A 72,089-nucleotide genomic window follows, 5' to 3' on the forward strand; every position below is an offset into this window, starting at 1 on the left:
CTGACATAAATCCCTCTCTTAGGATAATTTTTTTCTGCCAGGGAAAAGACAGAGAAGACCACTCACACCTGCATAAAAATATAAGACCACTCACACCTGCATAAACAAATATTATCGCAAACTATCTTACCTCCCATTTGTTCCTCTAAAAGCCCATTTGTCTTTCCTTAAGTCATTTGATCTCCCCATAGAAGCTTTTTCTCCCTGCTCCATTTCCCCCTATTAAATTAGGTCTATTAAGCTAGCTACTTCAATTGTGTGCATATGAATAAACTTTGTTTTTTTCCTCCTGTTAATCTGTCAATTTCAGTTAAATTCTCAGGCCCCCAACTACTGAACCTAAGTCTATAGTGGAAAATTTTCTCCTTTTAACATATTCTAAGGTTCTTGGTCTAAACAACTGGGAGGATAGAGTTGCCATCAATAGAGATGGGGGAACCTTAAGTTCAAGTAGGTTACACACAGGAAATCAAAATTTCAGGTAAATTTAAAATGTCTATTAGAAATTCAAGTAAACACCCCACACTACTCAGTCAGCTATAGTTGCCCCTTGCCACTACTGCTGGCCCCAGCCCATGCCACTACATGAGTGTCTGCAACTGTCCCCTGCCACTATGCAAGCACCTGCAGGCAGCCTCTGCAGAAAAGCAAGTGCACACCACCAACTGGAGCCACCACCACCATCTGCCCTGATTCCAAGTTGCTGGACCTGGGGGCACTGCTAAGGACCCCATCAGCCCTTGTAGCCACTGTAGACTCTCCACAGTTCTCACCAAGGATCACGACTTGTCGATGTAGGGCCCCGAGTGCCTAAGCCAATGAGACACCACACCCCCCTGGGCCCAGAGACTCACCATGTCCCTTCATGTGGCACACTACACCACTAGACTTGAGATCACAGCAGGCTCCAGCATGCTCCCACTTGCAGAAGTTCTTTCCTTACCAAAGTCAGTCCATTAAGTCTGGAAGAGGTGATTGGTTCTTCAAATGTGCAGACACCTACATAAGGCTATAGGGATCATGAAGAATCCGGGAAACATGATACCACCAAAGGAACAAAATGTTCAGTAAATGACCCCAAAGAAATGGAGATCCATTCTCCAGGATAGATCACATATTAGGTCACAGAATAAATCTTAGAAAATTTAAGAACATTGAAATCATATGTCTCCTTTCCAACCACAATGGTATGAAACAAGAAATCAATAATAAGAGGAAAACTTAAAAATTCACAAATTTGTGGAAACTAAACAACATATTCCTGAACAACCAATAGGTCAAAGAATAAATCAAGAGCAAAATAAAAAAAAATCTTGAAACAAATGAAAATGGAAACAACATACCAAATCTTATGAGATACAACAAAAGCATTCTACGAGGGACGTTCATAGCAATAAATGCCTACATTAAGTAAAAGAAAGATCTCAAATAAACAATCTCACTTTATATCTCAGGAAACTAGAAAAAGAAAAAACTAAGCCTGAAATTAGCAGAAGGAAGGAAATAAAAAAGATCAGAGTCAAAATAAATGAAATAACACCAGAAAAACAAAAGAAAAGATCAACAAAACTAAGAGCTGGTTTTTAGAAAAGATAAAAAAAAAATTGACAAACCTTTATCTAGATTAAGGAAAAAAGAGAGAAGACTAAAATAAATAAAATCAAACATGAAAGAGGAGACATTATAACTGATACCACAGAAATACAAAATATAAGAGACTACTATAGACAATTATACACCAACAAATCAAATTACCTAGAATAACTGGATACATTCAAAGAAACATACAACCTACAAAGACTGAGTCATGAAGAAATAGAGATTCTGATCAGATTAATAAGGATAATCCTATGGCTTGTTCAGGAACATACCTCAATGTAATAAAGGCAATATATGACAAGCCTGTGGCTAACATCATACTCAATGATGAAAGTTTGAAAGCTTTTCCTTTAAGATCAGGAACAAGACAAGGTTGCCCACTCTCACCACTCCTACTGAAATATTACTGGAAGTCTTAGTGACAGCAAATAAGTTAAGAAAACGAAATAAAAGACATCTAAATCAGACAGTAAGAAGTAAAATTGTCTGTTTGCAGGTGATATAATCTTATACAAGAAAACCCTAAAGACTCCACCAAAAAAACCTGTTAAATGTAATAAACAAATTCAGTAAATATTCAGGATAGAAAATCAAAATACAAACTTGATTGTGTTTCTATACACTAATAATGAACTATGTGAAAAAGAAATAAAGAAAACCATCCCATTTAGAATAGCATTAAAAATAGTAAAATACTTAGGAACACATATTTTTTTAACATCTTTATTGGAGTAAAATTGCTTTACAATGGTGTGTTAGTTTCTGCTTTATAACAAAGTGAATCAGCTATACATATACATTCATCCCATATCTCCTCCATCTTGCATCTCCCTCCCACCCTCCCTATCCCACCCTTCTAGGTGGTCACAAAGCACAGAGCTGATCTCCCTGTGCTATGCAGCTGCTTCCCACTAGCTATCTATTTTACATTTGGTAGTGTATATAGTCCATGCCACTCTCTCACTTCATCCCAGCTTACCCTTCCCCCTCCCCGTGTCCTCAAGTCCATTCTCTATGTCTGTGCCTTTATTCCTGTCCTGCTGCTAGGTTCTTCACAACCATTTTTTTCTTTTTTTTTTTAGATTCCATATATATGTGTTAGCATACGGTATTTGTTTTTCTCTTTCTGACGTACTTCACTATGTATGACAGACTCTAGGTCCATCCACCTCACTACAAATAACTCAATTTTGTTTCTTTTATGGCTAAGTAATATTCCATTGTATATATATGTGCCACAGCTTCTTTATCCATTCATCTGTCGATGGACACTTAGGTTGCTTCCATGTCCTGGCTATTGTAAATAGAGCTGCAATGAACATTGTGGTACATGACTCTTTTTGAATTATGGTTTTCTCAGGGTATATGCCCAGTAGTGGGATTGCTGGGTCGTAGGGTAGTTCTATTTTTAGTTTTTTAAGGAACCTCCATAATGTTCTCCATAGTGGCTGTAACAATTTACATTCCCACCAACAGTGCAAGAGGGTTTCCTTTTCTCCACACCATCTCCAGCATTTATTGTTTGTAGATTTTTTGATGATGGCCATTCTGACTGGTGTGAGGTGATACCTCATTGTAGTTTTGATTTGCATTTCTCTAATGATTAATGATGTTGAGCACCCTTTCATGTGTTTGTTGGCAATCTGTATATCTTCTTTGGAGAAATGTCTATTTAGGTCTTCTGCACATTTTTGGATTGGGTTGTTTGTTCTTCTGATATTGAGCTGCATGAGTTGCTTGTAAATTCTGGAGATTAATCCTTTGTCAGTTGCTTCATTTGCAAATATTTTCTGCCATTCTGAGGGTTGTCTTTTCATCTTGTTTATGGTTTCCTTTGCTGTGCAAAAGCTTTTAAGTTTCCTTAGGTCCCATTTGTTTATTTTTGTTTTTATTTCCCTTTCTCTAGGAGGTGGGTCAAAAAGGATCTTCCTGTGATTTATGTCATAGAGTGTTCTGCCTATGTTTTCTTCTAAGAGTATTATAGTGTCTGGTCTTACATTTACGTCTTTAATCGTTTCGAGTTTATTTTTGTGAATGGTGTTAGGGAGTGTTATAATTTCATTCTTTTACAGGTAGCTGTCCAGTTTTCCCAGCACCACTTATTGAAGAGGCTGTCTTTTCTCCATTGTATACTCTTGCCTCCTTTATCAAAAATAAGGTGACCATAGGTGGGTGGGTTTATCTCTGGGCTTTCCATCCTGTTCCATTGATCTATATTTCTGTTTTTGTGCCAGTACCATACTGTCTTGATTACTGTAGCTTTGTAGTATATTCTGAAGTCAGGAAGCCTGATTCCTCTAGCTCCGTTTTTCTTTCTCAAGATTGCTTTGGCTACTCGGAGTCTTTTGTGTTTCCATACAAATTGTGCAATCTTTTGTTCTAGTTCTGTGAAAAATGCCATTGGTAGTTTGATAGGGATTGCATGGAATCTGTAGATTGCTTTGGGTAGTGTAGTCAATTGCACAATGTTGATTCTTCCAATCCAAGAACATGGTATATCTCTCCATCTGTTGGTATCATCTTTAATTTCTTTCATCAGTGTCTTATAGTTCTCTGCATACAGGTCTTTTGTCTCCTTAGGTAGGTTTATTCCTAGGTGTTTTATTCTTTTTGTTGCAATGGTAAATGGGAGTGTTTCCTTAATTTCTCTTTCAGATTTTTCATCATTACTGTATAGGAATGCAAAGATTTCTGTGCATTTATTTTGTATCCTGCTACTTTACCAAATTCATTGATTAGCTCTAGTAGTTTTCTGGTAGCATCTTTAGGATTCTCTATGTATAGTATCATGTCATCTGCAAACAGTGACAGCTTTACTTCTTCTTTTCCAATTTGGGTTCCTTTTATTTCTTTTTCTTCTCTGATTGTTGTGGCTAAAACTTCCAAAACTATGTTGAATAACAGTGGTGAGAGTGGGCAACCTTGTCTTGTTCCTGATCTTAGAGGCAATGGTTTCAGTTTTTCACCATTGAAAACGATGCTGGTTGTGGGTTTGTCATATACTGCCTTTATTATGTTGAGGTAAGCTCCCTCTGTGCATACTTTCTGAAGGGTTTTTATAATAAATGGGTGTTGAAATTTGTCAAAAGCTTTTTCTGCATCTACTGAGATGATCATATGGTTTTTCTCCTTCAATTTGTTACTATGGTGTATCACATTGATTGATTTGTGTATATTGAAGAATCCTTGCATTCCTCAGATAAACCCCACTTGATCATAGTGTATGATCGTTTTAATGTGCTGTTGGATTCTGTCTGCTAGTATTTTGTTCAGGATTTTTGCATCTATGTTCAGCAGTGATATTGGCCTGTAGTTTTCTTTTTTCGTAACATCTTTGTCTGGTTTTGGTATCAGGGTGATGGTGGCCTCGTAGAATGAGTTTGGGAGGGTTCCTCCCTCTGCTATATTTTGGAACACTTTTAGAGGGATAGGTTTTAGCTCTTCTCTAAATGTTTGATAGAATTTGCCTGGGAAGCCATCTGGTCCTGGGCTTTTGTTTGTTGGAAGATTTTTAATCACAGTCTCAATTTCCATGCTTGTGATTGGTCTTTTCATATTTTCTATTTCTTCCTGGTTCAGTCTCGGAAGGTTGTGCTTTTCTCAGAATTTGTTCATTTCTTCCAGGTTGTCCATTTTATTGGCATATAGTTGCTTGTAGTAATCTCTCATGATCCTTTGTATTTCTGCAGTGTCAGTTGTTACTTCTCCTTTTTCATTTCTAATTCTATTGATTTGAGTCTTCTCCCTTTTTTTCTTGATGAGTCTGGCTAATGGTTTATCAATTTTATCGTCTCAAAGAACCAGCTTTTAGTTTTACTGATCTTTGCAATAGTTTCCTTCATTTCTTTTTCATTTATTTCTGATCTGATCTTTATGATTTCTTTCCTTCTGCTAACTTTGGGGTTTTTTTGTTCTTCTTTCTCTCATTGCTTTAGGTGTAAGGTTAGGTTGTTTATTTGAGATGTTTCTTGTTTTCTGAGGTAGGATTGTATTGCTATAAACTTCCCTCTTAGAACTGCTTTTGCTGCATCCCGTAGGATTTGGGTCATCATGTTTTCATTGTCATTTGTTTCTAGGTATTTTTTGATTTCCTCTTTGATTTCTTCAGTGATCTCTTGGTTATTTAGTAGTGTGTTGTTTAGCCTCCATGTGTTTGTATTTTTTACAGACTTTTTCCTGTAGTTGATATCTATTGTCATTGCCTTGTGGTCGGAAAAGATACTTGATACAATTTCAATTTTCTTAAATTTACCAAGGCTTGATTTATGACCTGTGATATGATTTATCCTGGAGAATGTTCCATGAGCACTTGAGAAGAAAGTGTATTCTGTTGTTTTTGGATGGAATGTCCTATAAATATCAATTAAGTCCATCTTGCTTAATGTATCATTTAAAGCTTGTGTTTCCTTATTTATTTTCATTTTGGATGAATGATCCATTGGTGAAAGTGGGGTGTTAAAGTCCCCTACTATGATTGTGTTACTGTCGATTTCCCCTTTTATGGCTGTTAGCATTTGCCTTATGTATTGAGACGCTCCTATGTTGGGTGCATAAATATTTACAATTGTTATATCTTCTTCTTGGAATGATCCCTTGATCATTATGTAGTGTCTTTCTTTGTCTCTTGTAATAGTCTTTATTTTAAAGTCTATTTTGTCTGATATGAGAATTGCTACTCCAGCTTTCTTTTGATTTCCATTTGCATGGAATATCTTTTTCCATCCCCTCTACTTAAGATCAAATTTATCCAAGGAGGTAAAAGATCTATACACTGAAACAATGAGACATTGATGAAAGAAACTGAAGAAGACACACAAAAAATCAAAAGATATACTATGTTCACTGATTGGAAGAGTTAATAGTGTTAAAACCTCCATAGTACTCAAAGTAATCTACAGATCCAATGCAATCCCTATCAAAATTATGATAGTATTGTTCACAGAAATAGAAAAACCAATCCTAAAATTTGTATGGAACCACAAAAGACCCCAAATAGCCAAAGAAATCCTGAGAAAGCACAAAGCTGCATGCATCACACTTCCTGATTTCAAGCTATACAGTAAAGCTATAGTAATCAAAACAATACAGTCCTGGCATAAAAGCAGACACATAGACCAATGAACACAATTGAGAGCACAGATAAACCCATATATACACAGTGAAGTAAAATTTTACAATGGAGCCAAGAATGTTTAGTGGGGAAAGGATAGTCTCTTCAATAAATGGTACTGGGAAAACTGGATATTCATATATAAAATAATGAAATTGGATCCCTATCTTACACCACTTACAAAAATTAATTTGTAATGGATTCAGAATTTAAACATAACCTCTGAACCCATAAAATCTGTAGAAAAAGACATAAGGAAAAATCTCTTTGACATTGGTTTTGGTGATGATTTCTTGCATGTGACACCAAAAGCACAAGGAACAAAAGCAATATAAACAGGTGGGACTACTTGAAATTAAAAAGCTTTTGCACAGCAAAGGAAACCATCAACAAAATGAAATGGCAACCTATGGAATAGGTGAAAATATTTGCAATCCATACATCTGATAAGGGGTTAATATCCAAAATATATAAGGAACTCCTACAACTCATTATTTTAAAAAATAATACAATTAAAAAGTGAGCAAAAGATCTTAATAGACATTTTCCCATAGAAGACAGACAAGTGGCCAAAAAGTACATGAAAAGGTGCTCAATATCACTAGTCATCAGGGAAATGTAAATCAAAACCACAATGAGATATCACCTTATACCTGTTAGGATGGCCGCGTCAAAAATACAAGCGCTGGTGAGGATGTGGATAAAAAGGAGCCCTTGTGCATTGTTGATGGGAGTGTAAATAGGTACAGCCATTATGGAAAATAGCATATAGATTCCTCAAAACGAATTTTTTTAAAGTAGAACTACCATATGATCCAGCAATCCCACTTCTGGATATATATAGAAAGGAAATGAAAGGAGTATCTCAAAGAGATTTCTTCATTCCCATGTTCATCAGAGCATTATTCAAAATAGGCAAGATATGGAAACAGCTTAAGTGTCCATCAATGGCTGAATGAATAAAGAAAGTGTGAAATAAATATTTATATAATGGAATATTACTTACCCATAAAAAGAATAAAATTTTGCCATTTGTGACAACACAGATTAACTTTGAGGGCATTATGCTAAGTGAAAGAAGCCAGGCAGAGAAAGACAAATACTGTATGATATTATTTATATGTGGAGTCTAAACAAACCAAACTCATAGAAACAGAGAGGAGACTGGTGATTGTCAGTGGCTGCAGGATGAGAGAAATGAGGAGATTTTAGTTAAAGTTTATAAACTTCCAGATGTAAGATGAATAACTTCTGGGGATCTAAAAAGTACACATGGTCACTATAGTTAGCAATGCTCAACTGTATACTTAAAAGTCGCTAAGCAAGTGGATCTTAAATGTTCTCACCACCACCAACACCACAACAAAAACTGGTAATTATGTGAAGTGATAGATATGTTAACTAACCTTATTGTGGTAATTATTTCACTATATATATATGTATGCATATATATATATAAAATCATCACATTGTACATGTTACACTTGTACAATGTTATATGTCAGTTATATTTCAATAAAGCTGGGAAAAGAACCACTAATTCTAATATAACTGTATACTCAGTAACAGGTAGTGTCAGGAATCTTAAATATAATTTTTCCACATAAGCTCTTTTAAGACCAATTTCTCAAAATCAATTGAACAACAATTTATTAGTTACTATTTTTACAGCATAGGAAAACTGTATAAATCCTCGCAAAGTTAGAAGAAATAACAAACTAGCAAAAAGTAAAATAAAACCTTGTATTTAATAGAACTCAGCAAATAATTAAAATCATTAAAATATAACAGGATTGTAAAAAATCGCCTTAAATGTCATTAAACAAATTAAAAATTGTTTCTCTTTGTGAAAGGAAGAAAAAAGGAATGTTATGGTGAACTGAACTACCTTAAGAGTAGGAAACCAATTTAGTAGCTTTAAAATAGAGCAATGTTCTTTTGGATAACCATATACTTTTTTATCTAAACAGAAACATTTCTGATACTGAAAAAAGCACTGAAAATAATCAACAGTCATAAATCATAAACTGGATATATGGTCATCATCCCAATTTTGTTCAATTTATTAGAAATATTAAACTTGAGGTTTTGTTATTGTTAAAAAAGAAGAAACCCTAGTAGAAAAGTCAAGTGACTTATTAGAAATGAGTGCTTGGAATTCAGGAGAGAGATCAGACTAGAGATATAAATTTAGGAGTCATTGCCATGGTTTAGAAAAATTGGGAACTTTTAGATGATATATAAAACTGTAGGCTTGAGACCACCAAGGAAATGAGGGTAAATGGAGAAGAAAGGGGTAATTGTGTCAAATGCTGATTATGGGTCAAATAAAATGAAAACTGAGAATGGACCATTTAATCTGGCCATTTAATCTGGCAATGTCGTGCCCACTAGTGATCTTGACAAGCACTGTTTCAGTGGAGCGATGGTAACAAATGACTGAGTAGAGCAAGTTCAAAGAAGAATGGGAGGAGTAGAAGTGGAGAGGAAATGTTGACAACTCCAAAGAGTTTTACTTAAAGGGGAGGAGAGAGACGAAGCAGTAGCTTAAGTGGGATGTGGTGATAGGTATCTGAGGAAACTCATTTCTGGTTCTTTCAATTTTCTCAGTGAAAAAGGCAGCAAGGTCTTTAGATGAGAGTGAGGATGAGGGAAGAGGAACTGGGGACTTGAGGCAAGAGTGATACAGTGAATGGACTGAGAAAAAATAGAGCCTGACTGCCACACATATTAAGCACCTACATGACTCTGGTGGTCATGTTCTTAAAGTGAGCAACAGCATGGTGGTGTGTTTTCCCTGGGCCATATTCAGCTTAGGAACAAGAGTCATACATTTATTAATTCTACGTGAAGAAAAAAATTTTTATGGTGGGACGGACACAGGAGGTTCAGACTCCTGTAGTGTTTTTTTCCTTAAAATATTGCCTAGTATACTTGTGTCTAATTCAATTGCTTTAAAATTCTTCTGTTTGAAATTTTCTATTTGTGTAGGATCATTTTCCTCCTGGCTCATTAGTTTTTGTCTGAAGGGTTTCCTCTGGCTAACTTTGATTGCAAATTCATATTTAAAAATGAGGCAATAGATAAGCTACCTAGGAACAGTGTGTATTGGGTGGGACTTTTGTATAGTCACTTTTTCTTTAGAGTTGATCGGAGTCACGGGCAACCTTATACCAGAATGGGTAGTGTTTCATTCTAGAGCAGGCGTTCTTAATCCTGGCTGCACAATTAGAAACATTTGGGGAGCTGTTAAAAACGATCAATGCAGAATTTTCCTCCCAGACATTCTGATTCAAGTACTCTCTTCCACGCAAGAATGCGTATTAGAATGCAGGTGAGTGTGATGTAATTAGAGGTATATCTGCAAATCCTTTCAAATATTAATAGTAAACATTTCAACACTCTTCACGATTCAGTGTTTTAGACTTGGGATGTTGCGTTACACTGCATCTGAGAGATGCCAATATCTTCCCCATACCACTCCACAGAAACCACTTGTTCTGAGCTTTCAGGAAAAAAAATCCAAAACTTACAAACAAACAAAAATATAATTACATTACCTTTTAATACAATGTTAGAGCATTTCCTATTGAGCCCACTGAAAGTCACTGACTCTCAGGAAATGTACCTTTATCTGATCATCAAGGCCCAGATGTTCTATAGTACCTTGAACTGTAGAACACAGAAATAGTGAAATGACGTTTTTTTCTTTCTGATGGAGAACGTAATACCAAAGGTTATGATTTTATTCCTTGATAGGATAGTAACCAGTTTTGCATCTAACCCAGCAAATGCATTTCAACATCTCTGTCCCCAATAATTCTATAAGTTCAAGTTCCTCGAATCCTTTTGGAGCTAGCTCTGTTATTTCTCTGGTTCCCTCAATAATGAATTGAATAAAATTTTGACACATGCTCACTATATATTTGTATGAGAATTATGTTTTTAACAAATGAGTTATATACTTTCACAGTTTACAGTAGTTTTACATAGATCACATAGATGTGATCATCACCTGAGGAACCACTGGAGCAGAGAGTAACCTTCAGTCAATGAAGGTTGCAATAGGAGCACCTCTAGGATCCTATAAGCCTTCCTGACCACCCTCTTCCAGAGCTAACAAGGCCAGCTAGTGAGTTTGAGCTGAGAACAGACAAATTGGGCTGATTTTCAGATCTCACATGACAAAGGTCTGTTTTAAGCATCTTAATATTTTAAAAATTGGACTCTGCTTTTGTATGTTATAACTGTCTGCCAGTTAGAAACTGATGGAACCTGGTGATTGTCTTCCCAGGAGTCTGAAAGACCTGTTTTAGGTGCCAGAGGTGGTCTACAGATTAAGAGTCTGGAAGACCTCTGTGGCTGTCTTTCTTTCAGTTTAAAGACTGAAGGCTTGAGCATGGTGTCCCAGCTGTGGTACCACTGTTTGTATCTGAAAGTCCATGAAATGTCATAAGGTAAGGTGAAGTAGTGGACTTGCAGACATCTGGAAGTGTTTCTTTTGTTTAAGAAATGCTGTAGTTGGTGGCTACGAAGTCCCAGGGTGAATGGAAAAGAAATTAGTGTCTATTTCTCTTTATGTCATGTCTGAAGAGTGGATCCAGTCTCTCAGGGTTCTGTTTATTTGTAAAGGTTCTTCGACTTTTTTTTTTTGGTCTGGTTTTGCCTGAAGAACTTTATCACATGTATATATTTGTATCTATAGTTATTTTAGATTTATGTGTGTCTATGACTCTAAAAATGAGCAGTTCTAACTCCTCCTCACAGAGGGGAAGTAACTGACGATTTCCATTGATCTGCTTGTGTTTGTAGGGCTATGTATCTATGAATGGCTCCTTGGGGGGCACTCTTGGAGATTAATTGAGCATGTAAGTCTGTCATTTGTCTGATGTAGAACTCAAAAGACAGATTTATGAGCAGATAGAAAGAAAATGCAAATTGGTAACAAGCTAACAATTAGTGTCATAAAATTGTACTAATGAAAATTTCTGTGACTCACTTTTAGTACTTGGTAATACAGAATTATATCTGGATCTAAGTTCACATAATATTCCTAATCAAGGTGAATCCTTGGACATATCAGATTGGTCTGAAAATTTTGGTTTATAAACACTGTATTCTCTATGATTTTGTTACATTGTGGAAGATAATATAAGCTGTGTTAGCTTGGGTCCCCCAAAAGCAAATTCTGAAACAAAGAATTTGCCTGCAAGAAGTTAATTTGGAAGCTGATCTCAGGAAGCACTGTGAAAGAGTGGGGAACTGGGACTCAATCCCACTGACCCACTGAGAGCTAAGGAAACTGGAGTATTTACTTTATCAACTCCTTTCACTGGTTAAGTGTGTTCTGAAGTATTAACTTCTCAGAAAATCTGGCTAACTCACAGATAGGCCTAGCATGCTCTAGGGTTACAAAACGCCCTCAAGCAGACAGATACAAAAAGCTATCTGCATGTACAAGAACTCCCTGTGGTGACCTCTGGGATAGGCCAAGGTGATACGCAAGGGGCACCAATAGCATCTACTTACAAGCTAATATTTAGTTTTTTATAAGACTTGGGTTTGTCTTTTTCATGGAAAGCCGAGTTAATTTGAACTTTCTAAATATTTCTACACTGCTTTTTATGACAGATAAGTGAACAGTGTTTACACAATATATTGAATTCTAATGACTGTTTCTCTAAATCAATGATTTTTATGAACCTCAGACAATTTCTATTTTCACTGTTGATGTGAATTTGTAAATGTCATCTCTTAGAAATATTTTTAATATCAATAATGTTTGTGGGTGGTGGTGTGATGAATTGGGAGATTGGGTTTGACATATATACACTAATATGTATAAAATGGATAACTAATAAGAATCTGCTGTATAAAAAAACAAATAAAATAAAATTCAAAAAAGAACAAATAATGTTTGTGTTGCTCTATTGTGTCAACTTAAATATAATTTCCAAGTTCATCAAATGACTTTAAACCTAAATCTAACATTATATTTACTTAATTGATAAGAAAATTTTAGTTACCTGGAAACATTTTAAAAACATTAAAATTCATAGAGATAGAGAAAGCAAAGGTCACCAAATAAAGTTTTTACTTACTTAGACTGCTCTATTTTTGCTTTTTGTAAAACTCCAATAAATATGGAAAATTTTATGTGGTTTATGCCTTCCCTTATAATATGCTTATAAGTTTAAGTATATTTTAAAGCTAAACATTGAGAACTTCAAAATATTGCCATCTGATTATTCATTATGTGTGTGTGTATGTGTGTGTCGGTGTGACATATATATGCATGTTTACATTAATATGCAAAAGAAGCTTATGTATGATAAAGAGGAAAGGACCGGCAATTCACAACTGGCCTTGGAGTACTCAATCTGCTTTTAACAAAAGTGAACAGTGTTTTCTTGACCTTCTGTGAAATAAGCCCATATAGCAGAGATTCTTTATCTTGCCAGAAAAATCTCATTAGAGAGATTATTTTTCACCAATAAATATGATATTTTCTGTAAGTTATTCATAGATGTCCTTCATCAGTTTGAAGAAGGTACCTACTAAACCTATTTTGGTAAGAGATTTTACCATGAATGATTTTGAATTTTGTTTAATACCTCAGAGAGATTGCGGGTTCAGTTCCAGATTCACTATAAAGTGAATATTGCAATAAAGCTAGTCACATGAATTTTTTGATTTCCCTGTACATATAAAAGTAATGTTTGTACTATACTGTAGTCTATTAAGTATGCAATAACATTATGTCTAAGAAAATGTACACACATAAATTTAAAAATACCTTATTTCTAAAAAACGTTAACTATCATCTGAGCCTTCAGTGAGTAATAGTAATATTAAAGATCACTGATCACAGATCACCATAACATGTATAATAATAATGAAAAACTTTGAAATATTGTGAGAATATGAAATGAACAAATACTGTTGGAAAAATGGTGACGATAGACTTGCTTTACACAGGGTTACCACAAACATTCAATTTGGAAAAATGTAATACCTACAAATCACAATAAATTGAAGTTCAGTAAAACGAGTTATGCCTGTATAACTCGTAACGTTGTACTTAATAAAATGATAATGTGGTTTCTGTTTTATCCTCTGAATATGATGAATTATAGTGATTAGTTTTTAAATGTTAAACCAACCTTGAATTCTTGTAGTTAAACCCTACTTATTCATGATTCATTAACCTTTTTATATATTGTTATCTACTTGTCCACAGAGATTAGACATTTTATATCTATATTTATGAGGGATATTGGTTTGAAAGGTTCTTTTTTTGAAATTTCTTTGTTAGGTTTTCCATAGTGGCTACACCAATTTACATTCCCTTTAACCACTTTTAAGTGTACATTTCAGTGGCATTAATTGCATTCACAGTGTTTTGCAAACATCTCCACTATTTATTTCTAAAACTTCTTCATCATCTCAAACAGAAATTCTGAAACCATTAAGCAGTAACTCCCCATCTTCTCTTACCTCCAACCACTGGTAACCTCTAATCTACTTTGTCTCTACGAGTTTTCTTATTATAGGTATCTTTTTTTTTTTTAATCTTTTTAAGATATTTTTCATACATCTTTATTGGAGTATAATTGCTTTACAATGTTGTGTTAGTTTATGCTGTACAACAAAGTGAATCAGCTATATGCATACATATATCCCCATATCTCCTCCCTCTTGCGCCTCCCTCCCACCATCCCTATCCCATCCCTCTAGGTCGTCACAAAGCACGGAGCTGATCTCCCTGTGCTATGCAGCTGCTTCCCACTAGCTATCTATTTTACATTTGGTAGTGTATATATGTCCATGCCACACTCTCACTTCGTCCCAGCTTACCCTTCCCTCTCCCCGTGTCCTCAAGTCCATTCTCTACGTCTGCGTCTTTATTCCTGTCCTGCCCCTGGGTTCTTCAGAACCATTTTTTTTTTTTTTTTTAGATTCCATATATATGTGTTAGCATATGGTATTTGTTTTTCTCTTTCTGACTTACTTCACTCTGTATGACAGACTCTAGGTCCATCCACCTCACTACAAATAACTCAATTTCGTTTCTTTTTATGGCTGAGTAATATTCCGTTGCGTATATGTGCCACATCTTCTATATCCATTCATCTGTCAATGGACACTTAGGTTGCTTCCATGACGTGGCTATTGTAAATAGTGTTGCAATGAACATTGTGGTACATGACTATTTTTGAATTATGGTTTTCCCAGGGTATATGTCCAGTAGTGGAATTGCTGGGTAATATGGTAGCTCTGTTTTTAGTTTTTTAAGGAACCTCCATACTGTTCTCCATAGTGGCTGTAACAATTTACATTCCCACCAACAGTGCAAGAGGGTACCCTTTTCTCCACACCCTCTCCAGCATTTATTGTTTGTAGAACTTTTGACGATGGCCATTCTGACTGGTGTGAGGTGACACCTCATTGTAGTTTTGATTCGCATTTCTCTAACGATTAGTGATGTTGAGCATCCTTTCATGTGTTTATTGGCAATCTGTATATCTTCTTTGGAGAAATGTCTATTTAGGTCTTCTGCCCATTTTTGGATTGGGTTGTTTTTTTTTTTTGATATTGAGCTGCATGAGCTGCTTGTATATTTTGGAGATTAATCCTTTGTCAGTTGCTTCATTTGCAAATATTTTCTCCCATTCTGAGGGTTGTCTTTTTGTCTTCTTTATGGTTTCCTTTGCTGTGCAAAAGCTTTTAAGTTTCATTAGGTCCCATTTGTTCATTTTTGTTTTTATTTCCATTACTCTAGGAGGTGGGTCAAAAAGGATCTTTCTGTGATTTATGTCATAGAGTGTTCTGCCTATGTAAGTAGAATCATATAATAGCTGTCCTATTGTGGCTGATTTGTTTTACTTAGCCTAATGCTTTCAATATTCATCCATGTTGTAGTATGTATCAGAATTTCATTCTTTTTAATGGCTGAATAATATTTCACTATATATATAAAAATCACATTTTATTTATCTATTCGTCTGTTGATGGACACTTCGTTCTTTCTACATTTTGGCTATTATGAATAATGCTGCAATGAACATTGGAATACAAAGATCTGTTTGAGCCCTGCTTTCAACTCCTTTGGGTATATACCTGGGAGTGGAATTGTTGAGTCATATATGGAGATTCTATGTTTAGTTTTCAGAGTAATCAACCATTTTCCATTTTACATTCACACCAGCAATGATGTACAAGATTTCCAATTTTTCCACATTCTTGCTAGCACTTATTATTATAATGTTTTTAATATAGCCATCTTAGGTATGAAGTGCCATTTCATTGTGGGTTGGTTTTGCATTTCCCTAACTACCAATGATGTTGAGCATATTTTCGTGTGCTTATTGTCAATTTGTATATCTTCTTTGAGAAACGTCTATTTAAATCCTTTGTGATTTTTTAATTAGATTGTATGTCTTTTTGTTGTTATAGAGAGTGCTCAGATTTCAGTCAGTCTGAGCTTTAGCCACTACCCTCAAATTTACCCCCAAAAGCAAACATTATGCTGGGACAAAAGAAAAAAAAAAGACTACTTTTAAGTTCTCTGGTCATCCAGAAGATAGTCCACATTGTGGAGAGGGCAAAATGAAGAAACCCCGAAACCTGACAGTATAGTGTGAAGGTGTTGTCTAATTTTGTAGGTAGGTACCATGAGCTCCCTGAGGAATCCATTGAAATGGATTGTGAGAGTGACTGATTTAGGAACAGTATTTTTGGTTTTGAATGCTGCAGAGTGACAGAGCAAGTTTGGGTTAATACAGGACCCATAGCTCACTATAGTACAATCACAAATGCTGTACATGATCCATACACACAGCAGGTTATTCCTGAGGGAACAGCCAGCCCAGTGGACTGGATAAAAGCTACTGTAAGGTCTGTTTACCCTGGGAAGAGGGACTGTCCAACTCTCCCTAAAAATGTCAAGTGGAACACCCTAGATGAAATAGCTAATATGCTTCATATGCAAACCATGTGGGATAGGGATATTCACCTACTGAATAAGCCTGTTACACAGGTCATGGTAAACACTGTGGTTAAGGGGGCCCCTTTTCATGGTACCTTATGTAATCTTACTGCTACAAAATTGAGCAACAGTCTGTAAAGACTTGTTGAATCTGCTCTCAGCTTCCTCTCATGGGTCTTACAGATGCTAATAATTAGACTAACTAACACGAGAATGTGGAGAGGCAGAGAGACTAGTCACAGTAAGGGACTAGTCAAGGGACTAGTCACAGTAAGGTGGAAATTTTTAAATGGTTATTAGGAACTGGAGTGAATAAAGACAATACTGATAGGCTTGAAACAAAGAGGAAAAAGAAGGGAGAGTCAAGGGACTTATCCCAGCAGGGTGGAATTCTTTAGACGGTTATTAAGAAATGGGACAATAAAACAGACAAAGGTCTTAATGGAGCACTATCAAAGGTTGGGTGGACCAAAGGGACCTCCTGCTGGTTCCCCCAACATTAAAGGGTCCCAAACAAGTCTGCTCTACTTACTCCAATATCGAGAAATTATAAAAGCTGGAAGGCAATAATTACTATGAGAAACCCGACCTGCAATTGCTTAGGGCAAGAGTCAGGCCAATTAATCAAGATAAATATTGAAAAAACAGTCAGTGTCCCTTGCTGTGACCTTCCACTACAGACCCAAAGCTTAATACACAAGAGTGGGTAAAACTGGTCAGGAGGTAGAAAAGAGAACTTTCCTGGAATCCTTTACACAGGAACCCCATGCGCTGTGGTAGCAAAACCTATTGGTAAAGCCCTTGTGTGGGCTACCATTAAATTGAAAGGGTTGATAGGATTACAAAAGTTGAATGTTTAAACAGGCTTTATGTAAAAAAGTTGCGTCTCTTTTGCCTAAATGTTTTATAGGAATAAATGTTATGTCTGGCTGGGGAACATTTCCTCTACCTAGAATTGTAAAACCAAAATGTGTTGATGAATTCTGAATGGAGGCTACAGTTAGGAATGTAAAGGCTGATTGGATTAAGGTGAAAGTTTGGAGGAGAACTGCTATGTTTGAACAGAGTTTATATGAAGGGGTTGTGTCTTTTTTTTACCCTGAATGTATTATGGGGATGGACAGTGTCTCACTGAGGAACTGTTTCTGTAAAACTGAAGGAATGTAAATCCGCCCTTCAAACAATATTAATTGGGAATGCTAAATAAAAACAAATAAGATAGTTCAAGTCTATATAGTGTAGAATAGAATTTGGAGTGCTGGCATGGACAAATTCTCTGTGTGATAGATCTGTAAGGAGCTCAGACTGGTGTTTACTGAAAAAGCCTGTGAGTGCTTCCCAGTGATAACCATTAGGACTTTGGACTAGGGAATTCCATTTTAGAGGCAATTACTAGCCTGCTATCAGACATTAATTGAAACTGTCCCTGTGACAAAAGAAAAAAATAGTTTTAAAATCTGAAATACCTGTGATGTCTTGGGTGATGTTGGAGAAAAGCTTTAATGGAGACATCAATGCCCAGAAATTCCATAATAAAATGGAAATGGTTTACATAGGATCATGCTACTGCAAGAACACAAGGAGGGGATACCCATTAGTAGGGAGGTTTCTCTCCCCTAGCACTGAGTTTGGAAATCCATGAGGAGCTGCTGGATTTTGTTGTAACTTGGACACTGCCCTATAAAAAGCTCTCAAGTAACCAACAAAGAGCTGCTTGGTTTATGATCAGCAGGTCTAAGGTGAATGGACAACATTCTATTTGGAAGGATACCATTGTGACCACGGAAGGTAAAAACAGATCAGCTCGGTGGACTGAATTGCATGCTGTATGTCATGATATTTTGGTTGTTACCTTCTCATTGGCAGTTACCAATGGTCTGGCCATATGGTCAGGCAGAAGGACAACAGAAAAGTTGCCCATCAAAGGGATGTCCCTGTGGGGCATAGCCCTATGGAAATTGCTATGGGAATTTGAGAGATGCATTAAAGTAGGGCAAGCCAATGCCCATCAGAAGAACCTCCTTTCAGCATCTGATTGGATGCTGGTGATTGGAATTGACAAGCAGGTATCCCCATATGCTCTCTTAAGGTGGCCACCTGAGTGCATGAAACGAGTTGGATATGTATGTACTGCAGCAAAGCAGGGATGGGCTAAATCTAGATATATTCTTCTTGCACCCTCTGAGGCATAAAATGCCCACAAGAACTGTTCTGTCTTGGACTTCCCTGGTGGTACAGTGGTTAAGAATCCGCCTGCCAATGCAGGGGACACGGGTCGATCCCTGGCCCGGGAAGATCCCACATGCCGTGGAGCAACTAAGCCCATGTGCCACAACTACTGAGCCTGTGCTCTAGGGCCCGCAAGCCACAACTACCGAGCCCATGTGCCACAACTACCGAAGCCGGGCACCTAGAGCCCAAGCTCTACAACAAGAGAAACCACCGCAATGAGAAGCCCGTGCACCACAATTAAGAGTAGCCTCCGCTCGCTGCAACTAGAGAAAGCCCTTGTGCAGCAACAAAGACCCAACGCAGCCAAAAATAAATTAATTAATTAATTAAAAAAAAAAGAACTGTTCTGTCTTGAGAAAGAACAGAGCTGGACGGATCAGGCTACCTGACTTCAGACTATACTACAAAGCTACAGCCATCAAAACAGTATGGTACCAGACAAAAACAGACACATAGATCAATGGAACAGGATAGAGAGCCCAGAAATAAACTCACACACTCATGGTCAATTAATCTATGACAGAGGAGGCAAGACTATACAATGGAGAAAAGACAGTCTCTTCAATAAGTGGTGCTGGGAAATCTGGACAGCTACACGTAAAAGAATGAGATTAGAACACTCTTTAACACCATATACAAAAATAAATTCAAAATGGATTAAAGACCTAAATGTAAGACTAGATACTATAAAACTCCTAGAGGAAAACATAGGCAGAACACTCGTTGACATAAATTGCAGCAATACTCCTTTGGATCCATCTCCTAAAGTTAAGGAAATAAAGGAAAAAATAAACAAATCAGACCTAATTAAAAGCTTTTGCACAGCAAAGAAAACCATCGACAAAACAAAAAGACAATCTATGGAATGGGAGAAAATATTTACAAATGATACGACCGAAAAGGGAGTAATATCCAACATATATATTAAATAGTTCATATAACTCAACATCAAAACAAACAAACAAACAAACCAATTAAAAAATGGGCAGAAGAACTGAACAGACATTTTTCCAAAGAGGAAATGCAGATGGCCAACAGGCACGTGAAAAGATGTTCAACATCACTAATCTTCAGGGACATGCAAATCAAAACCACAATAAGATATCACCTCACACTTGTCAGAATGGCTATCATCAAAAAGAACACAAATAACAAATGCTGGTGAGGATGTGGAGAAAAGGGAACCCTTGTACACTGTTGGTAGGAATGTAAATTGGTGCAGCCACTGTGGAAAACAGTATGTCGGTTTCTCAAAGATCTAAAAATAGAACTACCATATGACTCAGCAATTCTGCTCCTGGGTATATATAAAAAAAAAAAACCCTCACAAATTGGAAAAGATACATGCACCCCAATGTTCATGGCAGCATTATTTACAATTGCCAAGATATGGAAGCAACCATCAACAGATGAATGGATAAAGAAGATGTGGTATACATATACATGATGAAATACCACTCAGCCGTAAAAAAGAACAAAAATTTGTCATTTGCAGCAACAAGGATGGACTTGGAGGGCATTATGCTAAATGAAATAAGTCAGAGAAAGATAAATACTGTATGATATCACTTAAATGTGGAATCTAAAAAATGCAACAAGCTAGGGAATATAACAAAAAAGAAGCAGACTCACAGATATAGAGAACAAACGAGTGGCTACCAGTGGGGAGGAGGGGAGGGGCAACACGGGGGAGTGGGGGAGTGGGAGGTACAAACTATTGCATTTTCTCAGTGACTTTGGTTCACTAGGGAAAGAAATGGGACTCAGGTGGGGGTAAAACAGAAAAAGGAAGCACTGTCTATTCAAATTCTCCCTCTTGTTAGGCTGTCAAGCCTAACCAAGTATCTCTCATTAAAACAACAACTATAAAACCAATTTCCCATCATCCTTCAGTACCTCCCAATATCTCTTCTTCCCTTCATAGACAAACTTCTCTTAAGGCTGCAGGTTATCCCTGGCTCCATTTCCTCAATTCTTATTTACTCCTAAGCTTTTCCTGCCAAGCTTGCAGCTCCATCACCTCACTAAACAGTTATCATGGAAGATCAAGATCTTTTAAAGTCATATTTTAAAAAATCACTTACTAATATTTGTAACACTTAGACCCTGACTTCTGGGACTTATGAGGCGCTCCTGTTCTCCTTTTCTCACCTCTCCTGTTCATACTTCACTGGCTACTTCTCTACCTCTTTTTCAGGTTCATCCTCTTCTACCTGAACCCTCAATATTGCAGTTCTTGAAGTCTCAGACCGAGGTAATCATTATTTTTATGCTGAATGTTCACACACTAATATATCCAGTCTCTGAGTGCTAGGCCCAGATGAGAGTATAGAATACTGTTCATATGACACCACTTTCCTGCTTACTGTTTCATAAATCTCTCAAACTCAATACATTCCAGAACAAAATAATTCTCTTCTCCAAAGCTGGCTCTTGTCTGGTATTGCCTGTCTTGGTGAATGATACTACCACAGATCCAGTTACATATTCCAAACGTAAGGAATCATCTTTAGCACTTTTAACTTCCCCCTACTCAACCTGTCATAGTATTCTGTCATTTTTATCTTCCTACAGTCTTTCAAATTGGTCCACTTCTTTCTGTCTCCACCATCATCTTTTAAATCCAGGTAACCATCATCTCTTTTGAAATAAGCCTCTAAACTAACAAAAGACAGTCCTGCCTAGCATTTAGATGCATGAATTCTGAAGCCAGTCCACCTGGGTTCAAATGCTGGCTTTGCTACTTACTACCAGTGTGTGACCATATCTGTGGAATGAAAATAAGAATAGACTCTATTCTTATTGGGGGAGGGGAGGGTTAAATGAGTTAATATATGTAAATTACTCAGTAAGTTTTCAATACTTGTTAGCTATTATTGGTGCTTCTACACTCAAGCCCCAACATTCTGTTCTCCACACTTCAGTTAGATTGATCTTTTCAAAATACAAAGTTGTTCATTTTACACAAATGTTCTTTCTCCAATTAGAGAAGGCTTCCATTACATTTCATATAAAGGGGAAAAATCATAACATGGCCTGCAAGGCCCTACAAAGCCCAGGCTTGACCTCTCTTTCCAGTTTTATCTCATATCATTTTTCCCTCTAATCTCTGTTTATGCATTCTGCTCCCTCCTGCCATAAGGCTTTTGCTTTGACTATTCCTTCTGCATGGAATGCTCCTTCCTTCCTTTTTGTCTCCCTAACTCTTGCTGATCCTTCAGATCTCAGCTAAGGTTTATATCCTAAGAATTCTTCCCTGACATAGCTGTCTAGGTGTATTAGACTGCTTAAAAATAATTTTCCAGTTGGATTGGTGGAGCTAGGAACACACTGTTTTCCTTATAATGAATAGGACTTCAGACAGAGAACAGAATCATAGGGAGTGGATAAAGATTGTCCGCACTCAGATGTTGCCTCCAACTTCCTGAAGTCCCATGAAGAAAAGAGAGGAGGCTCCTTAGACAAATAGAGGAGTTAAGGATTACAAGTATTTCCCACTCCAGGTAGAGTTTGATGCACACTTACAGCTAAGAAAGTAGGTGATAAATCCAGTCTGATAGTGCATGGTTTCTCAAGGAAACAGAGTCTTTCCTTGTTTACTCAGGAGAAATGGCCATTGGTTGGTCTGAGGGCTGCCACATCCACCATTCCGCTTTTGTGCTTTAGGTTACCCCAGATAGATGTCCATCAGGCCTGCCTCTTACGGAACCAATTTAGTGTCATCCTGACTCTTATCAGGAGTGATCAGGCAAGCAGGGATTGCATTGCCAAGGTACACTTAGAGTGATCAGACATCTGTGGGCTGAGTTTCCCAGGCACAAGTACCCATCAATCTGTTTTGAAAACACATAGCTAGAGGTGGCATGAGAGGGGCTTCTGGGGAACTGGTAATGTTCTACTTCTTGACCTGAATGCTGGTTAAATGGATGCGTTTACTTTTTGACAATTCTTTGAGATATATGATTATATGTGCATTTTTCTGTATGTATACTTCAATAAAATGATTTTTAAAGTAATCGTACATCTTTATTTCAAACATGGAATTAACACCTGAATTCAAACTTCTATATTATAATTTATGTGTACAAACCAGTTTTATGTAAAAGGAATGCAATCTTCAACTAATTCAAAGAAAGTTCTGATGATGAAAAACAATCTTCTTATAAAGTGACATTTGCTTTGAGGGCCCTTAAGCATTGAGAGCGAATTGTTTCTGGGACTGCTTACTAAGACTCTAGGTCAAATTATCCTGTTATAAGCTCTCCTAACCCCATGTCACTTGCCATCATGCCACTTGCCTTTGTTGTCATTTCATACTCATTCTTTTGATTATTTAATTAATGCTAGTCACATCTCCATTAGGAACGAGGCTGTGTCTATCATATTCACTGCTGAATCTCCAAGATCTGGCATAGTACCTGGAATATCATTGGTGCTCAATATATATTTGTTGAATGAATCAGCAGATCAATGAATGAAACAAATATATAGAGACAAAAATGGCTGGGCATTGAGGGTAGAAGATAGGCTTTAGGTGTTGAAAATTAAAAAATGCCCTCTTTAAACTGATTTAAGAAAACCATAGAACAGTTTTACTATGATTGTAAAAGAATATCATTTATACCCTATCAGTTCATGAGTTCCTTTATAGGAACACCTGGACACTTTTATAGTTCTAACTTCCAAATTCTAACTTGTTTTTCATCAACAAACAACTTGAAAATGTACCGTAAAAACAGTGTGCCACATTCTACTGCTGCACTGACCACGTAAGAAACAGAAGCAGGGGAATGTGCCCTTTATGTGATTTTCAACTGAGAGTGAAATATTGCTTTGAGCCTTTCAAATCTCTCTGTGATACAGTACTGACAGATTGGAAAGGTTAATTCATAACCTTGCAACCTTTCTGTTCCCAAAAATCACAGAAAGAGGGGACTCATCTTTAAAAACATGCCTGAACCATCCAGATAGCTTTATATATACTTGTAAATGGTTCAACCCCATCTTCTCTCAGCTATTTCTTGTTATCAGGTATCTCTTTATATATGCAATTACAATAGTCCATCACTGTTCTGACATTAACAACAGTCTAATACTGCTTTCTCCTTCAAAGAAATAACATCTCATTTGTCAATCAGCAATACCTTAAGATATCTTTTAAAATTTGCTGAGCAGAACATACAATGAACTGCACATCACCTGTATCTACAGATTAAACTTTCAATCAAGGGCTACTCAGAGCGAAATCATTAAAAGTATGACATAACTTGTATACTGCATCCTGTTGAAAGTTTTCACATTCATCTAAGCTAACAGTAAGTTTCACAAAGCAGAAAAAAGGAATAAGCCTATTCTTTTAGGAAAAGATGACAAAAATCATAAACGTAAAGTGACTGATACAAATGACGATTTTTTTTTCTTTTAGGAAACAAACTACCTCATGTAACAACATCTTACTAGAGAAAATGTAAGATAATTCTCAAATTTTCAAAGATTCCTAAATGATAGAGAAAATAAATGTTTTGCTACCTGGAGCCAGCTCGTTTTCCTGTCATTGTGATTGAAAGGTCTATTATTGGAGCCGCTCATTTTGTTTGTAAAATGGTATCCTAAGTCTTCTGAAATTCAAGTGTGGTGTGATCAGACTAACAAAGTAAATCACCATTAGTGTCATATTATTTAGCTTTCACATAACATAGAGAAACGTGTTAAGATAATGATGATGTAGGTGGCTTTTGATGAGGAAACGACCTGAAGTATGGTCCACAGAAGTTAGGCCAGTAAAAGAAGCAAGAGGGTGATAGACTCTAGGGCAAATATGAGAGCAGAGAGGTGTTCAATGGAAAGTTGGCCCAAATGATAAATGCAGATGCTATTCCCTCCTGGAGGTGGATTTTAATCCCCAACCTCTATTGAGTATGAGCTGAATTCAGTGACTCCCTCCCAAAGAACAGAGTATAGAAAGGGGAAAATGGTAACTTTATAATGGAGAAACCTGGCAAAGACTACTGGCTTATTCAGTTTTGGCTGCTATAACAAAGTACCATCATAACAGAGTTGACTTACAAATGACAGAAATCTATTTCTCACAGTTCTGGAGGTTAGAAGTCCAAGATCAGAGTGAAAGTATGGTCGGGTTCTGGTGAGGGCCCTCTTCTGGGTTTCAGACTGCCAACTTCTTTTTGTGTCCTCACATGAAGGAAAGAAGGCAAAAGAGCTTTCTGGGATCCCTCATGTAAGGGCACTAATCCTATTCAGGAAGGCTCCACACTTAGGATCTAATCACCTTCCAAAGGCCCCACCTCACAATACCATCAAATTGGGAATTAGGATTTCAACATATAAATTTTGTGGAGCAGAAACATTCAGTCCATTGGAACTATCTTAAGCAAATGATCAAGGAAAACATCACCAGTGATGAGTCATGTTGATATCATGTACCCCCTGATATGATGTGATGGAAAGGGCATTTTAACTTTGTGGTATTCTTCTAAAAACCCCTAACTTCTGTCTAACCATAAGAAAAACATCAGAAAAATTCCAACAGAAGGACATTCTAAAAATACTTGACCAGTCCTTTTTTAAAAAAGTCAATATCAGGAAAAATAAGGAAAGATTGAGAAACTGTCACAGCCAAGAGAAGCCTAAGGAGATATGATGACTAAATGAAATGTGCTATCCTTGATTGAATCCTGGAACAGAAAAAAAGGATATTAGTGGAAAAACTGGTGAAATACAAATGACTTCTGGAAGTTTAGTGAGTAGTAATGCTGGTGTCTTAGTTTTTACAAATGTACCATAATAATGTAAGATATTAACATTAGGAGTGCATGGTATAAGGAAACTGTTCTGTTTTTTGTATTACTTTCTGTAAGTCTAAAATTATTCCAAAATACTTTATTTTTTAAAATAATGCAAAAAATCTCTCTGAATCTTTGTCACTATTATTAAAATAAATTATAAGGGTTTTTATTAGAAAAAAGGAGGGGTGAGAATAGGGTTGAGAGTACTAAATGGAAGGTGCACAGGCTTTGCAGCCTGTTTGCTGGGGCTGCTGTAACAGAATACCACAGACTGGGAGGCTGAAATTACAGAAAGTTATTTCTCACAGTTCTGGAGACTAGAAGTCCAGATCAAGGTGCTAGTAGGATTGGTTTCTTCTGAGGCCTCTCTCCTTGGTGTTTTGATGACCATCTTCTCTCTCAGTCTTCACACGGTCTTCCCTCTGTGTGTGTCTGTGTCCTTATCTCCTCTTCTTATAAGGGCACCAGTCATATTGGAGTAGGGCCCAGCTTTGTCAGCTCATTTTATCTTAATTAACACTTTAGAGGTGCTATCTCCAAATACAGTCACGTTCTGAGGTACCAGAGGTTAGGACTTCAACATAGGAATCTGGGGGGATGGGTAGGGGACACAACTCAGCCCATAACATAGTCTAACATACCTGAGATAAAATCAATCATATTAATGTATAAAAACCACATGCAACATTTCCTGGCACAAATCACTAGTTATATATATGCAAATTGTTGTGGTAGTGGTGGTTATAATTATTATTTTTCTAGGAAAATTCTAAAGTTGCACAGATTCTCCTATTATTCTAAAAAGGGGAGAGCAATAATAATTAAGATGGAATTTCATAGCAACCCAGAAATGTGTGGCCTCAATGTCGGCATTAAACTGATTTAAGAGAAATAATAAAGGTAATTTTTCTTGCACACTTGTATGTTTGGACTGAAATTTACACTTGCACTCTCAGTTTATGCCAAAACTGAAGAGAACTTTCCCCTGAGAGGCCTGATAGTAAATCTACAGGTACAGTACACAACAAAGCATACAGCCTATTACAGATTTTGTGAAAAGTGAGCTTAGAGTGGTTCACTGCTGTGCAGTGAAAGAAATGGCAGTACTGACACGCCTGGTGACTCTGTTGCCTACTAGGAGACATCAAGGATAAGAGGATTTACTTTGAATACTGCCTGGAATCTCAGGGCTGAGGCACAAGAGGAAGACAAGGTAAGAGCCACGTAGCTGAAGCCTCTTAGATAGCCTCATCCACCAGAGGGCAGACAGCAGAAGCAAGAAGAACTACAATCCTGCAGCCTGTGCAACGAAAACCACATTCACAGAAAGACAGACAAAATGAAAAGGCAGAGGACTATGTAACAGATGAAGGAAGAGATAAAAGCCGAGAAAAACAACTAAATGCAGTGGAGATAGGCAACCTTCCAGAAAAAGAACTCAGAATAATGATAGTGAAGATGATCCAGGACCTCAGAAAAAGAATGAAGGCAAGGATCAAGAAGATGCAAGAAATGTTTAACAAAGACCTAGAAGAATTAAAGAACAAACACCTAGAAGAATTAAAGAACAAACAAATGGAGATGAACAATACAATAACTGAAATAAAAAATACACTAGAAGGAATCAATAGCAGAATAACTGAGGCAGGAGAACGGATAAGTGACCTGGAAGACAGAATGGTGGAATTCACTGCTGCAGAACAGAATAAAGAAAAAAGAATGAAAAGAGATGAAGACAGACTAAGAGACTTCTGGGACAACATTAAATGCACCAACATTTGCATTATAGGGGTCCCAGAAGGAGTAGAGAGAGAAAAAGGATCCAAGAAAATATTTGAAGAGATTATAGTCAAAAACTTCCCTAACATGGGAAAGGAAATAGCCACCCAAGTCCAGGAAGTGCAGAGAGTCCCAGGTAGGAAAAACCCAAGAAGAAACATGCTGAGACACATAGTAATCAAACTGACAAAAATTAAAGACAAAGAAAAATTATTGAAAGCAACAAGGGAAAAATGACAAATAACATACAAGGGAACTCTCATAAGCTTAACAGCTGACTTCTCAGCAGAAACTCTACAAGCCAGAAGAGAGTGGCACCATATATTTAAAGTGATGAAAGGGAAGAACCTACAACCAAGATTACCTGGCAAGGATCTAATTCAGATTCGACGGGGAAATAAAAAGGTTTACAGACAAGCAAAAGCTAAGAGAATTCAACAGCACCAAACCAGCTCTAAAACAAATGCTAAAGGAACTTCTCTAAGTGGGAAACACAAGATAAGAAAAGGACCTACAAAAACAAACCCAAAACAATTAAGAAAATGGTAACAGGAACACACATATCGATAATTACCTTAAATGTGAATGGATTAAACGCTCCAGTCAAAAGACACAGGCTCACTGAACGGAAACAAAAACAAAACCCATATATATGCTGTCTACAAGAGCCCCACTTCAGACATAGGGACACATACAGACTGAAAGTGAGGGGATGGAAAAAGATATTCCATGCAAATGGAAATCAAAAGAAAGCTGGAGTAGCAACACTCATATCAGATAAAATAGACTTTAAAATAAAGAATGTTACAAGAGAAAAGGAAGGACACTACATAATGATCAAGGGATCAATCCAAGAAGAAGATATAACAGTTAGAAATATATATGCACCCAACATAGGAGCACCTCAATACATAAGGCAAATGCTAACATCTATAAAAGAGGAAGTCGACAGTAACACAATAATAGTGGGGGACTTTAACACCTCACTTACACCAATGGACAGATCATCCAGACAGAAAATTAATAAGGAAACACAAACTTTAAATGACACAACAGACCAGATAGATGTGATTGATATTTATAGGACATTCCATCCAAAAACAACAGATTACAATTTCTTCTCAACTGCACATGGAACATCCTCTGGGATAGATCACATCTTGATTCACAAATCAAGCCTCAGTAAATTTAAGAAAATTAAAATCATATCAAGCATCTTTTCTGACCACAACACTATGAGATTAGAAATCAATACAGGGAAGAAAACCATAAAAAACACAAAGACATGGAGGCTAAAAAATACGTTACTAAATAACCAAGAGATCACTGAAGAAATCAAAGAGGAAATCAAAAAATACCAGGAGACAAATGACAATGAAAACATGACGATCCAAAATCTATGCGATGCAGCAAAAGCAGTTCTTAGAGGGAAGTTTAGAGCAATACGATCCTACCTCAGAAAACAAGAAAAATCTGAAATAAAAATCTAACCTTACACCTAAAGGAACTAGAGAAAGAAGAACAAACAAAACCCAAAGTTAGTGGAAGGAAAGAAATCATAAAGATCAGAGCAGAAATAAATGAAATAGGAACAAAGAAAACAATAGCAAAGATCAATAAAACTAAAAGCTGGTTCTTTGAGAAGGTAAACAAAATTGATAAACCTTTAGCCAGACTCGTCAAGAAAAAGAGGGAGAGGACTCAAATCAATAAAATTAGAAATGAAAAAGGAGAAGTTACAACAGACACTGCAGAAATACAAAGCATCCTAAGAGACTACTACCAGCAACTCCATGCCAATAAAATGGACAACCTGGAAGAAATGGACAAATTCTTAGAAGGGTATAACCTTCCAAGACTGAACCAGGAAGAAATAGAAAATATGAAGAGACCAATCACAAGTAATGAAATTGAAACTGTGATTAAAAATCTTCCAACAAACAAAAGTCCAGGAACAGATGGCTACACAGGTGAATTCTATCAAACATTTAGAGGAGAGCTAACACCCATCAGTCTCAAACTCTTCCAAAAATTTGCAGAGCAAGGAACACTCCCAAACTCATTCTATGAGGCCACCATCACCCTGATACCAAAACCAGAGAAAGATACTACAAAAAAAGGAAATTACAGACCAGTATCACTGATGAATATAGATGCAAAAATCCTCAACAAAATACTAGCAAACAGAACCCAACAACACATTAAAAGCATCATACAGCATGATCAAGTGGGATTTATCCCAGGGATGCAAGGCTTCTTCAATATATGCAAATCAATCAATGTGATACACCATATAAACTAACTGAAGGAGAAAATCATATGATCATCTCAATAGATGCAGAAAAAGCTTTTGACAAAATTCAACACCCATTTATGGTAAAACTCTCCAGAAAGTGGGCATAGAGGGAAACTACCTCAACATAATAAAGGCCATATACGACAAACCCACAGCAAACATCATTCTCAATGGTGTAAAACTGGAAACATTTCCTCTAAGATCAGGAACAAGACAAGGATATCCACTCTTGCCACTCTTATTCAACATTGTTTTGGAAGTCCTAGACACGGAAATCAGAGAAGAAAAAGAAATAAAAGGAATACAAATTGGAAAAGAAGTAGTAAAACTGTCACTGTTTGCAGATGACATGATACTATACATAGAAAATCCTAAAGATGCCACCAGAAATCTACTAGAGCTGATCAATGAATTTGGTAAAGTTGCAGGATATAAAATTAATGCACAGAAATCTCTTGCACTCCTATACACTAACAACAAAAGATCAGGAAGAGAATTTAAGGAAACAATCTCATTCACCATTGCAACAAAAAGAATAAAATACCTAGGAATAAATCTACCTAAGGAGGTAAGAGACCTCTACTCAGAAAACTATAAGACACTGATGAAAGAAATTAAAGATGACACAAGCAGATGGAGAGATATGCCATGTTCTTGGATTGGAAGAATCAATATTGTGAAAATGACTATACTACCCAAAGCAATCTACAGATTCAATGTTATCCCTATCAAATTACCAATGGCATTTTTTATAGAACTAGAACAAAAAATCTTAAAATTTGTACGGAGACACAAAAGACCCAGAAGAGCCAAAGCAATCTTGAGGGACAAAAATGGAGCTGGAGGAATCAGACTCCCTGACTTCAGAGTATACTACAAACTACAGTAATCAAGACAATATGGTACTGACTCAAAAACAGAAATATAGATTAATGGAACAGGATAGAAAGCCCAGAGATAAACCCAGGCACCTATGGTCACCTATCTATGACAAAAGAGGCAAGGATATACCATGGAGAAAAGACAGTCTCTTCATTAAGTGGTGCTGGGAAAACTGGACAGCTACATATAAAAGAATGAAATTAGAACACTCCTAACACCATACACAAAAATAAACTCAAAATGGATTAAAGACCTGAATGTATGACTGGACACTATAAAACTCTTAGAGGAAAACATTGGAAGAACACTCTTTGACATAAATCACAGCAATATCCTTTTTGACCCACCTCCTAGAGTAATGGAAATAAAAACAAAAATAAACAAATGGGACCTAATGAAACTTAAAAGCTTTTGCACAGCAAAGGAAACCATAAACAAGGTGAAAAGACAACCCTCAGAATGGGAGAAAATATTTGCAAATGAATCAGCGGACAAAGGATTAATCTCCAAAATATGTAAATAGCTCATGCAGCTCAATAATAAAAAAACAAACAACCCAATCAAAAAATGGGCAGAAGACCTATATAGACATTTCTCCCAAGAAGATATACAGATGGCCAAGAGGTACATGAAAAGCTGTTCAACATCACTAATTATTAGAGAAATGCAAATCAAAACTGCAATGAGGTATCACCTCACACCGGTTAGAATGGGCATTATTAGAAAATCTACAAAAAACAAATGCTGGAGAGGGTGTGGAGAAAAGGGAACCCTCTTGCACTGTTGGTGGGAATGTAAATTGATACAACCACTATGGAGAACAGTATGGAGGTTCCATAAAAATCTAAAAATAGAATTACCATATGACCCAGCAATCCCACTACTGGGCATATACCCAGAGAAAACTGTAATTCCAAAAGACACATGCACCCCAATGTTCATTGCAGCACTATTTACAATAGCCAGGTCATGGAAGCAACCTAAGTGTCCATTGACAGATGAATGGATAAAGATGTGGTACATACATGCAATGGAATATTATTCAGCCATAAAAAGGAACGAAATTGGGTCATTTGTAGAGACGTGGATGGACTTAGAGACTGTCATACAGAGTGAAGTAAGTCAGAAAGAGAAAAACAAATATCGTATATTAACGCATATATGTGGAATCTAGAAAAATGGTACAGATGAACCGGTCTGCAAGGCAGAAATAGAGACAGGTGTAGAGAACCAACGTATGGACACCAAGGGGGGAAAGCCAGGGGAGGTGGTGGTGGGATGAATTGGGAGATTGGGATTGACCTATATACACTAATATGTATAAAATAGATAAGTAATCAAAACCTGTTGTATTAAAAAAAATGTAGGTTGTATCTACGAGATATATGCGATAATATGTTTAAGTAAGGTAAGTTATATATACAGGGTTCTATATGAGATAGATATGTCTGGAAAGGGGCCCGTGCTCATTTGAAGTATCCTGACACTGTATTTCCTCCCATTATTATTGTTGTTATCTTTGTTGTTTTTCGTTGTCTTTAATTAATCCCTAATGCAGTAATACCTTAGGAATAAGAAACGTATTTGATAAAAAAAAGAGCCATATAGTTTGTTTGGTGCCAAGTCAAAAAAAAAAAAAAAGGTTAATTAAATAAGGTACCAAATCTATAAAATAATTTTTAAATAAGTTACAGAGAGATGATTAAAATGCCGGGATGAATTTTCATTTTTACCTCTCTTACCAAGTAACTGAAAACCAAAAGCAACGAGTAAGCAAGTTTATATGCAGCTGTTTTCTAGGTACTTGGAAAGAGAAGGTTTTCACCCATCTTTGACGAAAGTGCATCCTTGCCAACCATTCAGCACCAGCTGCGAATACATCCATATCTTACCTATTGTTTCTCTCTCTCTCTCTTTTTTTTTTTAAGCAGAGAAAACAACGTGACTGTGTCATGAGGACAGTTGTGATAACAGTCTAGGCCCTTGTATTAGACAGGGTTTGCCAGAGAAACAGAACCACTAGGAGATATATCTATATATCTAGACACCTATATATAGAGAGAGAGAGAGAGAAAGAGAAAGAGAAAGAGAAAGAGAAAGACAGACAGAGACAGACAGAGACACAGAGACAGAGAGAAATATCATGAGAAATATAATTCTTGTCACTTGTCACACATTCGTTCTTCCAGATGATCTTTTGAATTCAACTGTCGAATTCAACTGTCAAGTTTAAAAACGGCTGTTATGGTTTTGATTGGGGCTTCATTAAATTTACTAATTACTTTGGAGGGAAATAAACAGCATTATAATATTGAGACCTCTAATTCAATACCATAATACGTTGTTCCATTTATTCAAGTTTCCTTGATGACTTCAATATAGTTTTATAGCTTTCTTCATGTAGGCCTCACACATTCATTGTTAAGCTTATTTGTTACTTATTAAACTTTAGAGTTTAGGTTGTTATTATAAATGGAATTTTTAAAGTATATTTTTAACTGGCTATTACTGATATATGGGGAAAGTATTACCTGTGTATCTTTATTGTGACCAGCTGATTAACTCTGGAATAAAACTAACAGCACATCCTGATTAATATTCAGTACATTTAATATATGTTAATTATAAAAATATAAATTATAAAATTCAATTATTTTGCTTTGCTGACCCACTTGTTAATTGAGGTTTAATCAGTAGTAATACAGTTTCTGGTGTCAAATGAAGATTAAGTCATAGATAAAAACTCAATAAATATTACTGGGTTGCATGTTGAACTACTCTGGGAGCAATAGCAAACTTTTGGAGTGAGCAGAACAATACTGATATTTTGAACTTTTCTTGTTAGAGATAGCATATATCATCATTGTGGGTTAGGGCACGGCACACAGTAGGTCCAAAAGAAATGTTTATTGTAATGTATACTGTAAGAGAGTAATGGCGGAAGTATTAGATCATGGTACAAAGATACTATTGTTGGATGATAGTGTACCTAACATGATTGCACTACTTATCACTTTAACTTTGAAGTATATCTTTTCCTCATAATTCTCTATATGATTTCTAATTTCTTGGCATATCAAATAATATTATACAGAAATTAGAGCTATCTCTTCTAAGAACTGAGTATTTGTACTAATTATTATCTCATCTAATCCTCACAACCACCACATGTAATAGATAGTATCACTATATCCACTTTACAGATGAAGAAACTGTGATGTCTTGAGCTTCTGGAGAATTTAAGGGACTTCCCCCAGCTCACACAGCTGGTAAGTAGAAGAGACTGAGATTTTCACCCCAGCAGTCTGGCTCCAGAGCCTCTGCTTATAGCACTTGAGATGCCTCTTTTTCCCAGGGGCATCATCTCTTTCACTGGGACTTTTTAAAACTTCTTGCAAAGTGTGCAGATAAAGCTGTTGTGCATATTGATAAAGAGAATAAAGATGAATTCATGTACTAAGATTTTACTTCTAATGAATTTTAAACTGTCACTATTTTCCCCATGAGTATTAAGACACAAACGGAGGCTTTAGGTTTACATAATCTTACATGGTATCTGTTCAAATACACACAGGAAACTAAGATCTAGAGAGGGAAGATGACTACTCAAGGTCACACAAGGAGTTGGTGGCAAAGGGGTAGGGGTCTAGGCCTCCTGTCTAGGGCTGCTCTTTCCATGGCCACTTGCGAGGACACACAATTTTTTGTTCTTAAACTCTCAAACATCAGGAAGTGTATTACCTTTTGGATAAACCAGGACATGGCTGGTTAATCATCCTTTTCATGACAGAATTCTGATGCTAGGACTTAATCCATGTCTAAAAGCAAAATGCAGTCTTCTAAGTAGCATCAAGCCCAGAAACAAACAAAAAAAAAGTCAATTCACAAAAGCTAAACATCTGTTTGTATTTTGCTACCTCCCAGCAAGTGACCACTCATTTCAGATGAGCTTTTGTGTTTTTCTTGAAAATGGTAAACCTTTGGAAAATGTGAACATTTGTTCCTTTCATTACTGTGGTGAAACAAAGGTTTGGAGGGGACATAAGGGAAATGCAAACATTTTTTGCAAACATCTCCCACAGGCCAGCTGGTAGAGTTATTGTCAAAAAGAACAGGCAGAACTAAGTAAATGTGAATTTTTTTTTTAAAGTGATGTGTGTGTGTGTATTTCTAGGAATCTGTTTATAATAGAAATTTGCCTAACCAAATGTTTCTGAGAACTTTCACCCATCATCATCACTCCAACTGTGGCATGGTGCTAGTGAGGCCAACTATTCCCTATTATTGGTCTAATGTAAAGTAATCATCTCAGTGAGAATAGCTAATGTGGTCTGATGCTTATCACAATGTAAACCAACCTCCCCTTTCAGGATCGTATAATATACAGGCTTCTAGCTACTGAATGTATAAGTGAGTGAGTCTTATGTACTGTCCTGGAGAGTTATAAACAAAGCAAGCAAAGATTTTCAATTAAGAGGACCTCAATGATGTCTGTGTGTGGAATACAAAGAATTTTAGGTCATTTTGCTCTCTTCGTGTTAACTAAACATAAGCCAGATGTATATGGCACAATGTGAAATGAGAGTCTTGTGTTTTACTTTTGTAAATAGTCTTAGATTGGCAAAGAGAATATATGAGAATTTCTGTAAAATGCTTTGTTCTCTGCAAACCGTATTCTCTGACTCACAGATTCAAGTATGTTATGTCTTTTCTAAAATACAATAAAATGATTTTAGTGTTTGATGTCTTATGATATCATAAAAAATTCTCTATGAGATGGCTGAATAGGGAGCAGTATCTGTCTGGTATATAGCAATTTTTCATAAATTAAAATTGCTATTGAATTAGTCATATGTGGAAATTCTGAACTGCAACAACCTGAATACAAACATGGAAACCAAACTGTGCCTTAGGATACAAGAGTGGTATCATTTTAAAAGGTAATTTTTCAAAAAGGGTCTTTTTAATTTTGATTCACTACCACACCTGTGGATGTATGCTACCATGTCATGTGCCAAGATCACTATTTTCCAATACTCTATAAGAATAAATGTACATAGGGACCTAATAAAAATCAAACATGTCTTTCTGTCTCTCCCTTCTCACTGTTCTCTGTCAGCAAAATCATGTTTTACTCCAACATGCTTCAAAATAATTTGTGTTATTTTCATTTCACTCACAAATATCCCCATTCAGGTCCATGGGGAAATAAACACATAAAAAGCAGAGATGTACAATGGCTTAAATAATTATTTCAAATTACTCCAAGTTTATAACAGTTTCATTATACTTAATTAGAAACTTAATATTCAAAAGCTTTTTATAATAGGTAATAAAAATAAAAACAGAGTAGAAATTTCAGGACAGTCTAATACATGAAAATTATTCTATATAGCATCAGAGACCTTTTATTTTCATCCTTACTGTAAGTCTATAAACATAATCCCAATCCATATTTTAATGGCAAAAACACCAGAAAACTATAACTAACTACAAACATCTACATGTGCGTGCGCACACACACACACAAACACACACACAAAAGTCAGCATATACATACTCCCTTATATAGAAAGCAGAATGTTATTGGTAGAGAAAAGCATAGGCTTTGTCATTTACTAGATATAATATTACAAAGGAATTTACCATTCTGAGTCTAAGTTTCTACCTTGTAAAACACTGAGGAAAATGGTTTTTCATGGTGTTAAGATAATTAAAGAAAATAATTAGAATGTTCATTGCATAAACTACAAAGTACTATACACGTTAAGATTTTTGTTTTTCTGCCTTTCTCTTCCAAAAGTCTGGATATAGAGCCAACTCAAAAATATTTCTAGAATGAATCTATACATTCATAGGACATAATTTTACTGACTGTATAACTGTGATGGAGTTTCCCACATCATGTTGTGGACTCCTCATTCTATTGTGGTTAATAACTTTTGCATACTGTGTAACAGATGTGAGTTAAAACAGTCACAGCCCTGGAAATCCAGTTGAGAACAAGAAAAAGAAAAACTATTATATGTTTTTAGAAATGAAAAAGTGGGTATAATTATAGAGTTAGAGATTTGAGGAAGTAAAGAATATTTTATAACTCTATGCTAAAACCTTTGAAAATCCCAATCAAATGGACAATTTTCTAAGAAAATAAGCGACCAGTTAAAAAGAGCTAGCAAACTCAAGTAAACTAATAATCATGAAATAAATTGGCAAATAAATGTTAACAAAATATTTTAGTCACTCTTGATTCCTCTCTTTCACAACTCACGCTCACTCTGTAAGAAAATCCTATTGTCTCTACCTTCAAAGGATATCCAAATTGTGACCAGTCCTCTCAACCTCCACTGTTGCCACTGAGATCCAAGCTATTATCTTATCTAGTCTGGACTTTTACATAACAGCCTCTTGATTGTTCTCCCTGCTGCACTCTTTCTCCCCTTTAGTCTATTGTCAACACAGCAGCCAGAGAGATCTTTTCAAAATAAATGTCAGTCAAGATGGAGTAACAAGAATCAGACTGATCCTATTTTAAGCAATAGGAAAAAAGAAAAAAAAAATGGAACAAAGGTTTTCAGGCATTGGACAACAGACAGTCAGGAATGTGATCCCTGACAGAAAGACAATAAGGTAACACTATTATTTCACCAATTTATTTCCTAGGAGCAGATTCTAGGTCACATTTCAGGGAGGGGGAACCCAATCAGGGCCTGCAGTCATGCTGATCTAAGAAGATATAAATAAGAACCTGGGAAGACCAAGGGGATGAAAATTTGTGGGACATATCACTGGAGAATAGGGAGCTGCAAAAAGAGAATGAAAGGGCTCTGGAGATAGGCCGAGATGAACTCTTGGGTCTTGACTGAGTACTGATCTATGCACACATGACAGGAAATTACCTGATGTCTTGAACAGAACAAGCAGAAAGGAGTAGAGAGAGCAATTACTAAATTCCACACACAACTAGGAACAGTTCATGATTCCACAAATCAGATGAGAAAGATTTCATAATATATGGATCAGAGGGTTGAATTCCCAGAATGGTATCACCTTAGTAGTGAAGCTAGATTAGCTCTAGATTAAAAGTTGCTATGAATCACACCTAACAAAGTTGAAACCAAGCCTTGAAACAATCTAACTGATTCCAAGTAACTAAACTGCAAGCCAGAATAAACTCAGCACTATTTAAAACTTACAACAAAATCAGTATCTAAACAGATAAAATTCCCCAAGCATGCAAAGAAGCAGGAAAATATGATCCACCACAACAAACAGAAAAAGTATTAATTAACAGAAACAAATCAAGAATTAACAGAGATAACAGAACTAGCAGAGAGATATGTCAAAACAACTAATGTGTGTGTATATGTGTGTGTGTGTGTTTATATATGCATATATGCTTCATATATGCAAGTAAGTAGACAGAAATAGGAGCATGATGAGGAGAGAAAAAAGTATCACATGAAACTTGTAGAGAGAAAAAATATCTGAAATGAAAAATACACTGCATGTGATTATTAGCAAGTTAGACTCTGCAGAAGAAGATATCAGTGAGTTTGAAGACATAGCAATAGAATTTATCCAAATTGAGGCACATAGAGAAAAAAAGAATGAAAGATAATTATGAACTGTGATAAGATAAAGATAAATGTGAACATCAGTGAACTGTGAGATAACCTGTAACAATGGTTGGAAATTTTCCAAATTTGAGTAAAACTATAAACTCACATATCTAAGAAATATAACAAATGCCAAGGAAAATAAAACTAAAGAGAGCCACACCAAGGCACACTACTGATTACATTTCAGTAATCAGATTACTGAAAAACAGTGATAAAGAGAAAACTTTAAAACAGTCAGAGCTAAATGACTCATCACATACAGAGGAACACAGATAAGAATGACAGTACACTTCTCATCAGCAATTATGAAGGCAGGAGAAAGTAGAGGAACATCTTTAAACTATTGAAAGAAAAAAATCTGTCAACCTAGAATTCTTTATCTAACAAAAATATGTTTCAAAAAAATGAAGGCAAAATAAAGACATTTTCAGTATCTTAATTTTTCTAGTATCTCATTTTAAGCAATAGAATTCATTGCCAGCATATTTGTATTACATGAAATGTTAAAGGAAGTTCTTCAGGCTAAAGAAAAATGATAGATAAAAATTTGTATCTATGCAAAGAAGGCGCTCTAAAAATACTAAATGTGTGGTAAATATAAAATACTTTTTTTCCTCGTTTTTAAAAAGTCGCAATGAAATGGCAAAAAAAAGGGAAATATACTATTGTCAGGTTCTTTCACAATATCTGAAGTTACATACTATTATTTAAAGGTAGACAAGAATAAGTTTAAAATGTTATGTTGTATCTCAAAAGCAACCAAAAAATAAATTGAAAAAAAAAACAGAGAGGAGGAGCTAACAATCCAACAGTGGAGAGAAAATAAAATCATAAAAATTTGTCCAGGAGAAAGCACAAAAAGAGGAAAAATGAAATAAAGAGCAAATGGGACAAATAGAAAATATACAGCAACATAGTAGGTTTAAACCCAAACCTATCAATAATTACACTAAACTTAAATGATGTAAACACCATAAGTAAAAGTCAGTTTGTCATACTAGATAATAAAATAAAACACAGAAATATGCTACAGGCCTACCTTGTTTTATTGTGTATCACTTTACTGTGCTTCATAGATACTACATTTTTTACAAATTGAAGGTTTCTGGCAACCTTGCATCAAGCAAGTCTATCAGCCCCATTTTTCCAACGGCATTTGATCACTTTTTGTCTCCATGTCACATTTTGGTAATTCTCGCAATGGTTCAAACTTTTTCATTATCATCGTTATTTGTTATGGTGATCTGTGATCAGTGATGTTCGATGTTACTACTGCAAAAAGATTACGACTCGTTGAAGGCTCAGATGATGGTTAGCATTTTTTAGCAATAAAGTATTTTAAATTAAGGTTTGTACATTGCTTTTTAAGACATAATGCTATTGCACACTTAATAGACTACACTATAGTATAAACATAATTTTATATGTACTGGAAAAAAACCATGTGACTCACTTTACTGCAATATTTGCCTTATTGTGGTGACCTGGAACTAAACCTGCAGTATCTCTGAGGTATGCCTATATATACAAGAAACCCACTTTAAATATAAAGACAGATAGAATAAAAACCAAAGTATGGGGAAAATAAATACCATACAAATACAAATCAAAATAAAGCTGTGGACGTTACATTAGTATCAGAGAAAACGGACACTGGAACGAGGAAAATTACCAGAGATAAGGGAAGTTATTGCACATTGATAATGGGGTCAATATACGAAGAAGTGAAAGGATAAATACACAAGTCCACTAAGATGGTTGGCAATTTAAACACCCCATTGTAAGTACCTAATAGAACAAGTGAAGACTTCCTGAATGGTAGAGTAAGAACCTCCATAATCTGCTCCTCTATAAAAGCAATGAAAATCCTGGCAAAATTGTCAAAATCAACTTTTTCAGAACCCTGGAAATTAATCAGAAGCTTGCAATAATCTGAGGGTTTATCTAAGAAAAACTGAACCTTGGTTAAAATCGCAGGGTTTGCGGAACTTTAACTTGATCTCCTCCAATCCCCTTCTTTGCAGCTCTGCTGTAGGCATGCAAACTAGCAGCCTAGAAATCATGGTTGCTGTGAAAAATAGCAATCTTGCAACCACTGAAGGGGTCAGACTGGATTTGGAGTTCCACAAAAAGACCCAACCTCCCAGCATTGTGAGCACTGTCAGCATCTGTCCTGTCTCACATCTCCGCGGAAAAGCACCATTCGCACGGTGTTGTTCTTTGTCCTGACCTGCCATCTTACAGTTTCCTAAAAGGCCCTAAGTGATCTGCCCTATCTCCTGATTTTGCCCCTCCCTTGCTCTCTGATCTCACTTACTACTACTCTACCTCTTCCTCACTACACTCCAGTCACACTGGTCTTCCTACCTTCTCTAGAACAAGTCCAGCATGTTCCCTCCTCAGACTGTTAGCATTTGCTGTTCCCTGTAGCCAGAAAATCCTTCCTCCAGACACCTCACCTCTTCCATGTCTTTGCTCAAATTTCACCTTATCAGAGAAGCTTTCCTTGACCATCCTATGACAATAGTTCATAATAATGTATTGTATAACTGAAATTTGCTAAGAAAGTAGATCTTAAGCATTCTCACCAAACAAAAACCGAAACAAACCAAAGGTAACTATATGAGGTGATAGATGTGTTAATTAACTTCATTGTGGGAATTCTTTCACAATGTAAACATATATCAAAACATCACACCGTACAGTTTAAATATATTACAATTTTATTTGCTAATTATACCTAAAGTCGGGAAAATAAAAAAAGTAAATAAATTACAACCTTTCCTTCACCTTGGCATTCACTATGCATGCCCCTTTCCCATTTCATTTTTCTCCATAACACTGATTGCCATCTGACATACCATTTATTTTACTTACTTAGTTTGTTGATTGTCTGTCTCTCCTCATTAGAATATGAGCTCCTTATATTAAGACTTTTGTTTTATTTGCCTGTGCCCCACTCCCAGCACCCAGAAGAGTATATGGCAGATAGTGAACACCAATAATATTTATTGAATTAATGAGGTCAGTTTTCTGTTTCAAACACTTCTAGAACATTCAATATGGACTTACCTAACTCTACTAAAGCAATTGACAAAAACTGCACAACTCTAATATATCCACTTCTATCTAATCACATCACATTTAAATATAACATGCCAAAAATCTAAACTAACTCCAAAGATCCTGACAATTTCACCAATGAGTGCCACAATTGCCAAATCCAACTGCCAATCTAAGTTCTTTTGATGGAGTTAATCACTCCCTTCATCTGTCTCTATGATATCAAATCCACTGGTTTCTTCCTATTTTACTGCCACTTCCTTAGTCTGGTTCGGTTTTTTGTTTGTTTTGTTTTTAATTCCTCCTGATTTCTTTTAGATTTCTAAATGTTGGAGTATTCCAAGGGTCATCCCAGGACATCTTCTCATCTCTATTTATTCCCCCTCTCTAGGTGAAGTCACCAAGTCCTATGACTTTATATCCCATCCTTTCACTGATGATTCTCAAATTTTTATTTCCAGCTAGTAACATTCCACTCAGATCTGTGTCTCTATATCCAACTATCTAGTTAACATTTTCATTTGGATGTCTAATAAGGATCATAAACTTAATATGTCCAAAATTAAAATTCAGGAGTCTCACTCAAGCCTGCTCTTCCTCCAATAGCAACTCCATTTTACCTGTTGCTTTGGCCAAAAACCTAGAACTTACCCTTGACTTCCTTTTTACTTCTCATACCCCACGCTCAGTTATCAAATTCTGTCAACTCAAAAGGTGTCCAGAGACAGCTCATCACCTTGCTTTCAACTTCACCGCCCCCACTGATCAGCCAACTGATCCCTTTAAAAATATACATCAGATTATATCCCATGCCCATTTAAAACTTTAAAATGTCTTCCCATTAATAGTTAAAATACAATACAAAGTCCTTAAAATGGCAGACAGGGCACTACATATTCTGGTACTAAGCATATTCCAGACTTTATCTCTTATTAGTCACTCCTTTCACTTACTGTGCTCCAAACACATTTGACTTTTTTACTCCTCCTTAAACATAACAAGTTCATTTCTACCTTTTTGCATTTGCATGATGTTCTCTCTGCTTGCAGTGCCCTTCCCTCAGATATCCACATGGCCTTCTCTTTTTATTCAGATCTCTACTTTGATGTCACACTCTTAGACAGACCTTCCTTGGCTACTTTATCTAACACCCCATCACCCTACTTTCTATTCCTTTACTTGCATTAGTCTTTTTATTTCTTAGAAGCTATCTAATAGTTGTAAATATATGCATAATTTATTTATTGTTTGTATTCATCTCTAGAGTTTAAGTTCCATTAGTGGAGGTGCCTTGTCTGTTTTGTTCAATTGTCTATCTCTAAGACCTAGAAATGTTCTTGGCACTTAAATATTTGATGGACGATTGAATGAATGAGTAAATATATGCATATACAGGGAAAGGATATACAATTGTATTTCTCTCTGGGTAGATTAAATGGTAGGTCATTTTTGTTACTTCATTTTGCTTACATGCATCTTTGTTTTTTAGTTAATGAGAACCTATTGATTTTGCAATAAGAAAAATGTAATTAAAGTTATTTCCATTAAAAACTGCACAGTTCATACTCCCAAGTGGATAAAGCAGTTAAATCCAAAGGACAATCAATGTACTGCTCACCCATTTATAAATCAATTTTCTGTATTTCTGAAGCTGTCACTGCAATAAAAGAGAGGTATGCTGATTGACCAACTGACAAAGATAATGAGTAGAAAAATGAATAATGGTAAGTCTAAATTGTCTAAATATCATTCACATGTCAACAATAACTAAAATGGAAGGGGGCCATAACTGAATTATTTGAGCCTGGATGAATGCCAAATTTCTTATGAAAAATATTTTGTGATATAAAGAAATCTTTAGCAAGTTCACTAAAAATATTTAATATCATATTGTATCATGGAGTTTGGAAAAATATGCTGTTTGAATCCATGAGTAAATGATCAGGGTACAGTCTTAAAATGGGAATATCTGTTTTGTTTTCAACAGTTGTATTATTTTTCCCTTTGTCATTTACAAGATCTTCAAGTATCTGCACCATGATAAGATCATGAGTCATGCTTTTTTCAGTCCATTTCATTTTAATTCAATTATTATTATTATTATTCACTTTCTATAGTACAAAGCATTCTGTTGGGTGCTGGGGATGAAAGCAAGATGAATATAAAACTGTCTAGGCTGTCCAAATATTCACACACTTGTAAAGGAAGCAGCCACGTACACAATTAAGTATCAAATAAGACCAACAATTCTACCTGTTTTTATCAGAGGGACAAGGACTGTTCTCTGGGAGTACAGGGGAAAGACACATTTCAGTTTGGTGGTTGGGGAGGGTATCTTGTAACACTCATAGGAGTATTTTAATTGGTTTTGAAGGATAAGTAGGATTTTCATAGACAGGAAAGGACTGGGGTAGGAGGAGAGAGTTCCTGACAAAATGAACAGATTGGATATGTAGGATTTGCCAATTTATGTGGTATAAATATTAGCATCATGGCCAACTTCAAGCTTCTATCATATGCCAGTGAACACAGAATTGGGAAGGGATGCTCAGAATGGGCTCCTGCAAGCTGTTATGAGCCAATTCCAGCATGCTCCTGCATTCAGGTCAAATTGTGTGGAAATTAGAAGAGTGTACTAAGAAAATCTCTTACAGGGGATGAGAAGTCACTGAAGGATGTTGAACCAGGGAATGGCATAATCAAATTTATATTTTGGGACAAGGATTGACAGCAGGTGTTTTCAAGATCTGGAGAAAGAAAATCTAGACTGGGAAACCAAACAAAATAAATGGCTATTTTAAAAGTCCAGTTGAAAGACAATGAAGGCCTGATTCAAAGCAGACACAAAGAAAAAAATGTGCATGTCAGAAAGTGTAGATGACTGCTTGACAGTGAAGATGATGAGGACAGAGGAATCGAAAATAATTCTCAGGTTTCTAGCGTAGATGCCTGAGGGGATGGTAGTGCTGTTAGCCATTATAAGGAACAGAGGGGGATAAATGTTGCTTAGGGATGGTTAAAATGGGGGTAGGGAAGAGAAGATAATTTTCATGTGCTGAATTTGGAACCTATTAAATACCATTAAAATGTCACTAAGTTCACATTTAAAACGTTCTAAATTATGAGCCTTGTGCCAAAATGTTATTAATCACCATATTTAATAACTGCATAATATTCAGTATAGATGTACTATAATTTACTTTCCCATTTTCCTCTTGTTAGACAGCTCAATTAGATACACTTTTTCCTGTTACAAATTAGGTAGCGATTTACATAGTTGGACTTGGAGCATTTCCTTTTTTTGTTTTTTGATTATTTACTTAGATTGCATTTCTAGTAATAGGATTACTGGGTCAAAGAGCATGCCTATTTTATGGCTTAATTAATATTGACAATTTACTTTCCAAATGAGTTATATCAATTAATACCACCATCATTAAAAGTATACCAGCTTCACTGAAGTTTTCTTTTTTTCCCCAGCTTTATTACATATAACTGACATATAACATTATGTAAGTTTAAGGTATACAATAAGATTATTTGATACATGTATATACTGCTAAACAATTACCACAAAAGAGTTAGTTAACACCTCCATCACCTCACATACAGGCATATCTAGGAGATATTGTGGGTTCGGTTCCAGGCCACGATAATAAAGTGAATATCGTAATAAAGCAAGTTACACAAATTTTTTGGTTTCTCTGTGCATATAAAAGTTATGTTTACACTATACTATAGCCTATTAAGTGTGCAATAGAATTATGTCTAAAAAACAATGTGCAAACCTTAATTTAAAAATCCTTTATTGCTAAAAAATGCTAACCATCATCTGAGCCTTCAGTGAGTTGTAATCTTTTTGCAATAGCAACATCAAAGATCACATCACCATAACAAATATAATAATGAAAAAGTTTGAAATATTGCTAGAATTACCAAAATGTGATACAGAGACATGAAGTGATCAAAAGCTGTTGGAAAAATGGTGCTGATAGACTTGCTCGATGCAGGGGTGTCATAAACCCTCAATTTGTAAAAAAATGCAGTATCTGTGAAGTGCAATAATGTAAAGCCCAATAAAACGAGGTCTGCCTGAAATTACCTTTTGTGTGTGTGGGGAGGCGAGAACATTTAAGATTTACTCTCTTAGCAACTTTCGAATATATAATACAATACTGTTACTATTAACTGTATTCACCATGCTGTATATCAGATCTCCAGAATATATTCATCTTATAACTGGAAGTTTGCACCCTTTGACCAACAGCTCCCCATGTCCCCAACACCCCAGATCCCTGAAGATACATTGGAAAGTCAGATGTTCCTAAGTGGAATAATAGACGAGCACTGTATCAGGGGAGGATATCAATTACAGGACAAAATCTGTAAAAAATACAAACACATGGAGGCTAAACAATACAGTACTAAATAACAAAGAGATCACTGAAGAATCAAAGAGGAAATAAAAAAAATACCTAGAAACAAATGACAATGAAAACATGATGACCCAAAACCTATGGGATGCAGCAAAAGGAATTCTAACAGGGATGTTTATAGCAATACAATCCTACCTCAAGAAACAAAAAATATTTCAAATAAACAACCTAACCTTACACCTAAAGCAATTAGAGAAAGAAGAACAAAAAACCCCCAAAGTTAGCAGAAGGAAAGAAATCATAAAGATCAGATCAGAAATAAATGAAAAAGAAATGAAGGAAATGACACCAAAGATCAATAAAACTAAAAGCTGGTTCTTTGAGAAGATAAACAAAATTGATAAACCATTATCAAGACACATCAAGAAAAAAACGGATAAGACTCAAATCAACAGAATTAGAAATGAAAAAGGAGAAGTAACAACTGACACTGCAGAAATACAAAGGATCATGAGAGATTACTACAAGCAACTCTATGCCAATAAAATGGACACCTGGAAGAAATGGACAAATTCTTAGAAAAGCATAACCTTACGAGACTGAACCAGGAGGAAACAGAAAATATAAACACACCAATCACAAACAGTGAAATTGAGACTGTGATTAAAAATCTTCCAACAAACAAAAGCCCGGGACCAGATGGCTTCACAGGCGAACTCTATCAAACATTTAGAGAAGACCTAACACCTATCCTTCTCAAACTCTTCCAAAATATTGCAGAGGGAGGAACACTCCTAAACTCATTCTACGAGGCCACCATCACCCTGATACCAAAACCAGATAAAGATGTCACAAAGAAAGTAAACTACGGGCCAATATCACTGATGAACACAGATGCAAAAATCCTCAACAAAATACTAGCAACAAATTAAAAAAAAAAAAAAAAAAAAAATACTAGCAACAGAATCCAACAGCACATTAAAAGGATAATACACCATGATCAAGTGGGGTTTATCCAAGGAATGCAAGGATTCTTCAATATATGCAAATCAGTCAATGTGATACATCATATTAACAAATTGAAGGATAAAAACCATATGATCATCTCAATAGAAGCAGAAAAAGCTTTTGACAAAATTCAACACCCATTTATGATAAAAACCCTCCAGAAAGTAGGCATAGAGGGAACTTACCTCAACATAATAAAGGCCATATATGACAAACACCCAGCCAACTTTGTTCTCAATGGTGAAAAACTGAAACCATTTCCACTAAGATCAGGAACAAGACAAGGTTGCCCACTCTCACCACTATTATTCAACATAGCTCTGGAAGTCTTAGCCACAGCAATCAGAGAAGAAAAAGAAACAAAAGGAATCCAAATCAGAAAAGAAGAAGTAAAGCTGTCACTGTTTGCAGATGACATGATACTATACATAGAGTATACTAAAGATGCTACCAGAAAATTACTAGAGCTAATCAATGAATTTGGTATAGTAGCAGGATACAAAATTAATGCACAGAAATCTCTTGCATTCCTATACACTAATGATGAAAACGTGTGAAAGAGAAATTAAGGAAACACTCCCATTTCCTATTGCAACAAAAAGAATAAAATACCTAGGAATAAACCTACCTAAGGAGACATAACACCTGTATGCAGAAAACTATAAAACACTGATGAAAGAAATTAAAGATGATACAAACAGATGGAGAGGTACACCATGTTCTTGGATAGGAAGAATGTACATTGTGAAAATGAGTATATTACACAAAGCAATCTACAGATTCCATGCAATCCCTATCAAATTACCAATGGCAATTTTCACAGAACTAGAACAAAAATTTTCACAATTTGTATGGAATCACAAAAGACCCCAAATAGCCAAAGCAATCTTGAGAAAGAAAAACGGAGCTGGAGGAATCAGGCTCCCTGACTTCAGACTATACTATAAAGCTACAGTCATCAAGACAGTATGGTACTGGCACAAAAACAGAAATATAGATCAATGGAACAGGACAGAAAGCCCAGATATAAACCCACACATATATGGTCACCTTATCTTTGACAAAGGAGGCAAGAATATACAATGGAGGAAAGACAGCCTCTTCAATAAGTGGTGCTGGGAAAACTGGACAGCTACATGTAAAAGAATGAAATTAGAACACTCCCTAACACCATACACAAAAATAAACTCAAAATGGATTAAAGACCTAAATGTAAGACCAGACACTATCAAACTCTTAGAGGAAAACATAGGCAGAACACTCTATGACATAAATCACAGCAAGATTCTTTTTGACCCACCTCCTAGAGAAATGGAAATAAAAACAAAAATAAACAAATGGGACCTAATGAAACTTAAAAGCTTTTGCACAGCAAAGGAAACCATATACAAGACGAAAATACAACCCTCAGAATGGGAGAAAATATTTGCAAATGAAGCAATGGAAAAAGGATTAATTTCCAAAATTTACAAGCAGCTCATGCAGCTCAATATCAAAAAAACAAACAACCCAATCCAAAAATGGGCAGAAGACTTAGACATTTCTCCAAAGAAGATATACAGATCGCCAACAAAGAGATGAAAGGATGCTCAACATCACTAATCATTAGAGAAATGCAAATCAAAACTACAATGAGGTATCACCTCACACCAGTCAGAATGGCCATCATCAAAAAATCTGCAAACAATAAATGTTGGAGAGGGTGTGGAGAAAAGGGAACCCTCTTGCACTGTTGGTGGGAATGTAAATTGATACAGCCACTAGGGAGAACAGTATGGAGGTTCCTTAAAAAACTAAAAATAGAACTACCATACGACCCAGCAATCCCACTACTGGGCATATACCCTGAGAAAACCCTGATTCAAAAAGTGTCATGTACCAAAATATTCATGCAGCTCTATTTACAATAGTGAGGACATGGAAGCAACCTAAGTGTCCATCGACAGATGAATGGAGAGAGAAGATGTGGCACATATATACAATGGAATATTCCTCAGCCATAAAAAGAAACGAAATGGAGTTATTTGTAGTGAGGTGGATAGACCCAGAGTCTGTCATACAGAGTGAAGTAAGTCAGAAAGAGAAAAACAAATACCGTATGCTAACACACATATATGGAATCTAAAAAGAAAAAAAAAAATGGTTCTGAAGAACCTAGGGTCAGGACAGGAATAAAGACGCAGACGTAGAGAATGGACTTGAGGACACGGGGAGGGGGAAGGGTAAGCTGGGATGAAGTGAGAGAGTGGCATGGACTAATATATACTATCAAATGTAAAATAGCTAGTAGGAAGCAGCCACATAGCACAGGGAGATCAGCTCGGTGCTTTGTGACCACCTAGAGTGGTGGGATAGCGAGGGTGGGTGGGAGGGAGATACAAGAGGGAGGAGATATGGTGATATATGTATATGTATAGCTGATTCACTTTGTTATAAAGCAGAAACTAACACACCACTATAAAGCGAAAAAAAACCCCAACACTTTGTAATCTTGGGAATAAAAATACAACTTAAAATTTTTAAAAAGCATATACTACAAATAAAGTGCATTTAGAAAAAAAAAATGTATCACAGCACTTCTTAGCCTAGAAAACCAAAATAATTTCAAGGTATCCATCTGTTTGAGGAATATCCAAATAAGCCTATATGATGCCGCTCACAGCATATAATCATTTATTCATATAAACATATGAATATACACACACAAATATGAATATACATGTACATATATACATATAAATACATACATACACAATTAATTAACACTTCCATTTATTCACTTGCACTATTTTCAGTTTTGCATCGAACATCTGCTACTTAATTAAGCACTATGCGTATGTGTTGCTCAACACGGAGTCAGCCAGTTGAAAACATTTCCACGTCTTCTTCAAAATTGCTGTTAAAATACTGACTTAATATCTTTTAGAAAATTCTAATGCAATACAATTTTCTTTTAAATTTGAAGGTGAAGGAACACTTGGTGTCTCTTACCTACAGTTCAGTGGTCATATTAAGGATTCCCACTTACACAGGATTTTATAATTCACAAGGTACTTTTTCCACATTTGATCATTTGGCCCTTGCAACAACCCTTTGCAGTCCATAAAAATTGAGCCTTTTTTGTGATCCATTCTCCCGATGCAAATATTAAGCTCGGATTGTTTAGCAGGTGAGGAGCGAGGCAGACTTGCAGAATACAGGTTCCTTATTTGTGAAAAAAACTTCTCTGCTTTTCAGAAATCAGGTGGTGAGATCTATATCGATTTCTTTCCATTATTGACTCTGAAAATGTGCAGAACTGAATGTAATAGTTACAGTAATTTTCTCAACCCTTGTACACTTATCTCCCCTTTTCTTAATGGTTTCTCTTACCATTCTTTTAATCCATGTTTTATGCACAAATTAATTAATTTTAGAAGTAGATAGGATATAAGATATTAACAATCACCAGCCTTTCCTAACCTATTCAGCCCTCTCCACTCCCACATCTGGTAAAACTGACCAATTCCACAATAGAGATGTGGGTACTGCACTGGTGGCACGGAGGCAGTGGGTGTTGTGAGGCCTGCACTTCTCCATGCGAAGACATGCCTATCTTGGTCAGATCAAGGAAGTCCTCATCCTATCCGTTCTTTAAAAGGAGGAAAGGCCTGGAGTGTCTCATCTTTAAGAAACCACTTCTAATAAGTGGAAGAAAAAGTTTTGGATAAAAATTTAAAGTACAGCAAATATATTGCCCTGAATAAAATTTGACAACTGTATAAAACTCCATAAGTCCTTTCTAAACACGTTAGAAACTGGATGCCTAAAGTCTTAGAACTGAAAAGTTACTAAATGAGATTTTGGAAAATAAGAAACTGCCTTAGCTATGTTTTGATTTGTGAAATGTGTAGCACTTGCCCTCTCTACTTAGGGGAGAAAGTTGTGTGACCTTCAGGCAAGCAGAATCTAAAGAGTCAAGAACGTCCCACCAATCTGTGTTGTTGTTCCCCAGGTATCCGTATATCTTGGCTTAAAGCATCCAGTGATTTTCCAGATACAGTTGTTGAAGGAATTCTTTGAGGGATCTAGCCACTGCAAGGTAGGTTGGGAGTGGGGAATCATTTTTCTCTTGCACTCAGAGTGTTCCATTGGCTGAACTCAACTGAAAGCCAGCATTTAAGTGAGTCTTAATGATATGTTTCTCAGAGGTTAGTCCTCAGAATACCAAGCAGAGCAGAAAACGGCAAAAGAATGGATCTAAAGCAGCAAATAGAGCAACACTGCAGAAGTATTCAACTGTTAATACTGATTCTTAGAGCTCTTTATTTATTAAGGCTCTTGCTACTTTTTCATCTTCATCACACCTACTTTTTCATTCTGTGATAATTTATCTTGGCCTTTGAAAAGGCCTAGGGTTATTCTGTAAATTACTAGTTTTTTCTGTTATTTGTTTTTTTATAAGTCTTAGTTGCTTTGGACTATAAGGTCCTGGAAACATCCTGTACCTCCCAATCACTTACCTCTCAAGTTATTTTGCAGTCAGACAGGCTCTGCTAACAGTACTTCTGTGTATGTAACAATCAAGGTGTTATGTTGGATCAGAAAATGATATGCACATTGATTGTATTATACGGCAAGAGCAGGAAGAACACAGATTTCCTGTTTCCCATGCCTTCTTTTATTGCTGAACACACAGAAGAATCTCCTGCACTTATTCTCGATGGGGGTTTCCTGCATAAAGCTGATGAAGCTTCCCAACCTGGCAAGGCTTTACTATACTACCAGCAGTAATGGTCTTCTCAGTGAGTTGTAGGGTTCTGATTATACTTTTGCCTCTGTTCTCATAGTTATTCTTGCTGTTTCCTTTCCTATGTAACAGGTCTGTGAGAGTCCTTCTTCTTCAGCTAAAGATGACATGCAAAATGTCTGAGTGGCTGCAACACTCAGCAGCTCACTTTATTATTTTTTAACTTTATTTTACTGTGGTAAGAACACTTAACATGAGATTTATCCTCAATTTTAAGTGTATAACACATTATTGTTGACTGTACAATATTGCACAGAAGATCTCTAGAGCTTATTCATCTTGTTTAACTGAAATGGGGAGTTAATAATCAACGGGCATAAAGTTTCAGTTCTGCAGCTCATTTTAAACCAAGCCCACGTTCCCCTGATAACAACGTTTGGTGGTAAAGCAATAAAAACTTCAGCTTTTTTGGTTCCAAGTCATATTGTCTCAAGTGGAGCAAGACACAGAAAAGCAGTCTTGGTGACACAGTGAATCTGAGAGAGCTGACAAGATGAGATAATGGCTTCTAGAACTGAAGCACGCAGGCTGGGGTTAAGAACATGGCTCTAGGCTCCAAATGAATCAGAGTACCCATAGAATACCAAAGCAGAGCCTGGTTGTTTTGACAGAGCAAACAAGAAAGACTGTGTTTTGGTTTGCAAAATAGTGCCTAGATGCTGACCTGTGGTACACTGTAACTCAGGTTTAGGGCGACAAAACTAATTCTGGGCCATGAGCCTTAGGGGACTGGGTTAACTGAGGTACTCCTTGCCTAGAAATCAGACAACATTAAACACACAGGGTACAATCATTTTAAATTTTTACCAGATGCTATTAAGATGGAATCACATTGCTTTCTTAATTTATATTTCTTTCACTATGAGTAAAGCTACCTGATAAAATAAAGGATGCCCAGTTAAACTTGAATTTCTGTTAACAACAAATAATTTTCAGTATAAGTATGGTCCTTGTAATGTTTGGAACATATTTGTACTGAAGAAGAAGTAAACATTGTTTATTTGAAGTTCAAGTTTAACTAAGCATCCTGTATTTTTATTTGCTAAATCTGGCAACACTAATTATGAGTGGCATTAAGCATCTCTTTATATGTTTCTTGTCCATTTGTATATCTTTTCCTGAGAACTGCCTGTTAATGTCCTTTGACCATTTTTCTTTTAGGTTATTGGTGCTTTAATACATATTAGTAAAAAAAACTGTCCTTTACATGCCATATAAGGTACAGTATTATTTTCTAATTTTAACTTTGTGTATGGTGTTTTTGCCAAAAAGTTTTATATTTTTAATTACAGGATATATTATTCTTTTCTCATGTGGTAGCAGGGGTTCTCTCATGCTTAAGAAGGTCTTCCCAACTCTGATATGTGTATGTGTGTGTGTATATGTGTGTCTATGTATGTGTAAAATGGTCCCTCAAAGATGTCCACGTCCTAATTCCCAGAACCTGTAAATATGTTAGAGTTCATGGCAAAAGGGGAATTAAGGCTGCTATTCAGTTGACTTTAAAATGGGTAGGTTCGCCTGTATTATCCAGCTGAGCCCAATGAAATCACAGGTGTCCTTAAAAACTGTAAGAGGGAGACAGAAAAGAAGGTCAGAGACAGATGCAACTACAGAAGAATGGTCAGAGAGATGCAACGTTGCTGACTTTGAGGACAGAGGAAGACGACTATGAACCAAAGAACGCAGGTAGACTCCAGAAACTGGAAAAGGCAAGGAAATGGGTTTTCCCCTAAAGCTTTCAAAACGGAATGCAGTCCTGCAGACACCTTGATTTTAGCCCCATAAGACCCATTTTCAGACTTCTGACTTCCAGAACTGTAATATAATTAATTTATGCTGTTTTAAGTCTCCAAGTTTGCAGTAATTTGTTATAGCAGCAATAGAAAACCAATACACCATGTAATCTTCTAAACCTTTTTTAAAAAGTGTTTAAATACCCTCTTCCCATCCTTACTTTATCCATAGCTGGCTGATTGTCCTAACTGAAACAAAGCATGCTCCTATCTTACTATTCCCTCTACAAAGAATGCTCTTACCATAAGATATTTGTCATGGTGTGCTCTTCCCTTCAGATGGTGGCACAAAGGTCACGTTGCAAAGAGGGTTTCCCTGGGTGCTCTATTAAAATATTCTATATAATATCCTCCTTCCACCCTCAGTTAACCTCTGTTCCTTACCCTAATTTTTATTTTTCAAACACTTATCACCATCTGCCATGTTACATATATATATATTTGTTTATAATTTTGTGTGTCTCCAACCTCCAACCACTAGCATATGCATTCCATAAGAGCTGGTGCCTCATATTCACTGCTATCCCAAAACTTAGAAAGCAGTAGACACTCAGTACAAATTTGCTGGGTGAACAAATGTATTACTCTATGTTTAAATTAGTTAAACCGAAGGGGTTTCCCCAATATTTCCAGATTACTTTCTTTACATATTATAGAGTATATTCTCATGTGCAAGGAATCAAAATGAAAAATAAATAGTAAATATAAATAAGACACTATTCTGTGTCTAGAGGTGGAGACAAGTAACCTATAGGCAGATTTTTTGAGGTTGGGGGACCTTGAACTCCCTACCGTTGTTATAGAAATCAAAGACTTCAGGTACCTGATGCTTTAAGGGAAAGTTGTGTTGTGTGTGGCTTGAAAAAGTAGCCCCTCCCAATATCCTAATATTCTTCAAAAAACAGAAATAATCTAATAAAGAGGTTAACTAATTTGCACAGAGATTAAGTAGACACCTAAGAGGAAAGTTCTATAATTCTAATCCCTCACTTTTTGAGGTTCAATATTATATGAACTCTCTGGTTGACTGGACTGATATTTACTGAGATTCATTGGAAAGAAAGGATTCCAAGACTTCTAAATTAGATCTCACCATGAGTCTAGAAGTTGTCTAGGTGGTGACCAGGGATGACCCAAGAACTATGGGGCAGGATGCGGCATAGCTAAACATATAAGCATGAATCAAAAGAACTAAGACTTTAAACCTAAACATGTTAGAGAAATCCAGATCCTTGTGGAAACAACAAAGGTGAAAACTTGGTAGACTAAAATGCGTTTTCTCAGTTCTCTCTCTCCCTGACATTTGAAAGCAAAAATGATCTCTTTGGATTCAACAACTACCCCTGGGTTACTGGGTATTAAAATGGGAGTAAGGGGAATGAGATCAAAGGAGAAACTATGGGATTTCTGCTAACATGGGATGGTAGATACTTAGAAGAAAAAAGATTTGATTGATTTGTACCCAAAGTTGATGAAAATAGATCATATTGATTATTTATGAATTATTTTTGTTGATTATATCTTAATCATCTGATTATGTGCCTTCCCCACTAGCTTGTGAATATTTTGAGAAGTCTTGTGTTTTATTCATCTCTACGCCAGTTCTTGAATGGTACCTGGCATATAATAACACATAGTTTCCACTCAGCGTAGCTTTGATCGATGAATAGATTAATTAATTCAGCAAAACATTCAGGTGAAGGGGATGAATTTTAATAAGTTTGCCAAGCCATTATATTTTTTTCTCATTTAGGATGACCTTTGAATCTCAACAGCAAAAACGAAAATTAACAGGAAAGAAGAGAATTACTTCATTGAACCAATATGTATTGAGCTGTGCTAAGTGATTTAGGAAATACTAAAATAAAGAAAACATGCTCCCTAGCAATATGAAAAAATATAATTATACCAGAATATTCTGTTTTAATGGTTAAAATATTCTATTTTTTTTAAATTCAAATACTTTGGTCAAATAATAGTCTCCTTATATCTGTAGACTTTTTGTTCAAACGATTTGTAAAGCATACAAACTTTGAAATGAATGGCAAATATGTTTCTGTACTTATATTTCCTTTTACTAAATGTTCTTTAGTGGATAGAGTCCATTTTGGTGACTATACTTACCATTTGACATAAAATGACTTACCTTTTAAAATAAATGCACATGGTGTTAAAGTATACCTTGTGCTAACTCTGTACTTTTGTGACTCATAACATATTTTTGGAGTTAAAATATTCTTGGAATAATCTAATAGTACATTTTCCCCCATTTAGTACTTTTTTTGTTTAATTTATATCTCAATGTTAGTTGACATTAAAAAGAACATTTTAAAATTTAACAAACATGACATTTTTCCAAAAGAAATAAAAGCCTAAATAATTCAAGCATGCGTCACAGTTTCTTTTCAGCATGTATAACATAGATAGCTAGAGCCAACTTTGGTATCTAAATAATAATGACCTAAAAATTCAACCTCTAAATGTGAATAATCTTACCTCTAAAATATGAGCACACAGTGTGAGATACCATTAGAATGCTCAGGTAGAAGATATTTTATCATGCCAACTGAACTAAAAATTTAAACAGTGAGAGTTGAGACAATTCATTTTATCAAAAATATTTGTAAAGTTATAAAAAAATTGTCTATAGGATGACATAGGGAGGAATGCAATGACACTCTTGGATTTCTCCAGAATAAGAGTTTCAACTGAATGGCCTGCAGAAGTGGGAGATATATAAAACATTGGATGTTGTTTTGTGAAGAGTTTGGTAAAGTTAGAAACAGTATTTAATATTCCCCTTATGGTGCCTAGTTGAGTGAATCTCACCAGACCACAGAATTGATTTAATGGTTGTTAGACAGGTTTTTAAGCAGAGTGGAAATCTCTGGCATAGAAGAAGGGAAATACATCACTTTAGTAAGTAGAAACAGAATGTGTTAGATCAGTGAAATCAGAAACATGTACAGGTGAGATACTGGAGAACAGCAGATAAGAAAAGGAAATGGAGGTAACAGAGTATTTGAACTCTTACAACCATAGGAGTAAGGTGAGTCAAGAACACAGTTGAGTTTGACTGAATTAAGCAGAAGTTATAACTGAGACTGAACTGCACGGACCCCATTTCTAGTTGCCCTAGTTATATCCTGCTCCCTTTATATTAATAATATAATGAAAACCAAGTTTATTCAAATGAAGTAAATAGTAATCAGAAAGTCAATCAGTAATCAGAGTAAAATATGATCCAGTCAGCTCCACATTCAGGGGAACACTAGAAAGGAATGTGGTAGGGGTCTTGTTCAACAGGTAAATTATAGGATCATATAGAGACAGATTTAAACTGTACATAAAAGGAATTGTACTGAACCTGCATACAAGAGCTTATTTTAGATACCACACTGTTGTATCACTCAACTGATTTTATCTTAGTCAATATCAATAAACTAAATATTTCATGAGTCCATGTCATCATATCCCTTCCACTCTTGGCCACTGCTGCCTAGGAGGAAACCCTAGCACTGACAGAAGGCAGAGCTCCTTGCCTTGATGTGGTAGCTTTTGTGAAGTAGTTTGGATTGCTAGCAATTATGGCAGCTTGCGTCTTTGATTGGACTCCATGGTGTTTGATGCTACAAAAGAGGATTAATCCCATCCTAAGGGGATAGGATAGGGAGACGGGGAGTCAAAAATGTTTTAAAAATTCTTCGTGTCAAAGATTTCAATATGCGTTGGGGCAATTTTTGCTACAGAGATTGACAGTATTGCTTATAGCATTTTCTTTACAGTTACTTTTATTTTCCAGATACATACCTCTCAGAACACTCAGTTAAGGAAGGCTTTTCTAAGGGAGACTGCTTTTTGCAGTTTTACAGCTGCACTGACAGGCACAAAAAGAAGTTTAGTGACAAGGTCAGGCGATGAATCAGAGAGCACCAAGGGTCCTGGGTACCATCAGATCTTGACAGTGTAACCACTTTGCTTGTAAATCACCCTGTTTTGTACTGGAAAAGACTTGGCAATATTTGCTTAAGGATACATTTTGAAATTATCTTTTTCTTAGGCAATGCAGTCACATGGATGTTTTTTGTAACACTCTACCAGTATCTCTTAACCTTTGAGCTATTTAAAAGCCAGTCATGCATCATTCTCACAGAAAAGCCACTTAGGCATTTTTGTGTATGTGGCAACAGGCTATTTGGAAATTTAGCATGTGCCACACACTCAAATATTTGCAAAGAATTATTTCTAGAGTTATTTAGAATAATTATCCAGTATATACATTGCTAAATACAAGAATATACTTCTCTAAGGAAAGCATGTTATACTTCTCTAAGGAAAGCATGTTAATATTAATTCATTGAGCTCCATTTCAGATAGGCCAGGCAAGGATGAATTAAAAACCAATAAGACATGGCCCTCAGCCTCAGAGAGTTTACAGACTGACCAGACTGACATACAAGGAAGCAAACATAAGAGTTTAAGGTACTACTGGAACATGGGTGGGTGTGGTCCCTGCCTTAGCGTTCCACATTGTGAGACTAAGCAGTCCAGGAAAGATTCCACATGGATTAGTGCATTAGGGAATGGTCAGGCTGATGTGTAGTAGCCATAACTAGAAACTGCATGTGACAATCAATGTAAATATGCTGAAGAAAGTATGATATATAGACTTCACGGTGTTCAGCAAATTCCTTCAATATTCTGAGATTTTAAAAAACCAGAAATATGAAAGAAAATAAATATCTCCAAAGTCCCATCCAACAATGTTATTCTAATCTAAAAGATTTGTAGAGTTACAAACTGAGAATTCTCAGTGATCTGAAATAGCTAAATGCTTAGGCTTAATAGTTGAGATTGGCGAATAGTATATGGAATTGGTTGAAAGTGAAAACTATATTTATTGGAATGGTTTCCATTTTGAAATGTTTCATTAGAATGCAAAGCCAATAACCTCTTTTATTTGGGATCCATCCAGTTTTACTGATCCCCAAATAAATCTAAGTGAATAAATGTAAGCCAATTTTAAACTGATATCCCCTCAAAACCTTAAAATTCAAATTCTGAAGTCTTTTCCTACAAAATAGAATTCTTATACTGTGATTACAAGAATCCTCACTAATAAAATCACTACACTTTCTACTAAAGGTACTGATTATTTTTTCAAGATAGTTCTTGAGTTCCTTCCAGGCCAGCAGTGTCAACAGCAATGGGCCACAATGACTTTCAATTTAACATATTCCTTTGTTTAACTCCCATGATACTTTACACTTGAATAGATATGACATACCTTCTGGTAATATTTATATGAATATAAGATATTAAATAATATGTAACATTTCAAACTTCTTTTACTGAACTGTTTCCATGGGAACCAAAGGCATGTACTGAAAATTAAAACATGTTCTTTTTCTTATTGGCTAGGTATGAGGCCTTTTCTTAGAGATTCTGCTGCACAAGAGCTAAAATCACTAACTTTATTAATTATAGACATTAATTGCCTAAATGAATTTCTTAAAGGTCAAGGGAGGAAACACAAAATGTATTTTAGGCAATTTGACTTTAAACAACCTTTATAAAAGGTCAAATCAAAAATTCTAAATTACCATCAATATAAAATGTCTGCAGATGTTTTAATTTTAATTATAACACATAGATCAAGAATTAAGGAGACTCATTCTAAATGAAACTACACAATGGACTTCAGGCTAATTTTGTGACTGTTTAGAGTTGCCTACCAAGAGGAATAAACTGTTTTAATAGATTATTCTAGCAAGATTACCTAAATGGCATTCTGATAGTGGGGAACAGAAATAATTCCATCCTGTCCTAGAAGAGATTACTGTATTTTTTTTTCTTTCCTTTTTTTCTTCCTATCTTCCTCACAGATAAAGTTTTACTAAGATTCTAATATCATGTCAAGCATATTAGAGGAATATAAAATGCCCTGCCTTCAGGGAGTCTACAATCTAGTGACAGAGTCTTACAAGGTAATAGGAAATTATAATAGTGGATGCTATTTGTGCTTTTCAAGGCAGGATTTGTCTCTTGGATTCCTCTTTGAATCTTGCATCTCAACACTCAGCATGGTGCCTGGCACTAGGAGATACTCAATATATTTAAGATATGTTGACAAATGGTTGAGGAATTAATATATGAAGTCTTTAGTCACTAAACTAATACTATATATGGTTAAGTATAAAATTAAGCAGTAAAAATAGTAAATATTACACAGGTTCAAAAAAGATAAGCCACTGAGTGCTAGAGAAGTTAAAAAGAAAAGGTTTTCACAGAAGTTGTTAGATGCTAGCTAGATTATAAAGGACAGGCAGGATTTTATTGAAGGGGACATATTTTAAATATTTTTTCTAATAATAATACAACTTATTTCTAGTTAAAACATGGGAAACTAAACACACATGCTTCTTCTCTCTAACCCCTCACAAAATCTCATTAAAATGTATTAAAATCTTTACTGGTTTCCTTTTGCTGCCACAAACTTAGTGGCCTAAAACAACACATGTTTATTTTCTTATAGTTTTGGAGGTCAAAACTCTAAAATCAGGGTGTCAGCAGTGTTATTTCTGGAAGCTTCAGGGAAGAATCCTTTTCCTTACCTTTTTCATCTTCTGGAGGCTGCACTCCCTGGCTCATGGCCCTTTCTTCATTTCACTTCAACCTAGCTCTTCTATTCTCACATCTAAGACTAATGAATCTGATTCTCCTGCCTCCCTTTTATAGGGACTCTTGTGATTACATTGGGTCCACCAGGATAACCCAGGATAATTTCCTATCTCAAGGTCCTTAATATAATCAATCTGCAAAGTCTGTTTTACCATGTAAGGAAGCATAGTCACATGTTCCAGGGAATAGTATATGGACATCTTCGGGGGTTCATTATTCAGCCTTCCATAGTCTTCCCTCTAGGCCCCAAAGATGCACGTCCATCTCACATGCAAACTACATTCATCATATATCAAGGTCCACAAAAGTCTCAACTCATTACAGCATCAACTCAAGTCCAAAATCTCATCAAATTTTCTCCATCATATCAAAAGTCACAGATCTCATAATTGAAATCCCCTAATTTGGTATGGGTGAGACTATCAGTATATTCTATACTGGAGCAAAATCCCTCTCCATCTGTGAACCTCTGAAACTCAAGAAACAGGTCATCTGATCCCAAAATACAATGATGGGGGCAGGTACAGGATAACAGCTATACATATTTCTGTTCAAAATGGGAGAAAGTAAAAGGAAAAAAGGAGTTACTGGTACCAAGAAAATTTAAAATCCAATCCAGAATACACTAGGGAATAATCCTCTTTGGCTCCTAGCTCCTCCCTCTGAGCCCGTGGCTCCACCCTCAGGGCCCTCCACTCTGCCTTTGAAATCATCCTTCCATTTTATGAACCACAGCATGTGTTTGCAGTTAAGCAGTTTTACCAGCAATGCTTCTTATTTGTAGATTTTGGGGAGTCTGTTAGCCATCTTTTATTTCATCTTTTCTCTGTCTCTTTCAGTACAGATGGCAGTATTTCTTCTGATATAACGCTTACAAAAAACATGAGTCTGCCATGTATATCAAAAGGATACACTCCATTAGAGAGGAAGCCACTCCAAAGCTCTTTCCTAGGTAATCCCATATCTCTTTTCGGCTCAGCTCCGCTGAAATGGCTGAGGGAATCCATGAATCACATGACTAATCTTTTCAAAGATCCCTCTGAGTAAATACTCTGCTCTCTTATTCCTTTTGAGGCAGCATTAGCAAAAGGTTGTCTAGCCACACCGTTTGCTTTCTCTCCAGGTATGATTTCCTGGTACTGAATCTCCTCATTTTAGCTACTTTTATAATCTGGATAGGTTGAGAATTTCATAAATCATCAAGTTCTGGTTCCTTTTTTGTATAATAGTCCTTCCCTCAATCTGTCTCTTTCCTCTTGCATTTTATTATAAGCAGCAAGAAAAAACTAGCCTGCAACTTCAACACTTTGCTTGGAAATCTCAGCTAAATATCCAAGTTCACTGCTCACAAGTTCTGCTTTCCATGTAACTGTAGGGCACAGTTCAGCAAAGCTTTCTGCAATGATATAACAAGGGTCCCCTTTCTTCCAGTTTCCAATAACATGTTCACCATTTCCTTCTGAGCCCTCAGCAGCAGTGTTTTTTATAAACATCTACATTTCTACCAACATTCTGCTCATGATAATTTAGGTATTCTCTAAGGCAGCATAAGTTTTCTTTACTATATTCCTTCTGAGTCCTCACCAGCAACACTTTTAATGCCCATATTTCTAACAGTCTCTTCAAGGTAATCTAGGCTTTTCTTATCATGCTCGTCAAAATCCTTCCAGCCTCTGCCAATTACTCAATTCCAAACCCATTTCTACATATTTAGATATTTGTTACAAAACCCCACAGTTGGTAGCACAATCCATATTAGTTTCCTATTGCTGCTGTAACAAATTACCACACTTGTGTAGCTTAAAGCAACACAAATTTACTCTCTTACAGTTCCTTTTCTTGGACTTTTTCAGCTTCTAGAGGAGGTCTGCATTCCTTGGCTCATGGTCCCTTTGTTTCATCATTCTAACCTCTTGCTTCCATCCTCACATCTCTAACTAATAACTCTGATCCTCCCGCCTCCCTTTTATAAGAACTATTGATTACATTGGGCTCACCTAGATAATCCAGGGTAATCTCCCAATCTCAAAATGATTAATTCCATCACATCTGCAAAGTCCCTTTTAACATGGAAGATTATATATATATATATATATTTTTTTTTTTTTTTAAATATATATATATATATATAGGTTCCAGGGATTCGGATGTGGATATCTTTGAGGGGGAGTTATTATTCTGCCTACTACAGCCTGTAAGGCATAAACCCATAAAGATAAAACAAACAGGAAAGAAGAAAACAGATGAGAGAGTAACTTTTTTTCCAAAGACAGGAGCATGATAGTTCATTTACAAGGACAGAGGAGGCTAGAATTAAGTGCCAGTAAAGGAAGACATTGATGAAAAAAGAACAATTCATCCCGAAGTACCCCTGAGGGCCTCAATGCTTAGGGATAAAGTCATTAGTTAAGGCAGACAGTGAAAGTAAGTTGTGTGGATATTATCAGAAATTAGTTCCTCTCCTACCTTGTCAGGCAGGTGACCCCTAACTTCTTAGAGAAATTAAATCTGAGAATCTCTCAACTTGGAGATGCCAAGTGAAGAAGAAAACATGAATGAGACACAGACGACCTAAAGGAGAATTAAGTAGAAGTTAAATTATTAAACTTGTGGCCTCATCCTCTATCTTTGCTCCTAGAATACAGGCAGCCAGGCATAGGCATCCTTAATCAGGTAACTGAAGAATTCTTCTCTGAAGACACTGAATAGCCAGGAAGAAGACTTTCAGATACTAAATATTTTCAACCTTGCATTCTATACCAATCCGACTATCAATCAAGTGGAAGATAGAACGAACACTTTCAGACATGGGAGGACTCAAAAATTTGTCTACTGTGTACTCTAATTGAGAAAGGCACTGGAGGATGTATTTCAGAGAACAAAAGAATAAGCTGAGAGAAGACACGAAACTCAAAATATAGGAGATCCAAGCCTGGGGAATGGTGAAGGGAACTCCCAGAATAACAGCTTATGAAGCAGGCATAGGAACAACCAATCCAGGGTAGAAAAGGGGAAACTGAAACCTCTGGGAGGAAAATCTCTAAGTTTAAAAAATATGGAAATGTATGGGTTACATAATGTTTTGGAACATTTGGAGAAATTATTAATAGATGTTTTACAGATATGTTGGAGTATTGGGAGAAAAATGGAAGAACAGGTACTTAAAAGACAATCAAATAATGGAGAACAAGGAGGAGATTACTAATTTCAGGACAAATGAAATGTTTTAAGAGAAAGTAAGTGTAGTCAGTGTTACCAAGGCTGTTGCCTCAGAACCATACCCTTGCCCCTTCCTCCAGGTAAACTTGCAGAAAACCAAAACTAACCATATCCTCTAGCTGTGTTAACATCGCAGGAACAAGAGTCTAACGACAAGAAAACTGGTGCAAGCTGATTCAGCTCCAAAAGTAGGACAAAGGTTGCCCTGCATCTCATTACCATCTCATTATAATAGTAAGATCTCCGCCCATCCACGCCATGATGGTTCAACCAGCTTCCAACCCAGATGCCAAAGGACCATACAAGGGCAGAAAAGAGTTGGCACCCGAGTACCAGGAAGAACTCCACCTTTTCCTAGAAAACCAATACATATGCCTCCCCCTCATTAACATTGCCTTAAAAAATCTTGACTTGCTCGCCCCCTGACAAGAAGTTGATTTGTGAACTAAGTTCCCACTTCTCCATTCTCTGGCCATTGAATAAAGCTCCTGCTGTTTCAGCCTCAGCATTGGTTTCCTTATTGGCTGTGTGAATCCGAAAGGAAAAAAACCTCCCTGAACTGAGCCAGAGGGGTTTCGGTTCAGCAAGGGGCTCAAGAGGGGGGCCTCGAGTTGGGCTAGGCCCCAAGTAGGGGTCCACGAATCTAATTCATTAACAATTGTTCAAAGTATGGTCCAGCATTAAACAATATTTACATCAGTATTAATGCAAATGTTGAGTACAGTTGTCTCTCCTTATCTGGGGGTTCCACATCTGTGACCACTGATCAAAAATATTTTAAAAAAATTTCTAGAAAGTTCCAAAAAGCTGGCAGCTACATACATAGAATTTATATTGTACTTACAACTATTTACATAGTATTTACATTGTATTAGATATTATAAGTATCCTAGAGAGGATTTAAAGTATAAGGGAGGATGTGTATAGGTTAAATGCAAATACCACACCATTTTATATAAAAGACTTGAGCATCTGCAGATTTTGGTTTCCTCAGTGTGTGTGTGTGTGTGGGGGGGGTCTTGGAACGAATCCCACCTGTGGATACCAAGGGGCAACTGTACTGATTTCATAGCAACAACAAAAAACTATGATATAACCACATGAGGAAATTTGCTTGGCAAAGCGGGGAGGACTGTAATATAAAAAGATAAATCTTCAACTATCATAATGTTTTCAATAGTCAGTAGATAATGTCTGAAACTGATGAATCCAAAAAGAGCAATGTATGTACATTACTTACAAATATGGCAGTTAATACCAGTTGAAACAGCTACAATAATTGAATTGATTGCCTCTCAAGAGCAAAACTAAGGGACAGGGAGGGGTGGGACAGATGAAGACAGATCCTTATTATAAACCTTTCTGTTTTTTATCTTTTAAAGCTATGTGCATGTATAACTGGTAAAATATAAATTAATTCACATTTTAAATAATATTTATAATTTAAACAATAAAGGAATATACAAATAATGTGAAATCCCCTGCCAATACTCTTTCCAATTTCAATTAGCCAGAATATTTTATTATATCTGTAAGTTCTAGCATAATGTGTGACTTGTATTATTGGTTAAATGATCTATGGGTATTGTGCTAAATACATAGTCTGCTATTATTTAGCAAACTTGTATGGAACTTACTCTTTACTAGGCTCTGCTCTGAGCACTTCTATATATATTATTTCATTTCATTTTCATAACAACCCTCAAGGTAGTTACATATAGTATATCATTAATTAGTGCATAAATCCATCTGGGTAAGTAACATTATTCTCATTTTGAAGATCATGAAACAGAGGCAGCAATACCCCAAATTATATAGTTGTTGAACCACTTAGGGAATGAAATCCAAGTTTCCTTGATTACAATGTCTTTGCTGAGCACTAGATAACATGATATTTATTAAGCAACTAGCATGAATTTTGGCTTATAGATGGTGCTCAATGAATAATGTATATGAATATTAATCTACATAAAGAATTTCATGATATTTTTATAAAAGCCTCCTCCCTGTGTATAGTAAAGGGCTAAATTTGTTACAGTGAATAAACAAAATTTAAAACTTTAACAGTGTATCTGGTTCTATATTTGATATAAAAAATTCTCCCTTGTTTTATGGGTACTTATTTGCATTTGTCATAGATGCAATTTCTACATAAAATCTATATGCCTTAAACATATCTTTACTTGGTATCTTACTGTATGTCCATTTAAAAGAATGAGGTAAACCATCTATATTCTGATTTAGAAATTTCAAAAGCATAATTAAATGCAGAAAAATACGTATAATAAGGTCCCATTTTTATAGTAAAAATGGTGTGTGTGTGTATGTGTGTGTAATATATGCTTAAATATACATAGAAGATTTCTAAAAGATTATACAAGACGATGGTAAGCATTTGTTTCCAGGTAAGGGGGACGGAGATATCAGGAAGGCAGGAAGGGAGACTGACATTTCACCTTATACCCTTCTTTATTGTTTCAATTTTTATTATGATCATGTATTACTTGTATAACTGAATAGAGCGAATTAATAAAAAAAAACCTTTTATTACATTTAATAAATAATTAGAAGATTTTTGTGGCTACTTTAGAGCTTTTGTATTTCCAACCTTATAAAACACAGTGCTAGGCAGCCAGAATATACTCAATATGGTACTTAATAAATATTTGCTTAATGAAGAAAATATGAGTTCTGCTTGCAAGATATCAGATAGGAAAAAAAAATCAAAAGGGACTATTTTGTTTTGCTCCCTTTAACAATTTATTTTAAAACAGAATATCTGTTTCTTACTTGCCAAAATTAGTAGTTACCCAACAATGTGGCCTATTAATGACTAGTGAACAATAGAGTACAGAATCACTAATGCTTAATAACAAGATTAAAAACCTAAATCAAAATGAAACTTATGGGAACAGTAGTAACAGTGATTTGATTTTTGTTTTGAGAAACCCCCATGCAAAGCTGAAAGCAAATTAAATATTAAAAGAAGACAGCACAGAAAGACCTTTGTAAAGGTCTTTATAAACCATGGTTTATAAAATTTAGCTCTTTATTATCTCAACAGAACAGATTCATACATTTATTTGAAAGATTTTTTAAAGTGGCATGGTTTATAATAAGTAAAAGATAATGAACAACTATTTCAAAGACAGAATAAAAATGCAGTTGATTTTAAACCAACATAAATAGAAATGGGTCAAAAATCTGGTTGAAATACTTGTTAGTTTCATTGGCCTCTCTTCCTAACAAATAACTGGACATTCATATCCCCTTGCTTTTGTGGAAGGATATGGAGAAAAAAACCTTTAGGAACAATAATTGAAATTCTTCAATAAAAAGCAATTGAGCAATGACTATTAGCTTTCACTCATTTTTTTTAGCTATAGACACGTTCTGAATGTCCTTACTGATTGACTGTATGCATTGAATATATTATGAAAGCTAAGGATTTAGACACATTGAAGAATCAAGTTGTATTAATTATTGTAGAGGAACCATAGTTCCTCTCATTTATTTATTTGTATATTCAACGAACATTTATAAAAGATGTAGTATCTGCCAAGCACTATGGTAGATGATGGGAATATAAAAATAAGTAACACTTCCTGTCTTCAATGAGCTTAGAATCAAATAATAAACTTACTGTCTACACATGTGATGTCATAAAAGAAAAAAGTACTGGAAAATATAGAACCACATAGAAAAACATTTCGTTCTGCCTTACTGGAGAGGAAGTGGAGTTATAGAAGGCTTCTAGAGATGATGCCATATAAATGCTCTTCCTATCAATATTTCTAAATTTTCTAAACTTGCCACTCCAGTGTGATATAACTTTTCCTTTTTCAGAATACAAATCTTATTTTAGAACAGTTTTAGATTTAAAGAAAAACTGCAAAGATAGTACACAGTTCCCACACACCCCACACTCAGTTCCCCCTGCTATTAACATCTACATTAGTATGCTTCATTTCTTGTAACTAATGAACCAATACCAAATCATTATTAGTACCTTATTCAGATCTCCTTAGTTTTTATCTAATCACTTTTTCTGTTCCAGAATCCCCTCTGGGATACCACATTACATTTAGACATCATGTCTCCTTAGGCTCATCTTGCTCTGACAGTTTCCCAGAACTCCCTCATGTTTCATGACCTTGATAGTTTTGAAGAGTAGTGGTCAGTTATTCGGTAGAATGACTCTCTATTGAGATTTGTCTGATATCTTCCTCAAGATTTGGCTGGGGTTATGTGTTTTTGTAAGACCAGAGAAGTAAAGAGCCATTCTCATTGCATCATATCCACAGTATATACTATTAATATAACTTACCACAGTTAGTACTGACTTTGATCACCTGGCCTAGTAGTGTTTGTCAGGATTCTCCACAGTAAAATTACTCTTCTTTTTCCCTTTCTATACAGTCCTCTGAGGAAAAGACATGATGCACAGCCCACACTTAGAGAGTGGGTAGTTACATCCCACTTCCTTGAGGGCAGAGCATCTATGTAAATTTGTTGGAATTATTCTGCTTGGGAGATTTGTCTATTCACTCCATTTATTTATTCAACCATTTATACCAGTATGGAGTCATGGATATTTCATAATAATTATTATTAGTTTATTAACATTATAATCCAATACTACTTTATTTACTTCATTGGTCAAATATTCCAGCTTTAGCCATTGGTAGCTCTTTCAATTTTTTCCCAGTGTCCCTTGAAGATAACCCCAACATGGTGGGGTATTTTAAGAACTTAATTTCTGGAGCTACAAGATGGCCCAGATTCATCTTATATATTTCCTGCTTCAGTCTTAGAATCAGCCATTTCTCCAAGGGCCCTTTTCTTGGACAATGCCATTAGAAACCAAGATCAGGGCACTAAATACGCTCATTGCTCCTGGGATGTCATTGCTTCTAGGCCATCTCAGATAGCAGTGCAATAAAATACATGTCTGCATACTAGTTTAGCCTTTTCCAGAATGCCATATAGTTGGAATCACAATATGTAGCCTTTTTAGACTTGCTCCTTTCACCCAGCAACATACATTTAAAATTTATCCATGATCCAAGGCAATCTACAGAGTCAATGCAATCCCTATCAAAATACCAATGGCATTTTTCACAGAACTAGAACAAAAAATTTTAAAATTTGTACTGAAACACAAAAGACCCCAAATAGACAAAACAATCTTGAGAAAAAAGAACAGAGCTGGAAGAATCATGCTCCCTGACTTCATTCTATACTACAAAGCTACGGTAATCAAAACAGTATGGTACTCGCACAAAAACAAAAATACAGATCAATGGAACAGCATAGAAAACCCAGAAATAAACCCACACACCTATGGTCAATTAATCTACGACAAAGGAGGTAAGAATATACAATGGAGAAAAGACAGCCTCTTCAATAAGTGGTGCTGGGAAAACTGGACAGTTAAATGTAAAAGAATGAAATTAGAACATTCTCTAACACCATACACAAAAATAAACTCATAATGGATTAATGACCTAAATGTAAGACCAGATGCAATAAAACTCCTAGAGGAAAACATAGGCAGAACACTCTTTGCCATAAATCACAGCAAGATCTTTTTGGATCCCATCTCCTAAAGTTAAGGAAATAAAAGCAAAAATAAACAAATGGGACCTAATTAAACTTAAAAGCTTTTGCACAGCAAAGGAAACCATAAACAAAATGAAAATACAACCTACAGAATGGGAGAAAATATCTGCAAACAATGCTACTGACAAGGGATTAATTTCCAAAATATACAAACAGCTCATACAGCTCAATATGAAAAAAAAAAACACAACAAACAAACCAATAAAAAAAATGAGCAGAAGACCTAAATAGGCATTTCTCCAAAGAAGACATATAGATGGTCAACAGGCACATGAAAAGATGATCATCATCACTAATTATCAGAGAAATGCAAATCAAAACTACAGTGAAGTATCACCTCACACCTGTCAGAATGACCATCATTAAAAAATCTACAAATAACAAACGCTGGAGAGGGTGTAGAGAAAAGGGACCCCTCCTACACTGTTGTGGGAATGTAAACTGGTGCAGTCACTATGGAGAATCATATGGAGGTTCCTTAATAAACCAAAGATGGAGCTACCATATTATCCAGCAATCCCACTCCTGGGCATATATCCATAGAAAACTCTAATTCAAAAAGATACAAGCACCCTAATGTTCATAGCAACACTATTTACAATAGCCAAAATATGGAAGCAACCTAAATGTCCACTGACAGATGAATGAAGAAGAGATGGTGTATATATACAGTGGAATACTATTCAGCCATAAAAAATGGCATCTAGAATGGTGAATCCTTTCCAGAAAGTTTTCAATTTACTTTGCCCAAATCTATCAGAGGAATCACTATGTATGGCAGCTACAGCTTTACAAAATGTAATTTTTAAATAATAAGACCTGAAAGTCGAAATAATTTCTTGATCCATGGGCTGCAGAACAGATGTTGTGCTAGCAGTCATGAAAACACCATTAATCTCATTGTACATCTCCACTGCAGCTCTTGGGTGACCCGGTGCTTTGTCAGCAAGCAGTAATATTTTGAAAGGAATCTTTTTTTTCTGATCAGTAGGTCTTAACAGTGGGCTTAAAATATTTAGTAGACCACGTTGTCAACAGATGTGCTGTCATTCAGGCTTTGTTGTTCCATTTATAAAGCACAGGAAGAGTAGATTTAGCATAATTCTTAAGGGCCCTAGGATTTTCAGAGTGGTAAGTGAGCACTGGCTTCAACTGAAAGTCACCAGCTACATTAGCTCTGAACAGGAGAGTCAGCCTGTCCTTTGAAGCTTTGAAGTCAGGCATTGACTTCTCCTCCCTAGCTATGAAAGTCCTAGATGGCATCTTCTTCCAATAGAAGGCTGTTTTATCTCCATTGAAAATCTGTTGTTTAGTGTAGCCACCTTCATTAATGATCTTAGCTAGATCTTCTGGATAACTTGCTGCAGCTTCTACATCAGTACTTGCTGCTTCACCTGGCACTTTTGGTGTTATGGATACTGTTTCTTTCCTCAAACCTCATGAAACAACCTCTGCTAGCTTCAGACTTTTCTTCCGCAGTTTCCTCACCTCTCTCAGCCTTCATAGAATTGAAGAGAGTTAGGGCCTTGCTCTGGATTAGGCTTTGGCTTAAGGGAATGTTGTGGCTGGTTTGATCTTCTATCCAGACCAGTAAAACTTTCTCCATGTCGGCAGTAAGGCTGTTTTGCTTTCTTATCATTCATGTGTTCACTGAAGTAGCATTTTTAATTCCCTTCAAGAACTTTTCCTTTGCGTTCAAAATTTGGCTAACTGGCTCAAGAGGCCTAGCTTTTGGCCCATCTCAACTTTCAACATGCCTTTCTCATGAAGCTTAATCATTTTCAGCTTTTGATTTAAAGAGAGAGACATGTGACTCTTCCTTTCACTTGAACACTTAGAGGCCATTGTAGGGTTATTATTTGGCTTAGTTTCACTACTCTTGTGTCTCAGGGAATAGGGAGGCCCAAAGAGAGGGAGAGAGATGGGGGAAGGCCCAGTCCACTGAGCAATCAGAACACACACAGCATTTATCGATTAAGTTTGCCATCATATATCTGCGCAGTTCTTGGCATCCCAAAACAATCACTGATCACATATCACCATAACAAATATAATAATAATAATGAAGTCTGAAATGTTGTGAGAATTACCTAAATGTGACACAGAGACACAAAGTGAACAAATGCTCTTGGAAAAATGGTGCTGACAGACTTGCTTGATGCAGTGTTGCCACAAACCTTCAATTTGTAAAAAAACACAGTATCGTCAAAGCACAATAAACCAAACTGCAATAAAATGAAGTATGTCTGAATCTTCTTTGGTGAGGTGCCTGTTCATATCTTTTACTGATTTTTGAACTGGGTTATTTGTTTTTTTATTTTTTATTTTTAAGTTCTCTTTGTATATTTTGGATACTAGCCCTTTATCAGGTATATGTTTTGCAAATAGTCCTCCCAGCCTGCGGCTTCTCTTTTCATTGTCTTAGCAGTGTCTTTCACAGTGCAGATGTTTTAAAATTTTAATTAAGTCCTACTTATAATTTCTTTCTTTGTAGATTATGCTTTTGCTGTCATATCAGAAAGTCATCACCAAACCCAAGGTCATGTAGATTTTTACCTATGTTATCTTCTAGGAGTTTTATAGTTTACATTTTACATTTAGGTCTATCATCTATTTTGAGTTAATTTTTGTGAAAGGTATAAGATGTGTGCCTAGATTCTTTTATTTATTTTTTGCATGTAGATGTTCAGTTGTTCCAACAGTATTTGTCGAAAAGTCTACCCTTTCTCCACTTAATTTATTTTGCTCCTTTGTCAAAGATCAGTTGATTATATCTATGTGGCTCTATTTCTGGGCTCTCCATTCTGATCCATCGATCTATTCTTTCACCAGTACCACACTGTCTTGATTACTGTAGCGTTATACAGTCTTAAAGCTGGGTACTGTCAATCCTCTGACTTTGATATTCTTCAATACTGTGTTGGCTATTCTAGGTCTTTTACCTTTTCATACAAACTTTAGAATCAGTTTGTCAATAACCACAAGTAACTTGCTCTGATTTTTGAGGGGACTGCATTGACTCTACAGATCATATGGGAAGAACTGACATCTTAACAATATTGAGTCTTCCTATTCATGAACATGAAATATTTCTCTATAGATCTGCTTTGATTTCTTTCATGAGAGGTTTGTAGGTTCCTCACATAGATCTGATATATATATATTGTTAGGTTTATACCAAAGTATTCCATTTTTATTCATGACATTGTAAATGGTGTGTTTTT

This window comes from Eubalaena glacialis, chromosome X, assembly GCF_028564815.1.
Source record: "Eubalaena glacialis isolate mEubGla1 chromosome X, mEubGla1.1.hap2.+ XY, whole genome shotgun sequence".
Taxonomy (NCBI): Eukaryota; Metazoa; Chordata; class Mammalia; order Artiodactyla; family Balaenidae; genus Eubalaena; species Eubalaena glacialis.